At 41.9% G+C, this 72,089-nt stretch overlaps 1 protein-coding gene across 5 annotated transcripts; it reads right to left on the reverse strand.

Annotated features, from left to right (window-relative positions):
- Positions 1 to 2,789: 2,789 nt before the first annotated feature.
- On the reverse strand, positions 2,790 to 59,820 carry EMCN (endomucin). Of its 5 annotated transcripts, none has more exons than XR_012042671.1 (13): positions 59,495 to 59,820; positions 41,215 to 41,274; positions 38,483 to 38,584; positions 37,955 to 38,068; positions 30,803 to 30,925; positions 24,275 to 24,307; positions 21,184 to 21,237; positions 19,829 to 19,924; positions 18,052 to 18,076; positions 16,961 to 17,022; positions 11,895 to 12,823; positions 11,708 to 11,755; positions 11,422 to 11,499 (listed from the first exon to the last, which is right to left on the reverse strand). XR_012042671.1 is itself a non-coding variant. In XM_072862505.1 (12 exons), exons 1-11 carry the CDS (start codon positions 59,553 to 59,555, stop codon positions 5,793 to 5,795), a joined length of 789 nt encoding a protein of 262 aa, XP_072718606.1. In that variant the 5' UTR covers positions 59,556 to 59,809; the 3' UTR covers positions 2,790 to 4,513; positions 5,789 to 5,792. The 5 variants fall into 5 exon arrangements, 3 of the variants coding, with proteins under 3 accessions (XP_072718606.1, XP_072718604.1, XP_072718607.1); XR_012042672.1 differs by having other exon boundaries at positions 11,895 to 12,812; positions 59,495 to 59,813; XM_072862505.1 differs by lacking the exons at positions 11,422 to 11,499; positions 11,708 to 11,755; positions 11,895 to 12,823 and adding exons at positions 2,790 to 4,513; positions 5,789 to 5,851 and having other exon boundaries at positions 59,495 to 59,809.
- Between the last annotated feature and the right edge of the window lie 12,269 nt (positions 59,821 to 72,089).

The raw sequence follows: 72,089 nt of genomic DNA on the forward strand, positions 1-72,089 counted from the left end.
CACTTCCAGCAACGAAGATGCTGGTGGTAGCAGAGAGATTTCTGGCCCTGGCCCCGGCACAGCCGGGTGGGGAAGTGCTTCTGCCGTGGCTCTTCACTCAGGGGAGTGTGCAGGGTGGACACGAGGGAGCTGAGAAGATCCTTCAGCTGTCCGTGCCGAATATCTTGAGAGTATTGGCGTTTCACGTCAGCTGCATTCACCGGGGTTAATTAAAGCCTGTTTTATAGATTGCCCTCGGCCATAAACTGAAAAGCTGCCTCAACTGGGAATCAATAGAGTAATCTTTAAGCTCATTTATTTTATTAGATATAGAGTCCTAATTTGAAGAAATTGAGGAGCATAATTAATGGTGCCAGAGAGGTCCTGAGATGCATATTTAAAGCTTCCTGAGAAGAGCGCTTTGCCCTAGGGCGCAGCGTGCTGGAAGTGCCCGGCACGCTGGAGCGCAGCAGCGGGGCTGGGGTATGCTCCGGTGGGCGAGTCCCGGGGAGCGCTCCGGCACTGCAGAAATCCAACAGCAATTCAATAGCCAGCGTGCTGGGTGGCTCCCTCACCCAAAAACTGAAGGGCAGGCTGCAAACAGCAGCGTTGCCACCACGGGGCAGGAAAGCCAGATCCCCATCCTGAGCCAGTGAGACCTATGTGCTTTACGTCCTTCTCTAAGTCTACTGCGCACTGGTGTGCGGTTAAATGGTTCATCCCTCTTCGGTGGGGTGGAGTCGCTTCGAAACCACAAAAGCCTTTGGGGGTTTTGGAGGGTGAAGTATCCAGACGGTACCGCTGCTTCCCCTCGCAGCAGCCTCGCCGGCGGGCGGTACAGCTTTCCCACACCAAACAGAGGGCCCCCAAGGAATATTTTTTATTTGAGCATCTTTCTGAGCGGTGCCATAAGCAGCCCATAAATAGTCCTGCCCACAGACCCTGGGGTGTCAGGGGCCAGAATGATTCCTGTGAATAAGCAGAAAAATGAACAAAAGACTGACCCGTTCATGAGCAGTTCACGAGGTCCTTGGCCAAACATGCAAAAACAAACATTTAAGTACTTAGAAGGCTAATAAGCTGCTCATGGAATTTTAAAAAACACCTAATGTCTACCTCTTCAGCCTCTACTTTTTAGAAAGAATTATTTTCTTTTTTCTATGCTGTTTTCTCATTTCTGGACTTTTTTCCTGTAAATAATGATCGAAGTCTTTTTCTTTTTGGTACTTTTTCTCTTCTGTGAGTCAAATAAGTTGCTCGATACAGCATCTTAGAGTAGAAAGCCAATAGTCAAGACACTGTATACACTTTTTTTGTTTGTTTGTTTGTTTTTTTCTTTAGTGCCCACCTGTCTTGTTTGGGACTGTGTCCAAAATCCCAGTGTGCTGCATGAATTTGATCACTCCCAAAATATTGCAAGTCTTTTAACTGAACAGGGTTAGGACTCTGGGAAGGGTTCAGGGAAACTTTTCTATCCTTGAAGACAGCGACTCACCTTCCCAAGTTGAGCCTGAGGTGAACAGTGCTGAAAATACCTTTCTCCTGGGAAACCTGAGCCCCACAGGCTTTACTGATAGTGACTAACGATATCCCAAAGTCTTTGCCAGCCAGTTATGTTCTTTAGTCTTGTAACATGTAGATCAGAATCATATGCTTGACCTAGAAACTTGTTTAACTAGTAACTTATGAGCTGAACTAATTTGAAAGCGGGTCCAGTTCAATCACATTTGCGTGGGCATGCTCATTCCACACTGAAGTGGACATCATTCACTTCTGTAGTAAATTATGGCACAGAAGCTGAAGAACACTCAGTTTAGGTGGGGCTGTCCACAGAAGATTGAGTCAAACTTTACTGGAAAGTATTTTACAAATGTGGATCCACTTTCCTAGGTACCCTCATATAGACAAACCTCGCATGTGGAGGACCAACTTTTGCTTTTGGGTTTTTTTTTTGTTGTTTTTGGGTTTTTTTGCCATGCTAGTGACTAGAAAAACTCGAGTGGATCTTTCAGACATGTATTACACTAGAGCCGTTGAGCCAGGCAACTGGAATTGATTTTTCATTTCTTTTTCATCTACGTTGCATGTAACTTCTCTTCTTTAATAACTGAGTTCCCTTTGCAGTCAGTTCATCACCGCCCATTAAAGCCAATTCCAGCATCTCCAGCTTTGCAGAAGAAAGAGCCCCAAATATTCTTCCAAATCCTTTCTGTGCTTTACAGATATCCTTCAAGCAAATCTATCTTGTCTCCTTCATATAAACATCAGTTCCCTCCTGATCCTTCACACAGATGGAAGAAGTTCGTACGTTTCCCTTTACCACAAGCTCTGTCGCCTCAGGGGTTAAGAGGATCACAGGTTCTTCATTTCTGCTCTCTACTAAACCCACCTCTTTTGCTTCACACACTCACACAAGCCAGTCATTTTGAGGTACATTTCCCAGCCTTCCGATGAGAGCTTGGTTGTCTGCCATGCCCCTTATCATGAAAAGCCCAAACATCTTCCCCTGTTTGGGTGTTTTTCACTTTTCCAGTACCAAGATTTGCAGGAAGCCCTGCCCTCTCCCCATTAACTCTTGTAATGAGGAGGAGATTTCTGTACTCCACTTGCCACCCCCGGCATGCCTTCTGCAAGGTCTCATGCTCCCCCTGCCACCACCATGCCCAGAATATCTAATGTCTGCTCTCTAGGCTCCCCATAAAGACTTCGGCTCACTCTGTGCTACAGGAATGCAGAGTAATGAACAATAGTTGTATTAGGTATGGGAAATGCATTGCATTTCTGCAAAGAGAAAAATAAGAGCCGCTTAATAAAGAGAATAACTTTTAATAGGCAGTTAAATTTTTTTTTCTTGACACACAAGGGTATTTCTGAACAAATTTTGCGCAAACATATATATATATATTTCACAATCTTTCTCCGCTTTTTTCTACCGTCCTTTCAGTATGATGCAACATGCTACAAAATATTTTTTTTTTTTTAAATCAACATGAAAATCCACAATGATTGCTTTTTTCATAGGAAGCTTCAGCAATCAGGAATCTGAATAGCTGCAGATGCCAACTAGCATATTTTAGATGGCCTGACCTTTCCAAAGTAGGCATCCAAGACTCCTCTGCTCCTGAGCAACCCAAGTGATCCAGGAATACCTGAATGAACCACATAAGTTCAGCTGCAGCATGGAGGACACTTGTTGATTCCCCATCTTTTACGGAGCTTCATCAAAAGTTTCTCTTGGTGCCGCTAAGACAGAGGATTGTTAGACCCATCAAAATGGAAATAAGAGCAACGGTCAAGCACAGGGGAATGAACGCTTTTCAGCTTCGTGTATAAACATGAACTAACAAATCTGCTCAATCTCTTACCATACTGCTAGGTAAGTTTTATTATTTCAGAGAGGGAAACTGTAGAGAGAAGTTCCTCAAAAGCATTGTACAATTGGTATCAAAACTTAGATCATCGACCTGGCTCTTGGTCCTGCACTTACACCACCAGTTGTTTTCCTTCCATTTGCCAATAAAACAATGGAGGTTCTTGGCATGCTACCAGAGTCAGTGGATTGAGACTGAGCAGATGCTCACAGTAATATAATTTTCAAACATTTATAGTTCTAGAAAAATAGGATACATGCAGGTAGAAGCACTACTTGATATTTTTGAATTGCCAGCTCTGTACAAATTAAGAGAGTGTGTAATTAGCACTTGAAACACTCTTCAAACTTCCAGAGTTATTCAATAACCCACAGGAATCCCATGCATTACTCAGAACAGAGGGAAGAAGGTTCATCTGTAAAATTGCTTATCTTGCTGATCCCCACTGTGCGCCCCAGGCTATATAGGAGACATTTATAGCATACGTAATGCAATTAGCCAAGGAACAGGTGAAAATAAACTATGTTGCCTGCCACATTACAAGGATCATATTCAGTAATTTACAGAACTTCAAATAGCCTCAGTGCAAGGTATATTCCCCCCTTCACAGAAAAAAGCACACACTTCAGCATTTCACCCAGGCATCCCATCCTGTAAACATTTATGACAAGCAAAGTGTGTGCTACAGTGAGGAGTCTAATGGAAATCACTGAATTAATTTTCATAGTGGCAATATGCCCAGTACTGTTTCAAGGGTCAGGCCCTGTTTGTATTTTGCTACATACAATTAAAAGAACCCTATCTACCATAAGTTCAACAAAGTATGCTAACATATTCCTTCCTGTATGTGCAGAAAGTGTTTTTAGTAACTACTATGCAAACATCACCTGATTTTTACATTCTCTTCAACCTTATTGAAAGTTTTCCTGCTTTTACTATATGTGAAAATAATAAATACATATGATATACCAGTTATTAAGCCATCAAAAAATTATGTGTCATTCCAGAAGGGACAGGAGACACTTCAGATTTAGAAGTCAAGAGCTGGTCATTAACGCAATTGTCCTGCCTGGTAAAAAGCTTCAGCTGCTCCACATTTCCTGCGGAACTGCAACTTTGGTGGGAGGCTCCTGCATATTGTGATAAAACAGGCTGCTTCACATCTGAAACGACAACAGTATCTCAAGATTATTATTCCAGGTAAGGTTGTTCAGGAGCATAAGAGTAAGCTGAAATGGACAACATAAAGTAAATCCAACATGGGATAGACAACGAGGAGTAAATCCATAGTCCAGGACACTGTCCTGCATCCACGCAAACAGAACCACCTCTGGGTTTTCAGTAACGTAGGCAAAATTGCATTCTGCTGCTCTAATTCAAGGGACAAAGAAGGTTATTTTGTCCTTACTGTTGGCATCAGGAAAGCTCAGTTTGTACATCCTGAAGGAAATTAGAATAGGCCAAAAACATCAAAGATGTTTTGCAAAAGGGTCTCTCCACATTTCTAGTCAACTACATCTCTCTCAGTGGGGGGTGATGGAACCCGTCCTAAAGGGGCTTCATCCTACAATGACGGTGGAAGGCTGGGCTTCATCTGGGCCCAACGTAGCTGCCTCTGTCCAGTCCGTCCCACATATGCTGGGACACCTAGATCCTCAGGGCCATCCTTCTCCTCTACCTCCCTGCACTATCCTGGTCACACAGGGCCCTTTCCACAGCCTACCCCTTTCCCTCAGCTGCTTCCTTCTCCCACCCTCAGCAAAGGACCCCATTTCCCCACAAATGAGAGAAGCAACTCCATGAGAAGTGGAGATTGCGGTTCCTGAGCGAGCTTCGTACATGAAGGAAAATGCAGCACCCACCTCACAAACAGTGGGTTTCAGAAGTGCTCTGACGGTCTCTGCCCTTGCACACATAAAAATACTGTCCAACACCTGCCAGTTTTGGATGTTAGCCACCAAGGATTTCAAGCCATAATAAACCACCTCAATGAAGTGCTTGCTTTTGCATGATGTGGAGCGGACACAGGTTTTTAATGAAACCGAAGGAGCTGAACAATTCTGGGTACCAAGTTCCTTTTTTATAGGTAACTGCCTTTAAAAAATCTCTTACTTCTCACACAGACAAAACCAAAATTCACCTAGGGAATTACAACCAGGAAAAGCTGAACAGTTAAAGCCAAATGATATGCCTAAAAAGGTCTACCTCTGCGAGGTGGCAGCTTCTTCGCCCCTCAGTTTGCCTGGTGATGGTGTGCTCAAGCTGAGCGTTGTTTAAGCCATTGCTCCTTGAGGCTGCCGCCAACTGAAGTCATTGCTCTTTTTGTTTTGCGTTTTTAACCCTTTTGTTTAGTTACATGGTACAATACTGAGACTAACAAGCATTACCAAGACTAACGAACACTCTTACAGGGCGTAAGACAAAAGCAATAAACTTACGTATTTATTGCTGAGGTGTGAAGAGTTGCCGAGTTTTATTCTTCCCCTGAGATGAGTGCTCTCCTAAGAAACAGAAAATATATTTGCATCACTTAAACATGCAAAGACAAAAGGACAAATGAGTCTAGCGGGACACATCACCGACCACCGTACAAACTAGCCAGTCTCCTTGTCAGACTTACTTAACCAGCAAAACCTGTCCACACAATAGATTTTTCCTACTCTTTCTGTGTTTTATAGCTTATTTCCTCTATGATTTGCTCTCAAATGGTGGGTTACTACCACAAAGTATTTCCAAGGCAGTTCTCAAGGGGTTAGAAAAGGCATATGACTTTAATTAATTTTTAACTATGATTAGAACATTAAATTATAAAAAGATACAACTATAAAATTAATTTTTGCCGATATCGCTGACAGCAGCTCAGTTCCTGCAAAGCAGGAAAATGAACATTTAACAACTTCAGTCAGGGATTACAGACAGTTCTCACTCCTCCTTCCCTGGAGAAGCGGAGCCGCTGCCAGCAATTATAGGCAGACAAATAAGCCTCCAGATGAGGATGTGTTTACAGTTGTCCTATTTCCAAACGCGTGTCCCAGGAACTGCAGTGGGATTTCTTTGCACCAGAGATTCGTACATGGAGATGAACAGGGAATGGCACCCCCAGACTGGACAGAGCCCCATGGAAACAGGCACGAGGGGGGGAAACCCCAAATGCCTCCAGGAAACTGCGCTCTGCCTCTCTGCTCACCTGCGGGAGACAATTCAATGCCTGACACGTACACGAGAGGCAAGAAAGTGAAGAGATGTACTACATTCTAGCAAAAGTGAATATGTATTAAAAAGCTCGCATATGATCTGTAGCCTGGGGTTGAAAATTGTAATACAAATTAGGATTATAACAAATTCACTGATTAGGCATTTAAATAATTAGCAGTCAAATTAAGTAGTTGCACTCCTGAAGAAAATAGAAAAGACTCGTCAATGGTTTTCAGACAGCTTTTCTTGGCAGCAAAAAGGGCTTTTTAATTTAGTGCAGCCTGTTGGAGATGAGTAGAAAACTTGGTATCAAATGGGGTTCAATGAGAAACACTGAAAATTGTTCAACAATAACGTGCTGGAATGGTGTTTCCTTCTCAAGTGTTCAATTTTGGATAAAATTATTTTAATAATACTATAAAGTGTTGCTAAGTTAGAGCTTCAGAAGTTCTGATGATGTTAAATTTCAGCTAAAAAGGCCTTCAGCAACTATTTCAATAATTCATAAAACAATTTTTTAGAGAAAAGGGAAGCACAAGTTTCTGGTAGAAAAAAATGAAACATTTCAACAAGATTTATCCATTTTTGGTAGGCAAAAAGTTTTTGTTAGATAAAAATCGTGTTTTGAAAAGCTAAAATAAAGTGAACCAGTTCAAATATTGTATTGTTTTGTACTAACAAAGGAATGAGATTTTCAAGAACTCTCATTTATTTTTTAATTTATTTTTATTTGTTTCTTCCTTTATTATTTCTTCCTTCTGCATGTTTCTACCTTCCTTGTTCAATATACAGAAATAGAAGATTTAATAGGGCGTGAAATGGAGAAATTGGCAAGATTGTTTAAAAAAGAAGGTGTAGGAGAAATTCATTGAGAAAAATATTACCATGGAGAAGATAATATTCAGTAGTTGGAAGAAATGTCAATACTTTGTTATCAGTTCCACTCTCAGCTGGTTGCTCTGCCTACGCTAGAAATTAGGCAGACTTACATGGAAGACTATACTTTGCACCGCAGGAGAATAACATGCCTAAGGCGAGGCTCCAGAGCCAGCACAGCTCCTGGATAACATCCCCTCGACGTCCCCAGGCTTTGGCTCCGGGCAGGAAAGGGGTGAGGCAGTGCTGGCTGCAGGAGGCAGGCTGCTCAAGCGGTACCTGCCCACAGCGGTGGTCAGGACAGGAGCGGTGAATTTGCCTTACTGCAGACCCTGAGACTGCAGCACACAGACACTCACATGCCCCATCCAGATTTCCTATAAGCATAATCCCTGGAAACAGTGAACTGCCACAAACTATTGCTGGGGTCAACGTCCCCCCGTAACATCAGTGATTGTCCGATGAGGGTTCGCTGCAGGCAGGGATGCTCTGCGTTGCTTTGCCACTGCGCTCCCAAGAGGGCAGGAGCCTGCAAGAATTCTGAAACAAAACCAAGTTATCGCTACTCCATGGCTGCAAACGTGTCTGAAGATGTTTGCATTACAGGGTCTATAATCGTTAGTGCCAACTAGCAGTTCAGTGATGAAGAGAGAGTGATTATGTACTGGAGAAGAAATGGTCACACAGATGCTCTCTGATAACAGAAACAAAGGGTAACACACAGTTTTGGATACAGAGCTGCAGTATGCCTTAAGACTGCACAGAGAAGTGTCTAGAACAATTTTGGAGTCTAACGCTTCAGCAGTTTGATGTTGCGCTAAATATCCGGCTGCAACACAAAGAGCAAATTAAGAAGAACATTCAGGTTAGTTGCAAGCAGGAAGACAGTTTTATTGATCTCAAAATAGCCCTCGCTGACAGAAATAAATTCCAAGACTGCAAACAAACCAAACTTGCCCCCAAACCATCATCCACTATGAACAAGACCTTGCTTCCCATAAGGGAAATGAAAAACAAATACTTGGCGTTTAGTATTTTGTTAGAACAGATGATATTTTAATTGACTGAAGGAATTATTTCACACTGAACTGTTTGCCAATGGAGAAAATACACAGTGCAGTGGCGGTGCTCAACCAGTCTAGACGGGTTACTTGCATGGTTTGAAGGCTGTCATTGAGAGAGAAAGGGTATCGTTAATACCAACAAGAGCAAAATTGCTGGGCAACATCATCAGTGAAAAATTGACTTTTGTTGATTGTGGGTTATCCATTTAGGGGAGGGTGGCACACAAACTGCAGGGTTGCACACTAGGAGATGGAAGGTATCAAGAGAGACTTGAACCATCAGCTTCTCACAATATAGTTACACAGCATCTTGCATAAAGGTAATCTAGTATCGGTTGATCCCATTTGATAGGTACCATGCCAATAATTTTCTGATACTGGGTTCAAAGTTCATTGCACGTTTGTCTACTTTGATAAGGAAATGAGTGAACTGCAGAACGTGGAGATGAAGGGAACTGGAAGAAAGTATTTGGTGCAGTTAACAAAGCGCTGTCAACTGCGCAGCTGCAAGTGCAACGTGACCCCCTTTACCTGCGGTCCTGCCTTGTGACACCTCTCCTGATGGAGGAGGAGCTGTGGGCTCATATAGATTGGCAGAGGGCAGCGAGAAGCCAACCTCATATATATCACGCACTTCTACAAAAACTGAAAGAAATGATGCACAGTTTGAGAAAGAGGCCTTAGGAATAATATTTGGAAAATGAAATCAGATTGATACTGACATGGAAGTTGTAGTTGACAAGCAAAACCTTCCATTAAACCTTTTATTCTCCCTCTCATCCTCTGATGTTGCACCTCTTTGTTGATTTTTGTCTGAAATTGGACTGTAAACACAAAAGACATAGGCACCTTGAAGCCTCTAAACGTTACTGTCACGTCATACAGACAGATCTGTCGTTAAACTGTCTACCTTATTGCCGCAGGAGGCTGCAGATGCCACAGGGGATATGACAAATTAACGGAAGTAAAAGCCACTGAGAACTGTGAAGCACCAAAGATACAACCTCTGGTTCAGGACATGGCCAAGCCACAGACTGCTGGAAGGCTATGGCGGAGGACACGTTTCTGGACTCCTGCCCTCTTTGTGATCCTTCCCTCCACATCTCATGCTAGCCACCCTCAGTGACAGGATTTGAGGCTACATAGATCCAGGATCTGAGCAGGCACAGCTGGCTCAGATCATAGCTTCATAGCTGCAATATTAAAAGAGAAGGTGCTTTAGCAACTACTGTAATACAGCACCGGTCTTTCATACACACAGCCTCCCATGTGGCACCCCTCAAACACTTCTTCTGGAGCCCCGATCACCGATTTACCCGAGTAAATTGGCAGCCTAGGCACCGGGCCTGATCCAATACACAGTGCACACATCCTCCTCTAAAATGCAGTCATGCTTAAAAAGGATGAGGATAAGGAAGATGTAATAGGAAAAATTTTGTATTCATAACCCCTGATCCTTCAACATGTTTGTTTTACGTGCGTGGGAAGTAGACTGAGTACACAGATACTGAAGACTCTGCAAAGTTAAATGTTTAACCAGGAAAGCAATAGTACTTCAATGAAAACACAAGGTTTTCTTCCTAATTAAAATTTCACTTGTGCAGTATTTGATTTCATTTTTCACTCTCACAAATATACCTGTTTCTGACTATTAACGTTGCACCCTGATGCCAGTATATGTGAATAAGTAATGAGCACACAATCAGCTGAAATTACAGATTGTATAAAATCAATTTTGAAACTCTGAAACAAACATTTCTTTGTTTCACCTTTGTGGAAGGCTATTGTATTAATCTCACTGTAATTTCCGCCCCCCCTCCCCCCCATTTGATTCAGAATCTGAATATATTATTCAGAATACACATATACTGCAGAACATGATGATATAAAAGAGAGTTAACAGGTCATATCACTATGAGTACAGAAAGTCTTTAACCTGGGCAAAGCCCTCTTTGACGTTATTGGGAACGCTGGAAGAAAAAGGATCTAAAAAATAGCCTTTGACATAAAAAGTCGGTTGTACTGCATCTCAGATTACACTGTCTGTAAGAAAAAATGAGTTGCACTGTTATTTCACTGTGATATCTGCTGCTGAGAAATTGCTTATAAGTGGCAATCTGGTTTGGAGCAAAGAATTAAAGCAAGTTTTTCATAAAATGTGATTGCAGAAACCTATTTTTTATAAAAGTATAAAACTACCTCTGCAGACACAGGAATCTAAATGTCTATTTTTACCGTGCTGAACTAAAAGAAAGGGGGGTGCATTACAGATGCTGGAGAACAGCACTGAGCTGGACCCAGCGCCTGGATGCACTGCCTGGGTTTGGTGTGGGTCAGTGCGTCCAGCACCTGCAACGTGCTGCAGTTCTCCCCTGCCACGCACTTCACCCATGCACCTGCAAAATGCTCCTCGCCACTGTCAGCAGGACAGAAGGTTCTGTACAATTCATCATGGCAGAGAGAGCGTGTATGGAAACATTCAGGTGAAGGATAGGAAGGCAATTGCTGCTGAACAGCCAGCAAAGAGTGGGGAGGTGGCTCCCCCAATAGAGGAACATCTCAGAAAGCCACAGGCTGGAAAGTTAGCAAACACTCCACCGATGAAAACATCACCTGACCCTCAGCGGTCTCTGATTGTAAGAGACTGCTTTAGAAACTCTTGCAAATACGCACAGCTCACAGACTGAATTAGAAACATAGAAAGAAGCATACGCTATTTAATGGTTTTGACTACAGTTTTGCCCAAGTGTCTCAGCGGGAAGTGTGTGCAGTCAGGTCTTTGTGGTGCGAGTAAACACAAACAGAATCCAGCCATGAGCTGCAAACAGCTTAGAAAGTTTATTCTTCAGTTTCTATGAAGAAAGAAAACACAACTTCAGGCCATTATACAATACAAGGTTAAAAAAATAAGAGTATCAGAAAATGAGAAAGAGAAGGAAAGGCAAGCAGGTACTTGATCTATTTCTTTGTTGTGAGGGGACCCTTTTCTATGAAGCAGCTTCTAGGTTTTCTACCTGCAGGGAAAAAAATAAGACACTGAAAGTACAGCTTGTAATAGGAAAAAGAAATAATCAATATCATACCCTCACATTAGTAGGAACACCCGCTCTTACCGCTTCTAAGTGTGCAGCACACCAGCACACTGCTCTCTGCTGACCTACATTGCTTATCTTGCAAGTGAGAGGAAGAGGGAAGGGAATTTTCAGTGACAGAGTGCCTCACCTAGAGACTTGGCTTCTTCACCTGCTTGTAGAGGCATCCACCTGGCTCCTAGACAAGATGAGAGAGAGATGAAACTACCAACGCATGCTGAGAAAACCCCATGGCCTGCTATGGAACCATGCCCCCTGGCATGGGTAAGTTTCCCTGGGTTGGGCCCCTAATAAGGTAAAAAACAAAGATTTCTTACCTCCTTAAATGCCACGGTCCATGCTCAGATGTGCTCAGCATAGTAGAAACCAAGGAGGAATAATCCTATACCCCAGCTCCAGATTTGTCCCATTCTACCACAGCCACAGGCAGAATAATTAAACAGTCTCAGCATTTGGAGATTCATGGAAAGCGGTGATGAAGATAGTCATTCAACCACATAATTTCAGAAGACCACAGGATTTTCCAGGTCCAAACCCTAGCACCACAGTGGACTGTCTCGTCAGATGCTGAACTTCATGTGTATTCCAATGACTGAGGAAAGTTTTTGTGCTGAATGAGAACAAGGGTTTTTTCTTTGTTCTGTAATGATTTTGGTGCTCGGTCACTATGTATAGCACAGTCATCAGCCTCTGACATCGAAGGCTAGGAATCCTCAAAGCCTTTACAGAGAAGGCTTTGGAAATTCAGGAAGTCCAGAAGAATGCTGCAGGCACAAACTAGGGCCGCGTCAAAAGTGACTGAAGTTATGGGGTCCAATTAATCTATGCCATGAAATCCCACATATCTTCAAGGTAGGTAGCTCATCTTGTGCAAGGGACGCACCCAAGAAATGTTATGAAAATCTACAGGTGGGAGGTCCGTTGAGTCGAAGAAGGTTGCAACTCTAAGGTTGTTACTACTGTTAACCAACAGCAGCTTTTGGAAGAGATGTGGAGCATATGGGGAATACTGGTTGTTCTACATCCTCGGTTCATACTATTTTGTACTGCACTGCCACCTGAGAGCACCTCTAGAGATTGATTGATCCCTTTCTCCAACGTGATTACAGTAAGTTAAGGGTGTTTCACATGTGACCGGTCAGGTGTCTCCTCAAATATCCATGTTTGCCTGCTATATTTTCCCAGCCTTGTTTAGTGGCAACACTTGAATTTTCATTTGTGTCCACAGTGGGTGTCTTGGGAAGCCCTAATGCAGACATGTACCATGGACCCTTCTCCAGCCACCTTCCATTCCAGGTGCCTCACCAAAATCTGAGCCACATCAGCTTTGACACATTTAATATCCTTCCAGCAAATTCAATGCAGAACAGACAATACCCCTAGAAGCCGAGTAAGTCATATCCTCCCCTACCATCTCAAAAGAGCGCACACTGGTTAGAAAACATGCCCTAATGAATCAGCTTATGCTTAGGTGCCAGGATTATACCTAACAACTCTGAAATATTATGCCATCTGCCACATTCTTATGAGACTTTATATTGAATATTGAACTGGTGTGCTGCTACTATAAAGGTCCTTCATACATTTTACCTGTTCTAGAATGGGTACTCCAGGCAAGGGCCATGAAAGAAGATTGTCAAGTCATTACTCAGGTATCAATGTTTCTATCACATATCATTCATCTGTATGGAGTAGCCTTACCCCAATTTCTATTCCTCAACCTTTCTGTTACCAAGGCATTTCCATCCCTCAACATTTTTCATGAGTCCTAAAAGGTGATCAATACCTTCACTGGTTTTCAGTGAAATACACAAGAACCCTTACAGCAAAAGCTAGGTATGTTTTCCAGATAGGCAATACTTTATCATTAACATCATGGATGACGGTATTGATCTCTTAGTCATCTAGTAAAACCCTCCATCTTATATTCTTGGGAAACATATCTACCACTGACAAGCCAGACATGCAGTTCTGTGGGCTATATTGAATTCCAAATAAGAAATATTTTTGCAGGTAGACTTTCTAGAGCTCTGTATTGTAGACCATTTATTATCCCTAGGAAGAGCCACCCTAAATTTGCCTGTATAGTCAACATAGAATGGCTGTAGCAAATCCTGTATTTGCACATTAATGTAAAACTTTTGAGACTATTCACTATCATGAGCATTTTCATCCAAGTTGAGTTTTCACATAAGCAGCATGTACAGGCACTTATCTTGCATCAGGTGTTGCAGTTCACTGGCAAATGTGCATGAAAAATTCAGAGTGGTTTTGAAAAATTCAAACAGGTTTTGCCTGTTTGTTTTTTTACTTTACATCAGTTCTCAACCAGTAGTGCCTTAGAGCTCATAAGCCATCAGCAACTCCATGTTTCTAAGAAGAGTTTTAAAAAATGAGAATATGAAAGCTCAGTTTTACCTATGTTCCTGATGATATTGCTCGATTAAAAAACATTACTTTAGTCCAGGCTTAACTGAAGACTGTTTTCCTGTATTCTGTCAGATGAATTGTAGGCATTTGAAATAATATTTTTGATTAAATTTAATTCAGCTATGCTTCTGAAAAAGGAGTCTTTCGTTTTTCTTTTCATTTATAGTCAGAACCTAATTTTAGAAGTCCTAAAATAGGATCCTTCAGTAGTCAATGGACCTCCATAGGTCAGCTCATTCCAGTTCAAGATACATGTCCAAGACAGATGGCATAAATAGCCCTCTGGACACATATATCTCTTTAAACTGACTATGTGCAGCTAGCTTAGTTTTTAGATAGATAAAATAAGGCAAAATTAAACTCACCATAACATTTGATAAGATATATCACGCACAACATGACACAGGGCTTTTCTAGGTTGCCTGCTTGAGCAATTTGTAGGTCGTATCCTTACTTGGTTTGTATATATGGTTTTTACACATTTTGGAAACAATTATACAATCTCAAAATCTTCTGTTTGGAATAATAAAAGTAAAAATTAAAAAATCCATAAAGTATACTTATAATTAAGCTTAAATTGAATACATGTCAAAGCAGAACTTTGTTGTATGTATGCTTGACGTTAGGCAGCTGAGCAGCCTGTTGATAGTGAGAGGATGATGTAGGTCTAACTGTAAAGTTAAGGCTGCTATTAAGAACTTTCTAGTTTTAGTCGAAACCTTTTGTAGTTTTGTTGGTATGTACAATCAGAGGCGGCTATAACACACACTTTCTAAATGGCTGGACAATGAATTCACCTTTTAATTGAGCTGGATTTTATGTGTCTAAAAAGGAAAAAGAAGAACACATGTAAAGAAGTTTTAAACAGTGCAGTTGTTTTTGGTAGTTGGACCACGAGTCAGACATTTCTCAAGTTTCTATCTGTACTGTAAGAAACACTTGCCTTTATGCCCAAGCTTTTAATGAAGCAAGTAAATCTTACACAAATGGGCAGGCATCCTAACATATTCAAAAATACCTGTATGAGTGACAAATATTTCTGTAAGAAAACAGGCCCTTCTTTCAGACTGCTTTTAATTTAAGAAGTAAAGCGTCTGTAAAAACCTGGGGAAACACAGGACTTCCATTTTTGTGAAAGCATGTTTAATTTTGAAACATATAAAGATGTAAGGATTCAAGAGAAAATGGTAGCTAGTTTAAATATGAATTGTATTAATGAGAAGAGGGCAAGAATCTTGTCTTCTAAATGGTTATGACTCATACCTTCCAATTATAGCATGCATACATCATACTTCAGTAAAAAAGAATATCAAACATCCTCTGGATGGAAGAAATTCAGATACTTGGTGAACCAGTAGCAGATTAACAGGCACCAGACCTCATCTTGTGAAAAAAACAGTGAGCCTGAGTCTTTTCTCATTTACTCTGCTGCAAAACACAAATAATTCTGCTGCTGCCAATGAAATTACTTTATCGTTGAAACTGGTATGAGGGCAGAATCAATCAAAAAATGTCTATGAATTCCAGTTTCTGACTTCATTCAGCTTTCAAAAAAACCCCTATTGTTTAAATGTAAACATACACACAACTCCATACCCCTTAAAATAAAGCTAAAAGTCCATTCCCAAAGACATATTTAAAAAAAAAAATATCCCGAATCACAAAGCTCTGAAGTGCAGTAGCTTAGGTGCCAAAGTGTAGTTTGCATTTGCTCAGCAGCAGTGGGGCAGAATGATGCAACCTGCAATGGAGCATGTTTCTCCTCCGCCTCTAGCCTGCTAGCGTGCTGCTTTGTGCCTGCGAGGCTGCAGGGACCTTGCACAACTCTCGTTTATTGCAAGGGCTGCCAGAGCTGCCCTGTGGGTGTTTTGGATTGTGCAAAAGCTGCTGGGAATTGCAGAGAAGGCTGGAAAGTGCAAACTGTGCCTCGCCGGCAAGTAGAGGATAGTTCAGATCAAGTCCTGTGTTTCAGAGGGCTTCTCAAGAATTTAGAGGAAAGGGGAGAGCAGCTATGGCACAACCTCTGAAATGTCAGTAGGGGGAAACAGATGGCCAGAAACCCTAAAAAAAAAGGTTTTTATACCTAAAAAAGCATAAAGGAAGAGGCTGTTTTTCCTGGAGGACTTCTGCAGATGAGGCAGGAGAGAAGGTGGGACATACATGGCTGAGGAAGTGAACTGCAATGGGTGAAGGGGGGAAGTTTCACCATGAGTAGTTCTACCGTGAGAGATTTCATTTTTTTGTTTTTTTGTTGAATAGCTGGGAATCAGATTAGTCAGAATTTTGTTCTGCCTCAGTCTTGTTTTGTGCTACCCTATTTCTTGCAGAACCCATAACTGCATCCATCTCTTCGCTTATGTTGATGAAATTTTGCTTTCTTTTGTGCATGTTATCTATAACCTCTGTTCCTTTAGGTTTTCTGACACTCGTATTTTGCAAGAAACTGGATCAGTGAACCACAGGACAGAGGAATTCGCAATGAGAGTAGGATTTTGAATGCAAAGGGTGGCTGGGTACAGGGCTGACCGAGCACTGCCAACACCAACTCCAGCAGAGCCCTGTTTACATACAGCTCTGACTCCCAAACCTGTTGGCCCCTGGGATATTACCAGTCCTCAAACTTCCTTGTATAGCCAGATCTAGCTGTTAAATATCATGATCACGGTTACTCCTGAACATGCCTAGCTGTAGATCACTTACCATCAATGACATTAAAAAATGATTTTCCCTAAAACAGTCATACTTCTCACTTCCAAATACTGATACCACACACAGTGCAGCTGCACTGCAGCTCTACAGGCTCCCAGTCTGGGGATTTGCACTGTAGAGGAATTGTTTGCAGTGACTTTGACCTGACAGGAACTGAAGATGATTTTACTATTGGAAATGACATCCCAAAACTGCTCATCTTTGGGCTCAGAGAGACAGACATACACACAGAGGAAACACTTACCAGTCTCAGGAGAAGTTGTCTTCACAGAAAGAAGTTTGACTCCTTCTTTGTCTGATTGGGCCCTGTTGAATTCAGAAAACATTTAAGCAGACAGTCAGCATGCAGCTCAGCACGCATGTTGCTTAGACAAACAAAACTCTAAGATTATGATCTGGAGGAGGCAGCACCTATGCCAGTCTACACTGGCAGGCTTGAAATGGGCTTTACATGAGGTCGTGCGCAAGTCTTGGTGGTGGAAAACACCACATACCAATATCTCTGAAAACACTTTTAAAATGTGTAATAAATCAAGCTGTATGACTCCAGGTTCAATCTTGTGCTCCACAGAATTACATCTGGGGGGAAAAGAGGGAGCCATCTTTTTTCTCTGTCAATACAAGGCTTTTAGCCACATTGAATTGCAGGAAGGACCCCTTCAGATGTCCAGGGAGTCAGGGCTAGCAAGTAAATCAGCAGCCCAAATGTTGCTGTTGGTCATGCAAAACATAGAGGCCACAGCCAGACTCTATGGCCTCTAGTATATATCTTGTAATGGATCTTTTTCAGTTTCACTCTCCTGAAACTCCTTATGCCAATACTGTTTTAAGTGAGCCTCTGCAAATGGACTAGTGGAGAGAAGATGGGACAGAGGAAAATGAAATAATGGGGGACACGAGAAAAAGAAAGAGAAAAAGAATCCAGAATAAAAAACATTAAAAAGAGAGAAAACATGAACAAAAGAAGGGGGATGTGAAAGATGGGGGGAAAAAAATAATCAATGGGGCAAAAATTGGAAAAAAAAAGAGAAAAAAGACTGGGCCAATTGGCCCTATGGCACAGCATAAGCCGTTTATCCCGTTTCAAAAGGATGCCCTGCAAAACAGTTGAGAGCCATCGCATTTCTATCCACGCTGGAACAGCTGCTTATCATGCATACAGGTGTACAATAACTGCAAGCGCATCACTTTCAACAGGATATTTCTCTTTGGGGTGGCAACCGCTTATTATGTTTAAACAGAAAAAGATCAAAGGAAATCTCGTGCAGAATCTGCTGCAATCTCAAGTGCCCCATGATAGATCTCAAAGCAATGAAAAGACAGGGTTCAACCTACTGTTCAGTGCTGTTCTCTTGTCTCTCTGGAAGAAGGAACAAAGTTAATATCATTTTGACTGCGGGAACTTAGTTAAGTAAACATTTAGACATAGCTATTGCAGTTGCTAGCAGAAGGCTTAGTTGTGATTTTGCAGTATTGCATTAAGTACATTAACACAATCAACCAGCTTGAATGGTAATTGGTACTTTTCTAGTTCATCTTCCCAAAAGATAATCATGTCATCTATGAAAGTGAAGTGATACTGCTCGAATCGATACTTCTGGAAACTAGGGAGAATGATACGTGACTTGCGCAAGAGCACAACAGAAGTGCATTTTTCCCTGCAGCTCCCAAATCCGCTGGTAGCTGGCACAGAGGAGGTGAGCATGCAACAGTTCTCAAGTACATAACAACTGAGCTAAAAGATACAGGGTGAGGGGAGTGAGAGAACAAGCTGCCAGACTGTACGCTCTGGGGGGGTTTAACCTGGCATGACATCTGAGAACAGTCTGTCATCCCCACCGACAAGGAATGGGTTTCTCCCCTAAATGAATCATATACTGAACATATTTTGTTCTGATGTGCAAGTACAGGCAGATGGATGGGGCTGAGGGCTTACATCAGAGACACGGAGCCAATTCTAGCCCCATGGCACTGGGCACAGGGCTCTCCATCCACAGGGGAAGCACACTGGATAGACCTGAACAAATCCTGCAGGAACCACCACAGATACTGATCTACTCTAGCTTCCAAGTGAATTTGCTAGTACTGTGCCTGCTAGCATTTGTCCATGGGGGAGGCTGGCGAGGAAATGTTCTTCACCTCCTATCTTTATCTCTTGACTCCAAATATTCAGTAATTTCCTAAGCAAGGATCACATCTTCCTCTGTTTACCTGGGTCTGGTTTTCCATGTCATTGGCTAAATTGGTTGCGACACACTGTTTGCCTTGGTCTACAGCTTCAACACCCTGTTGTGATTTTATATTTCCAAGGCCTGGTGATTTCACAGTTGAAGCTCTGCACAGGTCTCCTAACTCATGCCAGCTTGCAGGGAGAGAAACCCCACAGTCTGGATTCAGATCTGGGTTTTCACTTAATGGAGAATTACACTTGCCTGTGGCCCACTCAGGCAACTCTTTGAAACATTTGACAAATGGAATTTAATGGAATTACACCCCACATTATCTTAAGTATTTCATGGACAGCAGCAAAACAGATACTGGCTTTAGCTGATCTGTCAAAATGACTGTTTCTGAAAATACTGTTTGCTCAGGTATTTTGTGCCCATGTGCATTATACTGTAACTGGAAAATTTTACTTCTATTATGTACGTGTGTGTGCGTGTGTATGTATGTATATATCAGGTATTTTCTAAAAGAAAGCATTGATATTTCTTTGCCTGTATCTAGAACAGAGATAAAATAAATATAGTGATTTTGTTAAACAATATCTCCAAACTTAGTTTTCACTGTGTTTTTCTACCCAATTGATTGATTGTGTTAGCACAGCTGTTTGTTAGCTCTTTGTAGCTGCAAAAGCATGAACAGAAAGCTTTATGGCGTTATATATTCTCCAAAAATCAGAGACATTTTTGCTCCCTCTGTTCTTCCTACTGATTTTGAAAATGAAGTGTTACTTCCCTACTTTAGGCAAAATACTTTGAAATACAAGAAGCTTTCCTACCAGACTACTGCAACATCTATGGTTAAGGTAATCTAAAAAGACCCCAGAGATCTTTTAATAATAAAAAGCACATTGATCTTTTTCCCATCACAGAGAAAGCAAACCAAATACCTGGAGTTTTCTTCTGGCACATTCTGTACAAAGCCACCAGTGAGAAGACAGAAAGGGTAATGACTATCAAGGTGATGACAATTGGTAAGATAACGCCTGCAAAAGAGGGACAACATAGTGTCAGTTTGGGGGCCAGTGTTGATGGTTCCCAAAGATTTTTGCGAAACAGTCATGATTCAGGAATAAATTTTTGATATATGCAATTTTTTTCCCCCTCTTTTTTGAAAACAAGACTCATTTGAAATTCAGCAACTGAAGCAATTATTTCTCTTTTAACATTGTACACCCAGAAAGACACCAAGGAGTTACATAATTCAGTAACATTCCCCACAGCACTTCCAACCAGGGATAGAAAATGCAAGATCTCCTTTTTAAATGAGGACATTTCTTTCCTTTTATTATTTCCCACCATCTGCCATTTCCTGACAGGTGTTTCCCAGCCAAGAAGCAAAAAGGAAAGAATTATGTAACGAAGAGAAGCTTTCCCGAGGAAATATATAAGCCCAGTTTCTCCCCATTTATCTTTTTTTCTGGCAGCAATTGGCCACGTTCAAATTTAACAGGTGCTCTCTCGCCTGCTGGCCTAAGCCCTGTGTCGGGGGAGGCTGCGGCTGCATTCCCGCAGCCTTCCTCAGCATCAGCCATCATGCCCGCCTCATATTTAGAGATAGCATCTTTGATGGCTCTTGGTGCAATTAATATTTAATATTCATATAGATGTGTGTGTGCATCTATGGAACTAGAGGGAGAACCTGGAGACAAGTTTACAGTGGAAAAACATCAAACATATTTTGCTAAGCCAGTACTTTGGGTAGGAAATAACAGATCTGCAGCAACACTCTTGCCCTAGAGATGCATAATATTAAAATAAAAGATTAAGTAACATGCATCATGCAAATATCAAGTGCTTGAAGCATTTGCAGAAGACGCCCTCCTAGTCCTTCTCTCCCATGACAATATGAACAATATATTCATCTAATACATTCAGAACAATATATTCACATAATATGTACTCATAACGGTATATGAACAACATTTTCATATGTTTTCTTGTGTCTTCTCCCACAGGGGATGACTGTGTTCACATTTTTTTTTCAGTTTTATCACCTTGACTTCAGTCCTTGGGAATAAATGTGCTGCTCTCCAGCGAGAGTGGTGTCAACTTGTTAAGCTCTGTTTCTCTTTGAGAGAAGTTTTATAACAGGCAGTTAAATTGGGTTTGTAATAGGGTCTACGTCTGGTAAGGCTAGAAATAAAACTGCCAGTTGCATTTCTCTGCTGCTCCAATAACTCATCAAAAGCCAAACTGATCAACTGAAAACTCAAAAACTGGACAATAAAGCAGGAACACTCACTAGAATAATGGGTAGCACTCTCTTGCACTTTCTTGCTTCCAGGACTGCCAAAAGCTAGATTTGCAAAAGAAATATTGCCTTTCAGGTTAACATGTAATTGCCAGAACTCCCCAAACAACTCCCCCTGAAAAACTACCCTCCCAAAGCAACTTCTGTGTCCCCAGTTCTGGAGCCATTTGGTGCTCCACAGCTATAGTTTTCAATAATACCTGGATAACTTGGCAAGAGGGGTGGAAAAGTTTATCTAGTGTGACCTAGAAGAAACACACACTTTGCATGGGTGCAGTCTTCCCTAGGATCATCTGCTTGTCCACTTACAGGTTATGAGCTACAAACTTCTTCACTTTTAGGAGGTTAAGGTGCTGTTCAACATTAGAAGAGATCTCTTAACAAGCAAATAAACAAGCAAGAGAGTGAAAAGTAGACCTGCCTCCAAAAGAAGAAAGACCAAAATTTTTCACTGCTAATTAAAAAAAAGTGCTAATAGCAGATGAAGAAGTCTAAAGAGGTGCAATATTAGTAGCTAGTGATTTTCTTGAGAGTTGAGTGTTATAAAAGGATGTACGTGCTCTCTGTGCCACATTTGGGGACAGCAATGACTGTTGGGACCCTCTGGGTGTTTTTTAGGGCAGGGTTTAAAGGAATGCATTTCTACCTTCAGGTGCTAATCTGAATTTGAGCCATGTATCGACAACACAAGATATTTATTACCTTGTGCATACAGTCTGTGGAAAAACAATCACTGAACTTTGAGAGAGAAAAAAGAAAAAGCAAACATCGGTGCTTCCCCAGTTACATTATATTCTGTATTGGATGGAGGCTTGAGCAGACGTGTGCTTACGGCCACTGAAGAAGCTGACCAGCTGGACAAATGGATAACTAGATGCCTAGCATCGAAGTTGTAATGCAAGGCTGAGCATTTCCATTGCTCATTTAAATACCAGAAATGGCTCTCAAACAAAGGTGTCTGGGGAAGGTGGTCTGTTAAGCAGGGGGCCTAACAGAGAGTAGAGCTCTGTATATAAGTAGTGAGAACACGGTAGCAGCCACTGAGGCTCTGTTGCAGGCTCTGATCCATTGCTCAGGTACCCATTCGTACCTCATACACCTGTAGGGATGCATAGAAGAGGGCTCAACTTGATGGGTAGAAACTACAAAATTAGCTGGGTCATTAAAACCAATTTCCCAGGGCCATTTTGAGGGCTAGAATACAATTTTGTTCTGCTAAGTCCCTGAATGACAGGTCCATTTTTTTACAGATGGATTTTTTACTTTTTTGTATAGGCAGTACATGTAATTCTAGTTTGCTGAATTAGAGTAACAAACAAGGTTGGTTTGTCCCAACCCTGTAGGGGTTCCTTGCTGGACTGATTTTAAAGACTCAGGCCCACTATTGATAAATGTTTTGGTGATTGTTTTTTCTCCACTATTCTCCTTTTGCCCATATTCCCATTCTCACAACATACTGGTCTGTTCAGATATGTAAGAGTACATTGTCTCCTGATGCAAGAGGAGTAAAGCAGGCAACAGCCAGGGGCCATTTTCTCCACAGGTTTGCTGGATATGCCAGTATACTGGATTTTCCAGGTAAGTAGGAGACACATAGTCCTACTTTAAAATGTATGTGGATTGACTGATGGTGCAAAAGGTGCAAAAGGGAAGGATTTGAGAGACCTGTGTTTTCATTTTGGTTCTACTGTTGTGTAGCTGTGTGAATTTTGGGCAGATTGTTTAGCTTCTCTGTTTCTTTTCCTTCCCTCCCCCTCCGCCCCCTTCATTTGTCTGGCCAGAGACCGAAACCTCCCGGGGAAAAATGATCACTTACTATGTGCTTGTGTGGTGCCTAAACAATATAGCCACAGCTGAGACATTCTGATGCTATAGTGTAGGAAACAATCATTGTCTGAGACCCTTATCTCTGAAAAATCACTATGTTTCTTTAAAGCAGAAGTTCTCTCTCCGTGGTGCCTGTCTGCTGAGGGGTGATAATGTAAGGGTGGAAACGGTGAGCCATCATCAAGTGACTGAAATAATTCTTATGAATTTGTAATTCCATGTGATTGCTTTAGATTTCCCAGGGAAATACTACTGCCCTTTTCACTACCTTACCTGATATACTGCATGATATACAGGGCAAGCGGGCAATTATCACAGCAATGACTTATCCTGGATACTGACTGAAAATGTCAACAGAAACAAATTACACTGAAAAACATGAATGTGTATCCCTGTATTTGTGCAGCATCTCCTCAGGAGAAAAACTAAGGATTCAGATTCACTGGTTATTTTCCTAGTTCTCTGTTAAATGACCAAGATATGAGTAACGCAGGAAAGACAAATCCATAGGTTAGCATTTTAACTACTTGAGACCATCAATGAGAAATACAGTAGCTAAAAAGAAGCACTACTGAATGAATAAAATGGATTAAGGAATTAAAACCTTTAAACTCAGTTATCCACTTCATTAATTGAAGTTTCTCACAAGCCAGCCCATCATGTCTACTTTCTCTGGATCTGGAAAGTGAATCTGGAAGATATTTTCCAGCTATGGAACGATCTGGGATCAGAATAACAATTGGAGTAACACATCATGGTAACAGGAGGGACAAACTTTTGCTGGAAGCAGCAGCAAGAACTGCAGTACAGAAGAGACTGTTTCCTGAAAAGCCCAGAGAAAGGAAAAAAGGACAATACAGGTTCACTAGCACAGGAAACTCTTGCCTTACTCTGGGACCTGCTGCTTCTAACCACAGGACAAGGAATGAGAGTCACTGACAAGGACAAGCTCCTTGGTAAACACTCTATTTATATCCATTTCCCATTGCATCACATAATATGCCAGGCCGGACTTTTTTTGTGCTCCCACCCTGTTTTCTTGTCATTATCTGCTAGTCCAACATGGCATTCAGCTGAAATCACAGCAAAGTTACTCATTGCTACAAGTTGAGCATCACTCCTCTGCTTCTCTGTACTATGCTTCAGGTTCATTCTTGCCCCAGAGCCTCCCTGTTCCCTGAACGTTTCCTTTCCTCAGGCTGCCCCCCTCCCACCCCACGGCAGCCCTTTTCGCCAGTGTGCACAGAGCTCTTACTTGTCGATTCTGTCAGGGAGCTCACATGAAGGCCTGCAATAAAACAGAAGGAACAGGTTTGTTAGTAACTGTTTTAGGGTTGGATGTCCAGAGTCTTCACATCATACAAACCGGCAGACTCTAGCAGTGCGCTCAGTAACCCCGCAAGACATGCTGACCCAGAACTGACACTGTTCCCAAGCCCAGAAAGTCTGAGCTGTGAAAGTCTGCAGACATCCCTTATAGATGGGAGCAGAATCCAAAGCACAGCCTACGCTGGGTTGTTATTCCGCTTAAAAGAAGAAAATCCTCAATTAATTGATGCATTCCTAAAAAATTCCTCCTGCCAGAACCAAGTGCGTGCCTTGGAGTAGGTAGCTGGCATTTAACTGACAAATAAGCGTTTTAATAAAAGAACCTCAAATGCCTATTGAGACATGTCTTCAAGGGTCACAAAACCCTTTAAAATGAGTCTTCATTCATTACCTTGGTGCTTTTGGCTAGCAGACTGCTGAGCAGCAGGAGTAAGAGGCATTGGTAATGAAGAAGAAATGGACCTTGCAGAGCACTGTGAACAATGCTTATGGCCCACTACCATCAGCTTTGCCCTGCCACTTCACAAGTTTTTGGTGCAGAACACTAATTTTTTGTTAGCTTTTTGTTAGTATGCTGCTGCTTTCGTGTGTCTAGACTGTAGCACGCTTGGAAATTAAGGCGGCTGTGAATACTTCACATTTGGAGGCTAGCCACAGACAACCATTGCTCCCACAGTGATTTTTATTACATTGCATTAAATCTCTTCTGCGATCACTCTAAAGTCAAAGGGAGCCGGGCACCTAACTTGTCCGTGTCCTTGAGAATATCCACCTGTGTGAACTGGCAGTAAAACATTTATCTGTTTGTACAAGACAGACTGTCTCTTGCCAGGGGCGAGTGACTGGCACTCTGCCCATCTGCTGAGGCCTCTCACACTAGATTACTGGAGCTACCATGGAAAAAAATCCCTCAGGCACTATATCCTCAGCAGTCGCTCATTATTTTGAGGTATAAATCACAGCGTTTGGTCACCTTCTTCAAGGCTGGAGGGCACCATAAAAGCCCCCTCGTTGCGTCTTTTCAGGGTTCACTGCTGCCACAGCATCTGTGGGGAACGTGGTGCATCTGACCCTGTCCCAAGAGCTCCCTGGGAGGATGTGACCCACCAGCACATCCTCCATGTCCCAGCTGTGCCAGGCTGGGAGACCAAAGAGGAAGTCATGTGAAGGCAGCTGTAACTCCAGCCAGGCATTGAGCCTCTCCCCTGAGTGCCCAGGGTTGCAGCATTCCTCCTCTGACTGGGGTCCCCAAGGAGGACAAATCCACTCTTACGCCCTCGCTGCACTTTCTGTGCTGTGGACTGATGCTTTGCACAAAGACAGCTCCCACCACCAAAGCTGTAACACCAGTGAAGCACATTATTCTACTGCTGTGAATGTACTCTTTGAAAATCAGAATGGCTGCTCTTGTTTTTCCTCCTCTCTACACCCAATTAAAAACATGGATCACTTGAGCAAATAACCACTTTTGCTAATGATGTATGTGACAGAGCTTTAACTGCATTTTAATCAAAAACATGCATGAAAAGCACGTTCAGGTTGAAAAGCCAAGTACTTAAAAGTCAGCAGTAAGAGCTCTTCTTGAACATACTAAATATTAGTAATGCTAAGTACTCTGAAGGTATACAGTTATCTCACCCTGGCTTCCTAGGATCCAGAGGAGACTTTTTTCCTAAGCTTTTTATCATTTCATCAATCCATCTGCAAAAAGCAGTGTCACCTTGCTCAGAGAGGATCTCTGTGATGATTCATTAGGCACTGTTTATAGCATGTTTGGGCAACATTAACGACAAGAGCCAAAGAAAAGCTTTTGGGAAGTTAATAACTCGCCTGTCAAAGGAGGTTTGGAACGACACACAGTACAGAACGCAGCAGGACACATACCTGGCATTAAGGAAACATCCAAATATGATATGATTGCTTGTTACCCTAATACTGCCTTTCCTTCAGCCTATAAGGAGTAGGATCCCATGGAAAAAATACCATGTGATGACACAGCAATGGTTGAACAAGCAAATGGTAAAGCCCTGTGTGTGCATATTCTTGGAGAAAGGCAGAAGACCTTGAAGTCTTACAAACAGGTCACTTCTCTATGAAACTTCAAGCCTTGTCTCCCAAGCCTGAGGAGAGTTGAGCTTTCCTAAGAAAGGCCCCCAAGATTATAACATAATTATACATTTTCCCTTAACTTCACTCTTGCCAAAAAAGCAAACCATCTTGGCTCAAATTAAAGCCAATAAATAAACAGAAAAAGCATGTTAAGCCCGAGACTGATAAATCCAAGTTCACCCCAAATACTTGAGGTTTGTCAAAGCTGTATGCAGGTGACATGAGGCTCTGTGAACAGGAAGGGTCAGGCGACTTGCAGGTCAGTACCCGCAGGCACAACCAAAACCCACACTGCTGTCCCAGCCAGACCTCGCCACTTCAATACACCCAGACAGCAGAAGCAATCCCAGGTAGGAAACGTGACAGCAGCTCCCTGCCTTTCCTTCAAGGACTCCTGTAGGAGCCTCCTGAGCTTTTGTTATTTTGTAAAAACTGCACACATCTACACACAGTAAAACTACTAGCATCTTTCCCAAAGATATCTCACTCAGATTCTGCTAGAGCATGAAAAATTAAATAGGAAAAAACTCGTGCCCTTCTCTCTCTCCCCCCATCTCCAGTATGCAAGCAAGGCGCCAGCTCACCCTCTGTTCAGAGATTGCTCAGCCATGCCAACAAACAAAGCTGTGCTTATCAGAACGGTTCAGCAGGTACTTTCAGTTTGCATTTTCTAAATAACCATCCAGTGCCCTTTTTGGTGGTAGGGTCACGTGCTGCTGTTCTACAGAAAGAGAAGGACAGAAGGAAAGGCAGCATTTCGCTTGCTAACGTAGTTACCGTAGTTGTTCTAGCTGCCTGTTCAGAGCTTACCACATCCTTTGGTGCTGAGAGTTAGGGGGCAGATGCTCTGCATAAATAATCTGGGAAGATTTCCAGATTCATCATGAAAAGTGAGGTGTGCTACACTGGCTGTGCTGAGTCCTTGTTGTGCAGTAAGGAGGACAAGGATAAAAAAATCTGGCATGTGGCAGTGGTTTGATTTGAAAATACCTGCCTGAGTCAGTTCAGTGCTGGTTAGAAGCTTGACAGATGGAGAAAGAGACCACTAACTAACCTCTCCCCACTCTGTTCTCCAACGACCACTACCTAAGCAGCCTGAATACCCTGCAGTTTGCTGTTTCTGGTTTTGGTAGCAGCCACATGAAACTGTGTTCACTGGCAAAACAAACGAATAAACTTGGCTGATTACTCAGAGGGGATACCACAATATAAATCAAAGCAAAATTAAGAACTTTAAAAAACCCTCCTTGCCCTGACCATGCTATAGATCTGTAACTGTGTTAACTGAGGCTTTGCTATATTTTCCATCTCCCAGGCACTTTGATTTTTGTTTCTCTCTCTTTGTGAAGAAGCTGAAGACACGGTGGGTAATTTTTACCTAATATCACTATCCAGAGTTCCTACACAGTTTGCGTACAGAAAGAGTCAAACCCTCCTTGTCTTACTCATAAGAATTTTTCTTAGGAAGATGCCTCCTGTGAATCAAGTGAGTAGGATTTATAATTGGAGGAGTGCAATAAAGATATCAATAGATGCAGCAGGTTGATTCATCTGACAGTTTATTATAATAGATCATTTGATCTTACCACCCTGCTGGGTGAACTTAAGCTCATACTGCTTTATGGATTTTTTTTGTTGTTTAGGTCACAGAATAAAAAGCTGCAACACTTGCAGTTTCTCAGATGTATTTAGACTCTGACTGATCCATTAAATCTCCAATTTTTCATTAATTAAACAAAAGGAGAAAATTAAATATTAGCAAGCAATCCTCTGTGGAGGTGGAGAATGAGTAGGAGGTATATTATACATGACAGCCAAAGTTAAAGTTAAAGAAGTGTATGTGTCAATGGCATGCATGCAGGTTGCTCTCTTTGCTAAAACCAGTCCCTATTGCCTTTCCTAGCCTGGGTGAGCACTACGCAGCCCCTCCTCCATGGCTGGTGGTTTCAGTCTTCTTTAATACAGCAATACTGTTCTCTGATGTTTCTCCAAGTTCTTTCCTAGGCTCCCCCACTCATTTCAGTCCCTCTCCAGCTCTCTGTGGCACTCCTCCCACACCCTGATCTTTTGATATGGCTGATTGGAAATTTCTCTTCAAAATGTGCTTTTTTCTTTTTCTGCAGCAAGAAAGGAAATTTTCACCAGAATGGCATTTTTTAAAAAATGGAAAATGGTCTCAAAACTAAATATATTCTTTTGCATTGAAGTCAGCCAGCTGAATTATTTTGGTTGAGCATAGCAAATAGAAACGTTCTGTTTTGGATCAATTTCACATTAATTTGTCTTCCCCTGAGCTTCCACACAGAAGCTGTGGCTTGGGTGCCTTCGGCTTACAAGCTCTGCTCTCCCCTGTGGGCTGCAGTGCCAGCCCCGTTGTGCATACCAGCCTCTGCTCTGGTGAACAAAAGGTATCCAGGCCCTATAGAAGCCCTTGAATGTGAAATGTCAAAGAGCTGGGAAGAAATAATCTAATGGCAGTGAGAGAGTCAGCATTTCTTCTAGTCTCAGCACAGAATGAAACAACTGGCTTCACACTTGCATTGCTTTAAAAGTTATTAGGGTGCAGCATACGGCTTCCCTTGGCCCTGAGTGATTGCACATAGGAGAAGAAATCTGTTTAGAGAGAATCAAAACATTTTTTCTTAAAGTCTTTAATGTATATAGCAAATAAGGGAGCAAGGGTGGTCTAAAGGTGCACCCATTTGGGATAAGCTACCTAACTCATCAGGGTGAGTAATGGGATTTCTTGCATATTTAAGCTGCAAGAAAGAAGCGAGGAGCTGATGCTGTGAGGAGACAGGAAAGGTGTAAGCGTGGAAATCCTGGTGCAGGAGGAAGTGATTTTGAAATGGCAGTTTTATGGGAACTCAGAGTACGGGCCATGCCAAGCACCTAGACTGACTCCCCCTGGACAGATGGGCCCTTTCTTTCTCAGCCAGGCAATTAGAGTCCTGGCATCTTGGGTAGTCCCTGAGCTCAAGAAGATTTATCGGTTTTACAGCAAAGTGAGCTGAGTAAGATGATGACTTTTGCAAACAGACCCAAGGAAGGCTGTAAAATTTTCTGGGCAAATCTTAAATGTAAAATGTAATTGTACAAACAATGTAATAGGTAATTCAGTACATGTGATCCATAGCCAGATATGTATTATGATTTCATTTTAAACTGGAGCATTTACCTGTGTGAGAGAACCTTTAATTAAAAACATTGTAATTTACTGCTTCATTGCAGTGTACCAATGGTAAGGTTTCCATACCATGCACGTCTGCCAAAAGACACAAAACCTAACAGGATAATCAAATAACTACAGCTCACAATATATGCATTATGGGCCATAGGCTTATTGAAATAATTGCAAAGAATCCTCTCTAAATCAGTGGCCTTGGTTTAAAAATGAAAAAATCCCAACTTCCTTAAAATGCTTACTATTATAATATCTTTTTGCATGCTTCTAAGCATTTCAGTGCGTACTGAGCATATGATATTACTCCACTTTTATATCCAATCCCATGCTCTATGAGGAAAAATCACAGTACAACGTGCATGCTTATCTCCCACAAACACAATCCAGAGGTTGCAAAAAGAGTCTTGTATCCCTTGGGGGATGTTAAAGATTAATAATAATTGGGATACGCAAACAAAGTCAGTGTCCTTATTGGATTTACACACATGTAGCTGAAAGTAAGTCAGGCTCAAGAGACCTTAAGAAAATCTGAATAAGTGGCTCTTCAAAATCTAGGAAAGTTAAGCCAGCTAGAAGCATAATAAATGATGACCCATATGACCTGGCATCTACGTTCACCACAGTGTTGCTTAGTGGATAAATACACCAAAACAAACCCAGAAAAACAATAAAACTAGATTGGAGTTGGGAAGGATTAATATCTTTTTGACCCTGCATGTGACCATGTTGTACTTTGAACAATGTCATTTAATTGGTTATATGCATTAACTTGCCCTCCAAATTTATTAACAATTGTAAAAATTATAGCTCTTTTCTCCTTTGTCTCCTTTGCTTTGCAGCCAGAGAATTTATCTTGATGACCTCCTCTGGCAGTCAATGCTACACAATGACCACATACGGAAAATATAAAGATTGCTATTATCTTTTGTAATTTATATCCTCCTGTAATGACATTGAGTATCCCAAGTGAATGTTTTGAAGTTCACCCATCACTCATCATAACTTCATAGCTAGATGGCATGGACACAGCGTACCCTGCATGAATAAGAAGGTGGCCCTCATTCCAGGACAATGCACAACAAATGAAGAAGAGATTCAAAATTATTTGCATCTTTTTAACTGTTTGTATAGGAAAACAGAGTGTATGTTGTCAAGACTTACCTGAGGTTCCAGGAGCAGAAGTGGTTTTTTGTAGAGAGGTTGCAGAAGAAAAAGACCATCCCTTAGTAGATGAAGCATCCAAACTCTCATTTTGTGCCAATTGTGTTCCATTTGCTTGTGTAGCTGGAAATGAGCCAGATGTTCAGGTAAGATACACCTGTATAAACATTGTCTTAGATCCTGGACCATCCCTCAGACTAATGCTCCCACCATCATAGAACAGACTTAAGGTCAGAAAGCATTACAGCTTCTGGTAACTGCTTGTCAAGCAATGAACCATCCCCATGGAGTTGTTACTACTGGCATAGTTGAGGCATCTTTAAAGCACATCCTAGCATCAGAAACAGCCTCACATCTGTGCCAGAAGACAGCCTAGAGCTCTGACTTGGGAGCCCAGAATAACTAGACAATCTTGCACCAAGAGCAACATGAGCAGGAAAGAGAAGCTACTTACTGCCCTCTATCTTTAACCTTCATTCAAAAAATAAAATTAAAAAAAAAGCAAGCGTCAGCCACAACTGTCATATAATGTGATACTGCAAAAAGTTTTAGGGATTGTAATTAAATGCAGAGTTAATTATTTCATTCTGTGCTGTTAAGGCCTACGAAATAATATATCCCTGAAAATTAATGTATGAAAAATTAAAGTGTCTTATTTCTGCTTTCACACAGTCAATAGAGGATCAAGGCCATCTGTGTCACAAGATTTGCAGCCTAAGGTGAGTCCAAGACGATGGTGCAGGGCACCACCTGAGCCCGTGGAACTGAAGGTCACCGAATGACAAGAGGAAAGAATTTAAGCTGTTCCAGCACAGCTGATAATTCCTATGTCTACGCTCAAACCTCAGCATAAAAACAGGCAAGACAGAGCCTACTGAATAAAACATAGGGGTGCCCAAGAGTAACCTTATACTTCCTTTCTGATATAAATCAGAGATGCGACTGAGCTGTAAACTGTTTTCAGTGCCTCTTCATATGAATTTCAAACACTGGAACTAAAACAACTTTAAGACATGTTTTAGTCAAACAGGTGCAACATCATGCACATGCAACGTGAATCTTGAGGAATGCTTCATCACATGCTTTATTCAGAAACTCTGATTACCAGTTTGGCCCCAAAGAACCCTTTTCTCAGGGGAAAAAAAAAAAACAACACCCAAAGCTCCTTGTTCTATCACCACACACCTTTAACTTGGCCCTTCCCTTCCCCTCTTGTTTATTAAGTGCAATACCTTGGAGAGGCAAGCTTCAAAAATCAATGAGCTAAGAAAGAGTGAGCTGAAGCCACAGGAGTCAGGGGATTCATACAACTTTGGGAACTGAGAGGAGCTGGATGGCTAGGGATGGTATCTTTGAAGGTCAAGGCATGGAAGGAAACCGTACTGAAAATTATGCAAAACAAGCTTAAATGCCTATAACTTTCACTGGGATTCTAGTGATAAGAAGCATAATTTCACTGTCAGCTCCCTCCAGAAACCTCAGCACTGTGCCCCTTCAATATGCAAGCCTAATTTGCAGTAGAGATGAGTGCAAAAAGCCTCTCTACCTCATTGTTTACAATGGTATAATGCAAGGATCTGAGAACTTTAATAATTCCCGCATTCTCATCATAGAAGCATTGAATTAATCTTTAAAAGCAAACTTTTTCCACTTTTGGTTCTTACTGTGGTTGCTTTAGACTCAAATTTTAAATGTTGAATTTTAATCTGAGATCAATTAAAAAAAAAAAAGGCAAAAACCCCAAAGAACCTCCCTCTCCCTTTAAGATGCACGGGCTTGTAACAGTAACAGCAACCATCTTGTGGCTCCCTTATCATAAGTTAGTAAAAGCTTGCATGGGAGAATGAAAAGTGAGGCAGAATAACAGTAAGCCTTCGTGTGCAGAGACATTTGAACACAAATATGCTTTGTAAACACTGCAAAACAATCAGGTGTGTGGGAGAGATGAGGAGGGAGGCAGCCCGTTGCCTTGTAACCCCACGGAGAGCTGTTTTCCCATGGGGATCACATGTTCCAGGCGTCCTATCAGTCCTGGCAGCAGCCCAGCCCCGGGTGCTCCTCTTGTGTTTGGGAGCTGCGAGAACAGATTGTTCTTGGGAACGCGGGCTGTGCGCTGGATTTTGCCTTGGCGGGGGATCGGGAGGGGAGGGATGATAGCCTTTCCACTTAATTTTTTTTTTAATTCAGCCTGGGTGAGATTTGCCCACTCGGGTAGCACCAGGTGTGACTCATGCCTTTACCTAGGGTTTGGCGTGAAGCTTGTTGCATTTATTTTGGCAGACTGAAGAACAGGTTCCCCGCTCCTGGTGTCAAGGAGTGAAGTAGGTTTGCTACAGTGCAAAAGTCTGTGCGCCAGTTTTCACCAATTCCAAGATGAAAAATGCAACCTGGTGGGGAAGGCTCCCTTAATTCCACTGTATTACTGTAAGATTAAATCCTAGCAACCCAATTCTCTGCTGACTAGTGGCTGTGAAGTGGCTTTTAAGCAGCATCCAAGCCTTACGCCTAATACACAGGATAGGCTCTACCATCAACACATTTAGCAGATCGCATAGCTTCTCTGCCAAAAGCCTATGGGAACAGAAGCATCCATATCCAGCCACTGCTCACGTACGCGATGGCAGCACTGACAGCACAGTACGCCTGCTAGAAATCTGCCTTTTTGGTAAATCCCATAACTCATATCTATGCAAGGTTTAATTTGATCTTAACAGGAGGAGACAGCGCAAGTCCTTACTGTGGTGCCCGTGCTCTGCGCGGGAACAGGCGGGGGACTCTGTGCGGGCACACGGTGACTCAATTCTGCCGTCCCCACTGACACATCGCTGCAGTAATACATCACGCTTCGGCTCAGCCAGCTGCAGCAAAGATTTCTGCCTGCCTGGCAGGGGGAGGCCTGGGCTCGCAGAAAGGCAGCACAGCAGAGGAGGGCGGCTGCTGCTGCTGCTGCTGCAAAAGCACTCACATGATCAGTTAACGGGTTTGTTGTCAACAGCTGATTATGAATAAAAATAGTAAAGCAGTAAAGATTGTAAAATAGCTGTCCAAATGGGGCTGATTGCTGCAGCGGCAGAACTCGCTGTTGGTGATGCAGCTCTCCCTGCTGATATTTTGATAAGATAAATGACAGTGTGTTAACACGTATTTGTCAAAGGGATAATCAACAACAGGGAACCTGAAGCTGCTCTGCAAAGCTGCTGTCTGAGCCTCAGGTATTTCCTTACTCTTTGTGCTCTGAAAACCCTTCATTTTCTTTAACCAGCTGAAATGCGACGCATATCCTCACTTAATCTTAGCATGATTTTCTATTTAACCTACCGATAATCCACATCAATTTTAGAATTTCCCAGAAGTACTTTAAATTTTCTTTACAGCAGGCTGTTACCTAACTAGCTTCAACATCATAAGATGCTTCAAGTAAGCGGCAAATACTCTGCATATACTCTATGCACTGCAAAGAATACAGACACCTGTATGTGTGTTAAAACCTTACTTGGCCAATCAGTCAATCAAGGAAACACCTTTACAGGGCAGAAGGAACTGCACCCAAACCACTTTAAAACATCAGCATGAGGGCTTTGTAAGATGGAAGACTAAACCTTCTCCCTTGAGCTTGTATCTTTGGCATAAACACACATAAAGGCCTCGCCCCTGTAATCAATAGCCCGAGAAACCATTTACATTAACGAATGCATTCATGAAAGCTTTGAAAAATCCCAGTGTAGCAAAACCAATGCAGCTTCATGCCTGTTCAGAGGAATGGAAATTGGCTAGGGAGGTAACCAAGCAGATCTCAGTTTCAATGTTTACACCCATAGCTGATTGCATCTGCTGTCTGCCAGCTTTACATATTCTGGTAAGCAAAAAACCCCAAGTATTTCAAACTATATGTTTTAAAACATCTCTCTGCCTAACATGTCTCAGCAGCCAACTATACCTGGTGTTTACCTGTAGCATGCGGTAACAACCTGAGGACAATTGAGCAATACATCTTACCACAATCCTCTTCCAGTAGTTTTACTGAAGTAAAGCTTCCTTCTTAATTACCAGTAGTTTGATAAAAAGAAAAAGTATCTCCTCCACTCTTTCCTTTTCTCACTTTTTAATATTTAATATTTCATTGCACCATGATGTGTCATCATCCAGGAGAGTGGCATGAGATAAATTAGAAACACAACAGCCAAAAATCCACTCTTACCTGTAATTTAATACCTTGAGCCCTGACCTCACTTAAGATGCTTGCTCCGTATCCAAGGGAGGAAGAACATAATCTTTTGTTGCATTTCATTTCATAGTCTCTTCGATAACTCCGAGTGTCCCAGGATATGAAATCCTGTTTGCAGATGCAACTTGCTGTAGTGTGGCACCATATAAATTATTGTTTTGGGGCCTGGACTGCACAAGTGAGGTCACTCTTTTGACTAAATGTGAGCTATTGGATTTGACCACTTACATTAATAAATAAGAAGGTTAAGGAGACAAGTCTAATTGCTGGCTTCCAATATAATAAACAGGGCAGGAGGGCAAAGAGGGAGAGATTGTACTTATGGCCTGCAGAGAAAAAGAATACTGAAGACTTTAAAAAAAAAAAAAAGACAAAGTCATTCGCATGATTTCACAGCATGTGGAGCACTGGGGGCTTTTCCTGAATTTATAATAAAAGGTGACAGCAGCCACAGAAATTGCAGTGGAGACAAGAAGCCCTGTCAAATCTCTGCTGTGTGAATGCGATCATTTGCTGAAGCTTTTAGCAGGGATTGAAGCAGAGAAAGCGATGGCCTCCATTACAAAACAACAGAGGTGCCTGCTTTTCATTAAAAATCAGGTGTAGTAAAGGTAAATTTTCAAGTGTCATAAAGGCACCACCAATTGCTGCCTCCATGCCATACGGCCAGTCCAAAAAGGGGGAGAAGTGAGTGCTAGTGAAAAAGAGAGAGTAGACAACTTTCATCTCCTGTCCATTTTGAGAGTAGAAGTCTTGCTACGCCTGTGCTCGCTTCAGGGAGCGCGACTCCCCCAGTCCTGCGCTGCTGCTGGGGATGCTGGCAGGGGCTGGGAGGGTGCAGTGAAGCCAACGGCACCTTGCTGTGCCAATGTGTGGGGTGGAAACAGAGAGATGGCTGTAGTCAGCAGCCAGACGGTGGTTGAGGGGTCTGTGGGTTTTCTCCAAGGGCTGGCCACGCATCTGCACAGCCCCTGTGCCCTGTCCCAAAGCCACTACCTTGTGTCCCATCCCACCCCTTTGGGCTGAAGCCAAGGCTATGACTTTCTTGAAAAGTAGACCAGAATTTTGTCTTAAAAAACCACTAAAATTAGTTTTCACATACAGAGTTTTTCCAAATACTACTTAGCGTTGAAAGAAAATATAGTCTTTTAATGCAGGGCAGTTCCCAGTGTCTTCTTTAATTTTCCTGTTTATGAAGGGGAGTGAGAGGCAGGTAAGCCCTGTTTTTAGGTTCATTTATCAACCATTTTTATCACAAGTTTTGGAGGGTTTTTTAGCTTAAATGAGGATTTTTAAAAACAAATCACAACCCAAGCAACTAGGGACTGAACTCTAGCTGGTGGGAAGAGAACACAAGAGGAATAGAAAGGAGGCACGTTGGTGAAAACTTTACGTCCAGGCACCAGTTTTTCAGGGCATCAGTGCCAAGCAGTGGCCGGAGCTAAGCTGCACTGGCAGGTATGCCTTTCTTCATTAGTTTTCCTTTCCCTGCTGGGAGCTCTACGTGTCACCAAGGTTTATTTCCTCCAGGTGGCTGTGCTGCTCCGGTACCCGCAAGCCAGGAACCTCCGCCAAACTGCAAGGACTGCAAGGACTAGAAATCACATCCGTAATGCGATGCACCATGCCGCAGGCTTTCGACAGGCCCACAGGGTCACCAATGCAAGCTTAAAAAGATTCTTTGTGGCCTTCGGTATCACTTCAGCAGCTTGTGCATCAGCCAGACTGTATCCTGTGACTCACAGATACTGCCATTTAAAAGCTAAGCCAAAACACAAAAGACTTTGGGCTGACAATCAGACTACTCCCTACACCAAGCACAGCAGGAAAGCTGCATCAGTAGAAGATGTAACCACTAAGTGAAAGGGTAATTGCTCTCCAGGCAGTTTAGCAGGCTCGGGTCCACAAGGGGTAGCTTTAAAGGAGAACTGGTACAGAGGAAGCACGCAGGCTGTTTCATACGAGTCCCTTTTTAGGCAAGGAAACCAAGGGAAGAGAAGTCAAGTTCTAATCATTTGTCACAGTTCAGTATGCTCTAAACATCAACTCTGAGAACATTGGTGTACCACTGTCTGCTGAGTTAAATATCTGGAGTATTTCTTTCTAATTTTTTGAGTCAATTAAGCATAAAAAATGGAGTATTTCAAAGCTCCGGTTCAGCAAAAGACTTGAGCAAACATTTACAGTGTAGTTCATAGACAAAAAAGGGAGACTGAATTTCATCTTAAGTTTACTGAGCTCCTTTTGGATGTTATTATACTTGTTTAAATCGATCCAACTACTTGCTGGATACGCGGGATTTTAAAAAAAATATTCTTTTTCTAGCATCCAATCTGATGCACTGGGCCAACACACATGTTATTCTGAAGATTTATGGGGAACAAAAGTATTTCCTAAGATTGATGCAGGGTAATTAGTACCACCTCTCTGCTTTCAGTACTGTGACTCATAATAATATAGAACATAATTAACCATAGCATTGTAACATATATAAAAATAAAAAACAAAGGGGGCTGTTCTGACACCACTCTGATCACATAGAATCATTTATTTTTGATGAAATACTTATTAAAAAAATACTTATTAAAAAGTATTTTAAAAAACACTTATTAAAAAAAACACGGAAGAAAATAAAAAATGAAAACCCTTCCAAATACATCTCTCCCAGTTACAGGGAGATTAAAATCCTGTGTAATGGCTTCAGATCACCTCCACTAAAAATTAAAGGTATAATATTCTTTGTGTAAGATTCTAGGGCAACATTCATTAAAGATATGTAATATGGTAGGATGAATAGCTCTGCTTCCCCAAACCTCCAAATCCATAACCCAAACTACTCTTTTTGACCTGCTTTTATTGCTCCACACAGTTTTAAAGAAATGTAGCATACGATAAATCAGAAATCTCTCAATGAAATTATCACTTACTGCTTGTTGTGCTGCCACTTTTATCTGCTGCTGTAGTGGTCACTTTTACTGGTGGTTGTGTTGTTGCAGCTTCTGTTATTTGTTGTGTATTATTAGGTGAAGAAGTCGTGGAGTCTAATAAAGGAACGACATTCAAATTATTTCCTCAATTTTGTATATGCACTTATGCACACACACAAAACACACCTATTTCCCTGCCTGCAGCCTACTTTTAAATTATCAAAAGAATATTTCATTTAAATTGGAGATCAACAGGGACAGGGCTCCCTTCGCTGCAGAGAAAGCCACTCCCTGTCCCATAGGTGGGTCATCCCCCTGATAACAAGCCTGTGATAATGCAGTTACAAGGCCTGGCTTGGAGCTGCCTTGAGCCTGACCAGGAGGAAGCTCCTGCGCCCACCTGCAAGATTTCACCAAAGAGTTCACTATCTGTAAAATAAATTCCCAAGCCAAGAGGCACTGCTGCTTGATTTCCTGAACGACCACTGGAACAGCATCAACAATTAGCTCAAAGAAACTTTCACTTACTGCTTGTGATGGATTCATTTGTAACTCTGATTGTAGTTGTTGTCAGCACTGACGCTTGCAATGTTGTTGCTTGAGAAGTTGAGGTACTCACAGTTTCTGTTACTGCAAGAAAGGCATTCACATCCTTATTGATTTATTTTATCATGCATAAATAAACATCACCTACCTCTAGCTGCCTTCTCTCACAAAGGCAGTGAATTCCTGTTTAAGTCTGGCCCTTACAGAGCTTTCTTACCCACATATTTGTAAAGAGGATTCAAAGTGCACGTGGTTGGTATCAGACGGAATGTTTGGCCTGTGGAAAATCCACAAGTTGCCCACTGAAAGTTAGCAGCTGTAGCTTCCAGCCATCCCCTACAGAAGAGGCGTATGCTCTTTGGGAGTTATACAGAGGTGCTTGGCATGACTGCCAAGGGAAGAGGTGAGGGAAAAGGAGCCTGGTGTGGACGGATGGGTTCACTGTGCTGCCGGACTGGACTGCTGACTAGCACTTTGCTGCATACCTGTTTAATAGGAGGAAGGATGTAAACTCCTCAGAAAGAAGTGCGAGTGACATACAGGAACACAGCTTATATATTACAGGTAAAGAACTGAAGGGGAAGAGACTCTAATAGTCTTTGTGCTATTTTTTCCTCTTCTGTCTGCTGTCCACCTCAAGCCCTGGTTGAGTCTTCTTCTCTGGCTAGCTTTCCCAGACCTTCTTCTTCTGCACCCAGATTTCTGGGGAAATAAGAGCACCCAGCAGGCCTTCCTCTGAGGTGTGCAGAAAAGCTTAGAACATCTTGGATGAGATGAATAAGTGATATTCCCCAGGGTGAACTTGGTGCCCTTTGTAAGGTGGCTCCTGGTAGTTCTCTCCTCCAGCGGGGTGAGATTTGGAGGCTGAGGGGAGGGGAAAGGGCTCCCTCAGGCAGCAGGGATCACTTCCAGCTGCTGCTGGTATGGAAAGAGGGGAGTGGAGTTGCCCAAACATCACTAAGGCAATAGCAAAGTTTAAATCAGCGTGTCTTGCTGTGCATGGATGGCATACTGCAGGTCCTGTGTGCCCCTGGCACGTGCTCAAGGGAACAGGCTGGCCAAATTGCTGCTGAGGGATCTGGGCTAAAAAAACCATAACTAATCATTTTAAGAGCCCAGTTTTCAATTCTGTAATCTAACACAAACAGTTAGTGCTACTGTCAGCTACAGATGCCCATTTTGATCCCTGACAACAATTCAACATGTGTCCTACTACCTCTTCTAGCACTTTTCATGAATAGGAAACATGATAGAATAGGAACAAATCATGACATGACATGTCATTTTCCCTCTTATGACTTGAGTACTTCTAAATGCAATGTTCACACCAGAACTTTTAAAATATAACATATACTCTCTTCATCCGCTCTCAGTTTGCTGGCTGTTCACCTAGAATAGTAGCGCCTCAAAGAATGGACCTCCTTGGGAGCTTGCTCCCCACCCACAAAGTGCTTTAATCTCATAGTGGGCTTCTGATGCTTTTCTCATAGGCATAAAAAACAATACTGCTTTCCCTTCTGTGACAAAAAGCTGCAAGAGAAGTTTCAGTGAAACATTTGAAGAGCTCATTCACTGTGAGGTGTTGGGCCTTTATTAAAAGTCTTTGAAACAGACATGAACATCAGGGTTTTTGAAACAGAAAAGAACTGCAACACAATTTGAAAGGGACTAATTCTTCTGCTGTAATGGACATAACATATGCATACTTCACCTGGCTGCATCTTATTCACCTCCATTACTAGCACTTCAAGTGTATACATCATTACCATCTCAGTGCTTTCAGCTCCAAAACAGACTCATTAGTATCTCTAGTTATCAAAAAATATAATCATATGTCTAAGTTTTCTTCTCATCACTTATTAAATGCAGAAGTCTTCAATATTCAAACTAACAGAGGAGTTGATGTTTAGCTCACATGAATGAAATATGGTTAATACTGATTTCTCTTAACTACAAAGCTACAAAATAAAGAGAACTGAATGTGTCAGTTGAAGATGTAAACCATAATCACAGACTTTTACCATATGAAGCAGATATTTTCTGTGTTAAGTCTTCATAGTTTTAGGACTTTAAGTTTGATCTAGTAAAAACAACCACAAACAAAAGAGAGAAAGAATGCAGCTTTTGAAACTGAGGGCACTGGTGCCACCACCTTACCCCCAAAAGTGAATCTTGACATCAATAATTTCAAGAAGTTACCAATAGCATTTCTGCAAATGACAACTTTATGCACATGTGTTCTTTCCTATTAACTGAGGCCCAACATTGGCATATATTGGCATAATGCTTTACTATTAAAGTCCATGTCCTCTTCTGTCACTCTACACCCATCAAATCAGCTACTCCCTGCTGCCTGATCCCTTATGCTGATGCTGTTCCCAATCTGACGACCTCTTGAACTATAAGTCTTAGCTAATTTTTTAATATCTGATCACACTTGAACCACTCCTTGAGAGCATAGGAACTCTCAGAATTTCAGCCTTTTTCACCTGAAACAAAAAATGCAGCCTGCTCAAATTAACCCTTTCCTTACGAAGATCCCCGAGTCCTTTCTTCTCAACAGACTTTTATAAGAGGCCCAGGGAAATACATTGCTCTACAATCACCTTACATGAATGAATTCACTTAATTTCTCCCAGAAGTTGGAAAAGCTGAAAGCCAAAAAGGCAATGGGAGCTTCAGAATACCAGATAACAGCAAATTTGAACTCTTACCAGATTTCAATGTTGATGCAGAAGTGGTTGCACTGACGGTACTGGTTGAAATAGGATCTTCTGAAATAAACACAGAAAGAATCAAATTAGTTCAGGCACCTTCCAGATCTATGTAACACTACATAGGCATATAAGGCAGAGAGCAGCAAGGACCCTGGAAAATCAAGTTCAGAAGCTTATTAGCAGAAGCAACCAAATCATACAACTCTGCTAGCAACCTTTTTTAGCTGTATCCTAAATCTCTTAGCTTTGCCCTCACTGCTGTAATGGGGAGCATCTGCTACGGCCTCCCCCCTTGGACTGCAGGTTGTTTTCCAACAGGTATTAGGGTCTCTAAGACTAGTTGGGAAAAAAAAAAACCTGGAGCAATTAAAGGTTTTTCGCTAGCTCCTCCTATCCTTGAGTACAACCACAGTTACTCTGGGTGTTCAGGGTGGAGGATTAACTAAAATAACTGGCTGCAGGAGTAAGCACCCATTCTCCTGCCTTGGAGGAACAAAGTTGTACTAGCTCCCTGCCTAGTACAAGCACTTCAGGAGGGGTTTTCAGCATCACCCTGATCCCTGTATGTGAGGGGAAGAGGAGAATTCACAGAACATGGCTTGGAAAGCACCAAGTTGAGTAATGACTGACTTTTCCCTCAAGGCAGTGCTTCAGCTGTTGGGAGTTTACTGCAGTAAATTATGCCAGTCTTAAAAATCCTAAGTCAAGTTAGTAGGTGAAAGTCTCCAATATTACAAAACAAACAAACCGGGCAAAAAACCCCCCACCAAACCAAAGGCAAAATAATTTCTGTATCTTATGGCTGTGCTGAAAAGTAGTAACAGCATAACTCACTCAACTAGAGTTTTGGTTTCAAATAAGATTTTCAGTCTTATTTCTGGGGTGTCCATATTTTTTCTACTAAAAGGAGTTTAAGGGGTGATGAAGGGGGTGAAAAAACTACATCGAGTCAGAAACAGTGGCATTTCACAACCATTTTACACCGCTGTGAGAAAAGGATGGGTACATTTGGGGTGGAAGAGATCAGCTCTGCGACTGAATGGGAGAGCAAAACGGCACAGACTAATCCCCCAGTGCTTTCAGGTTTGGAGCGTGACATCCTGTCACACTGCATTAGCATGCTGTAATATAGACATCGCAAAACTGAGTCAGGACAGCGTGTCACTGTTCTTGTGTGACTCCATTCATGGTAATATCTGCTGGCATTCTCTCTTTTTTTGGCTACAGGACAGAACAGTCAGCTTTGTTCCCTTTGCTCAGCGTGCTGCGTTCCGATTAACATTTCACAAGCACCACCCAAGGCCTGCCAGAGTCACAGATCTAACTTGGAAAAAAAAAAAAACATACTACAATTGCAGGAGCTCTGGAGGCACATAGTAAGGCCTAGTCAGATGAGCCCTTACAACTCTTCTTCAAGCAGTGTAAGGTGTTACCAGCCCTCTTGGCACCTGTGCACTTCTGGTGGGCCTCAGCTGGGTTCTTGTCCCCTCCCGGTGAGCCTGACTCTCTTGGGCATCTCTTCTAGGTACGCTGCTGCCTTCGCAATGCCTCGTCACAGCACATGCTGGCCCAGTTTGATATGGGTATATCCCATATCAAATTAAATCTGTTCCCTACGAGCCTCCTGCTGCCCCAGCCCTGCTCCCCAGGACACATGAATAGTCAGGCTGCGCACAGCCTGTTGCCCAGTGCATTTAAAATACTGTTTTTCCTGCCATTTAGTTACCCGGTCAGAATAATGCTTCATAACCCACACTTGAAAGCAATCTTGTTTCCCTAAACAACAAGCATTTTTCCATCTCTTCATTCTCATTCTGAGCGGCTGACAAAGCTCCTGTAAATCCTCACGCCATGAGGCCACAGCACTAAAACAGAATGTTTTTTCAACAGTGCCTACATTTCATATGGTTTGTTATAACATCTCTCAGTAACTATCACGTCTGTAACACCAGCTAAACGCACTAGCTGGCCAATTAGCTCATTCCCTAACTCTTCCCTTAACTCAGCATGACACTGTGGAAAGCCCATTGCAGTACTTAGATTATTCATCCTTTAAAGGTGTTCCATTTAATAACCATGTTGATAGGCCAAGATTTCCTCAAAACTAAAAAAATTGAGAATTTAAGTCACAATTTTGTTATGAGTCACAGTTTGCTGATTTTTGTCCCAGGCTAGAGATAAACTAAGGTAAATTTGATTATTCTACTCTGCTAAAATGGAGTTTTATGAATTAATCGTTTTCTTAAAATTGTGGATAATTAAGTACACTTTAAAAACAAGTTGAAAGCAACATGCAAAAATGCTTAAAACGAGCCAGGATTTCAGGGGGAATTGGTTGATTAAAAGAAGCGATAGAACGGGTGGCTTATTATGCTCTTATTTGCAATGTTAAGTTGTGACTAAGGAGAATCCTATGGGGGATAAAAGCAAGAGCTCAAAAATGATTGAGAAAAAAACTTTGGCCCATTGGCAAATTTAGATGCAGTGATCCCTTTGATACGAGAGCACCTCCATGTACTCTGATGTGGGAGTAGCCAAAATCTATTCGGCAACTGCTCCCACACACAAACCTCTCCCATTTGCCTTGCTCCCTGGCAATAAACCCAGCCAAAAGAGCATAGGTGACCTGTAACGTAGCACCCTTGTGTCTGGAGAACATGCTCAGAGCTAAAAGGTGCTCAGATGTGACACTGGACTGAAGAAAGGGATGACAGTGGTGGTGATAAGATCCAAAAAGAAAAAAACATGTCTAAAAGTAGATAACAAGGCGAGAAGAAATCAGAACTGGGAGAAAGATAACAGGACAGGAAGAAGATGAGAGGGGAAGGGCAGGAAGGCCCATGGCAGGGAAAAATAAGAAGGAATTAAGAAGAGCTCAAAAAACATTTGACCCATGGCCACAAGGCCAAAATGAAAAAAGAGAAACTGTTGTTTGTTTTTTTTTTCTTTCAGGTTCACAGAATTTCCCTTTATTGTCTTTTCTGGCTTGGATTTAAATGGTACATTTGTTCTAAAGTTAAAGCAACGGTGAAATCGTTTGTATCTGGTCTTCAGACATGACTTTGAAATGAACAAACTGAAACACTGAACTCACTTTCTTTTTTAAAATTCAGAAGGAGTCCCTGAATTCAGCCAGGGCTGACCAACGGCCACAGTTGTCCTCAGACTGCAGCTTTTGATGTAGGCTTCAGTCTCCAAGGTCTGAGCTTGGAGCTCTCATCATTTCTTCCCTCTCTCTCACTCACTATTTTTACCTTTACGCTGGGAAGACTAAGATAAGGGGGTTTTGACCTTGTGTTAATTAGGTGCCAGTCATTCCTATAATCAAGACAGATAAAAAGCAGAAATGACTGCGAGATATTACATCGGTAGTTCTGTTTATACACTGCAGGATACTACAGGGCACAAACCACTAAGTTTAAAACACCACACAAAAGTGAACACCAAAAAGTCAAAACAAAAATATTTTTAAAGATTAATAGATTGTTCAAAATACATATTGATTATATTCATTACATGAATTACTGAATTTAAATGCTGTCTGTTTTGGCATCAATATCTGATTTTGAAAAGAAATTATTTTTATGGAAAAGTCACTATCACTGCAGAAATAGTGAGTGAAGTGGCCTGTCTTACCTTTTTTCACTTGACCTTGCACTAGGTAGACAGGAACATATGTTCATATTAAAATCCCTCCATTCAGATGAGGCCAGAGCTCAAGTACTTAGAATCATAGAATCATTAAGGTTGGAAAAGACCTCTAAGATCATCTAGTCCAACCATCAACCCAACACCTCCATGCCTACTAAACAATGTCCCAAAGTGCCACATCTACACGTTTTTTGAACTCCTCCAGGGATGGTGACTCCACCACTTCCCTGGGCAGCCTCTTCCAATGCTTGACCACCCTTTCAGTAAAGAAATTTTTCCTAATAGCCAATCTAAACCTCTCCTGATGCAACTTGAGGCCATTTCCTCTCGTCCTATCACTTGTTACCTGGGAGAAGAGACCGACCCCCACCTCTCCATAACCTCCTTTCAGGTAGTTGTAGAGAGCAATAAGGTCTCCCCTCAGCCTCCACTTCTCCAGGCTAAACCACCCCGGTTCCCTCAGCCACTCCTCATCAGACTTGTGCTCCAGACCCTTCACCAGCTTCGTTGCCCTTCTCTGGACACGCTCCAGCCCCTCAATGTCTCTCTTGTAGTGGGGGGCCCAAAACTGAACACAGTATTCGAGGTGCGGCCTCACCAGTGCTGAGTACAGGGGGATGATCACTTCCCTAGTCCTGCTGGTCACACTATTTTTGATACAAGCCAGGATGCTATTGGCCTCCTGGGCCACCTGGGCACACTGCTGGCTCATATTCAGCCAGCTGTCGACCAACACGCCCAGGTCCTTTTCCACCAGGCAGCTTTCCAGCCATCCTTCCCCAAGCCTGTAGCGTTGCTGTGTACATTGCTGTAGCGTTGCTGTGGCCCAAGTGCAGGACCTGGCACTTGGCCTTGTTGAACCTCATACAGTTGGCCCCAGCCCATCGATCCAGCCTGTCCAGGTCCCTCTGCAGAGCCTTCCTACCCTCAGGCAGATCGACACTCCCACACAACTTGGTGTCATCTGCAAACTTACTTAGGGTGCACTCAGTCCCCTCATCCAGATCATTGATAAAGATATTAAACAAGACTGGCCCCAAAACTGAGACCAGTGGTCCAGCTTCGGAAGGGTGTTGAGAAGGTTGTGGATGCCTGGAGCAGGGCTTAATGGAGAACCATAAAAATCATCAGTAGTCTAGAAAAAAATGACCTCTCAAGAAGGATTGCAAAAATTGCATTTGTTTAGCTCAGAGAGGGAAAGAGTAATAGAAGGCATGATAGCAGCACTCAAGTAGGTGAGGGGCTGCAAAGACAAAGGAATGAACCTCTTATTATGCCCGCTGAGGATGAAACTAGAGGTAATGGACAAGGGAAATTTGGACTAGAAACTTTGCAGGTTTTTCACTGCTTGTGTAAAGCTAATGGCGTAACAGCCAGAAACTAGTGTTTTAACCATTTTCCTGATGAGGATGTAAGATATTCCCACTCAAAAACCAGACCAATACCCAAAAGGCTGTGGCTGGGAGCGATTACCAAAGAGGTGTCCTGAGGAAACCTGTACATGTTAATTCCCTGCTTCAAGGCTATAAAGCAGAATCTACAGGTGGCGTTGTTATATTATGTTTTTTTTATCGTATACTATGTTATATGATGTTTGTTTGTGTGACCCTGAGCCTTTGCAGTTATACACAAGTCATGGAGAAGTCAAAGTTGCTTTCTTGCTTTCTGTCTTTCCGCACCATCAGAAATAAATAGCGATCTTTTTCCAGGAAGCAAATGATAATTCTGCCAGCCTGCACGACCATGACAGAGCCTCCTGTAACAGCCTCCTGCAGCAGTATCCGTGGGAAGACTGTACACTTCATCTGACGTTTTGTCCTTTCTGGAGAAAGTTATAGCTGTCCTTGTGAGAAAAGCTGGTATTGATATTCTCAGAGTTCCCAATAAATAGCTGCTGCCTGACAATGTACACAACCTGTTTACTCCTACCTTGGAGCTCTGTTGTCTGTTATGTTTTCTGTCTCATTTTCATTTATTGCTGCTTCATCTCTTCATTCTCTTATCTGATCTTTCCCCAGGCCCAGTGTAGTTCTCGCACTTCTCTTATTTCTGTTTTTACTCCTCATCCATCTTTCTTTCCTGTTTCATGACCTTCTACCCTAAACCTTGAGATAAATTTCTTTCTTCTTTTGTAATGCATTTTTGTGTAAAGGGACCCACATCCTCCAAAGACAAAAAGAATATGGTTTGCCTAGATGAGCAGTTCATCTCCCATCAACCAGTCATTGCACAAACACTGCTCCCATGTGCATGTGTGGAGAGCAAAAACAAGTTTTGGATACTGCTCAAACCCTACTCAAGCCCTCCAAACAGAACTTAAGTGCACTTGAATACATTAATTTAGGGATCAAACTTAAGGTTTAATTCCTGATGTAGAAATAGGCCTTCTACATGGGCCTTCTACCTGGTGAGGTTTAGCGTTTAGGTGCTTTTGGGCTTTCCTCCTCAGTAATGTTTTGTGGAGGCCCAGGTTGCACTTCCAGCTGAGGGGGAGAAGGCAGAGTGCTATAAGCAGCGTTCGGGAAACCCGGCTCAGTTCCCTGCACAGCTTCAGGATAGTATTCTGCCAAGACACATATAAAGTAGCTTTTGGCTACTAGCTGCCACTGATGCTTATGGCTGGTTTGTAAGGATACAGTGCTGGCCAGTTCTCCAAGGATCTACCTGACTTCCTGCATGTCTGTGGCATCTATGCTGCGGTACTGTGCTACCATAAATAGTGTGAGCTTGCCAGTTTACAGCTCTCTTGGATATATCATCACAAATAAAATAAATGGCTATGTCTCCAGTGTACAGATTACTCCATCCTCCCTGGTATGTCTATGTAGAATAATACAGTGTAATGAGTTTAGATGGAGCTTCTGGAACTTAATCTGCCTCATTCAGATCAGCTTGGGTATTTCTATGTATTTTGCCATATAGACACTCCCTGTGTCCCATTTTCCAATCGGTAAAAGAGGAATAACAATATGTTCTTATTTTCTAGAAGACTACAAACTGCAACACACAATGGCACCACACTCTAGCATTAATGGAGTTACGCAAGAAACAGAGACATTTGCAGGTCAAGATCTCAACTGCATCTGCAGTCTTTATCATTTGGATCTCCCAGAATAATAATATGGATACAAGCTGCAACATTTGCATTTGCAACTGATCTCAGCTTTCTCAATGTTTTGCTTTGTCTGGAGCATGTGTTCAGTGCAGAATCAACCCTCTGAAAATACCGCAGAAAGCTGTAATGTAGGACAGAGCAAGGAATGGGATTAAATTTAGATAACTCTTGTTATTTCAGTCCTCCCTCTGCATTTCTGCAGTTTATTTTATTTTCACTAGATACAGCTTTTTTTTCCCCCCCACATTCTAATTGCACAAATAAGAGCTACCTAATACCACGAGAAATGCATTGCCAGGAAACCTGCAGGTTCAAGACAGGCATGTTTCTAAGAGCAGAGGGGTTTATCCTACAGTGTTTTGATAAATCTTAAGAACAGTCGTCCCTGTAGTACTTTCAATTTCATCTGGAGTATTTTGTTAAGACTGAAATCGTGACATGAAACTTCCCAAAAATCAAAAAACAGCATTGAATTGTGGTCATACCTTAGTTGCTGGCTGGCTAAAAATGACTAACCCATACTATCCAAATCAGTTAGAAAACCAGCAAGCACTGGAAAAAAATCTTAGAGGAAGCATACATGCTTCCAGATCACAAAAACTTCCATTTGGGATGTACTGTTAGAAGAGGCTTAAGTGCAATTTTAACAGTATTGTTCGAAACCATCAATTCCTTTCTTCCTAGTCAAAACCTCTAAGATCACAAATACAAAATCTATGAGTTAAACATTCAAGAATTAAAAAAAAAAATATTGAAAACCTGCAGATATTGTGTTCTAAAAGAATTAATTTGATAAAAGTTAATACTCTTTCTAGTACATTTAATCCTTAAGGATGCAAACTTTAAATCTTTCCTTTACAGTCATATCAGCCAGATTTTAAGTGGGAATCAAGGTTCTGATGTAATCCAGTGAATGGCTGCAGCTGATAACAGTGTGTAGTAAAGGATGTTAAATTAAACAAAGCCATTTGCAAACTTCATGCATTTGAAGCAAAGAAAAATACACAATCTTCATGTCTTCACATTTCTTCAGTATGCTAAAACAATACACAAGGCATGGCATACCTCACACATACATTCAGATGCGTTTGTAATCGTATCTGCACACAACTATTCGCGCTGTGATAGCACTTGGTGAAAGGAAAGCTGTGTCCCTAATAACAGTCCCATGCTGGATCACCGCCACTGCAATATCATCACGAGTCAGAACTGCAAAGTGTTTTTCCAGCCTGGTCTCGCAATGCTTTTGTACTTCTGCAAACGCTTTTAACACAACCTTCTGCAATATAAGCCATTTTCCTCCTCAGGATTTTCTCTCTTGTGAATATCTTACAACAGCGACTGGAAGGACTACGTGGACCCTGAACAAAGTTACACCAGTCATGTTTCAGGTGAAGCCTTGTGAGATGTAGTCAGATACTACAGGCAATGCTAAAAACCGCAAGGCAAGGAGAGAGACCAGGTTCTTTGCTGTCTGATGCCAACCAGCTGGAAGCCTGTGACACCCGCTGTCTAGGGAGGTGGGAAACCACCTCCCGTTTGCCAAGCTGTTACCTTCCTCTCAGTCACACCTCTCTTCAGCAGCAAACTGAAAACATACTACACAAATCCTACATGTTGAGATCTTACATTTAAGTTCAACTGTCTACTTCTCCACTGTAGCTCCTGGTCCTGGTTTGCAGGCTGGTGTCACAGGACAGAGACGACCTGCTGTAAAGAGTGGGAAGAAACATGGGCAGGAGCATGGGGGAAGACACCAAGGCAGGAAGGAGAAGCTCCTGGGCCAGAAGGGCATAGCCCCCTCCCTGCAGAAAGCAAAAGCACCTGAAAACAGGAGAGAGAGGAAGACATTAGGAAGGGAGAACATAAATGCAAAGCCCCGTAGCTGGAAAGGGAGACAGTGACAGGGCTGCTCCTGCATGGCCTGGGAGCGGACAGCAGCAAATGGGGCAATGTGGGACTTGGGCTCTGCAGAGGAAACGCAAACCGGTGGGCTGGAGGCATCCAGCAGCAAGAGCTGAGGAGAGGAAGGAAAGGGAGGGAGCTGCCGCAATTTCTCCAGCGGGGAACAGGGAGAAGGCAGGAAACACAGCTTTGGTGCCAGCACTGCCCCAGTGCTCCTCCTGCTCGCCTAGGCGTGTGGCTAGCACGACCCAACACCAAGCACCAGCAGAGAGCTGCTGGGAATTACTCATTCCCCAAGCAAACAGTGCTGTTTCCACAAAGCCTGCTCAAAGCACCCAGCAAACAGCTCCTGCATAGGGAGCCACCACACAGGGAAACACTGAAAAGGCAGCTGGCAAGGACCGGCCTCAGCTAACATGGCTGTAGGTTGTTGAGGGCTCCCCCTCAATGAAAACAGTAATGAGAAGGGTTGGATGAGTGCCCCCATGTTTTATTGAGTATCTGAAACAGCCCAAGCACAGCACGCTTTGCCTCTCTGCACATGTGGACATAGAAATAAGCGCACTTACCAGCCAGTTTTGTGGTTTCTTTTATTGACTCAGAAGAAACCCAAACTCCCTATCAACAGCTTTTAATCGCAAGCTTTCTCAGTGCACCTTTTGCTCCTCCGTGAAGCTTGGTGGATATCTTTATTACTGCGTACTACAGAGGGATGAGCACATTGTTTGCACTCCATAAAATAATAAATGTGCTCAGCATGCTCATCAGCACTCCAGCCTGCCTTGGACAAAGGCTCCAAGCTCTGCACTTCTCTTTATTTAAACCTGTTAAACCTATTTAATAGGTTTTAATTAAACCCTTCAAAGCTATTTAAACCACCAGATTGTCACCCTTTGATGGCGATATATTTGTCTGTCCATGTGTAAGATAAAGGTAGGAGTTACTAGGGGTTATTTTATAGTATGAAAAACAAACCACCACCCCCCTTGTGTTAGTCATGCTAAATCGATTTGAAAATGTCTTTAATGGGTGCAGTTTTATATAGAAAGAGCTTTTTACATATTGTGTATTGCTGAGTAGAACAAGAAAAAGAAAGGAGAGCCCCTTCCCCTGCAACAGGAAAGAACAGGAGCGTTGGTGTAAGTCACCCCCACCCAGAAAGCGGAGAGAAAACTACGTCCTTCTCCGGGTAATGGTTACAATGCTTTTTCCTTACCATGCTATTTGCAAGCCTATTTTTGTTTCCCAGGAAAGAGTGTGTTTGGGTAGGGCAGATATGAAACAGCCAGAGGGGAAGCTGAGCCCAGGTCAATTGGTAGCTCTTCTTTGCAACGTGCTGCAGCAGTTAGTAAAATCATAGTTCTTCTGCTCTGTGTTTGTGATCCAAATGCATCTCCAGCAACATGACTAATTGTATAATTCAGGAAAGGGTCACTGCAGTGTCTGCTATGATGTATTTATTTTTAGCACATCCCGGATCAGCCTAGACACCCATTTCAGCCACACCCGCCCATGCCACTCTGTTCCTGACAAAGCTCTGAAAGCCTCTGGAGCATCAAAAACCTGTTCCCATCAGAATACTTCTGTGGAAACACTGTAAATTGCTTCTACAACTAATGTAATTCCATGCTTAATTGAGTCTCTCTTAATCCTTTCCACACTGCCTAGAACAAAGGTTAAATGGTACAGAATATCCCAAAAGGAAAGCCCAAAATGGGCTTTGCAAGCCCCAAGTGGAGTACAGTCTCACTGGAGTTATGTTATATGCAAGGATGAAGGATATACTTGGAAAATATCTGATGTCTGTAACTGGCACATATAGCTGATGAAGACCTCCTTGTCTGCGAGCATCTTGCAAAGCTGATTGAATACTGATGTTATTTTGAATTTCTACCAATCTGACACAACTGCTAAGCTCACATGCGAAACTGAAATGCTTTTCTCAGATGCTTTATGTTCCAAAGTAGGAATTAAAAAATCAAAGTTGTTACTGGGAGAGCACTTGAAGCAGAGGGTCAGCACTTAGGACCTACACTATCAAAGAGCAGTGGGAACTGCTCCGGTAGCCACGCCAGCACCCATGCTGATAACCAGCTTCCTAGTGGAGCAGAAAGTGGACCATACTCAGGATGCTCAGGCTTGTCAAAACTCTGGGTCCCAGTCAGTGCACTGGGAAGTCGTGGTGAGCTGGGAATGTTGGTAAACAGCTATAGACATCACTTGTACTTTTATTGGCAATTAGTGTAATTTTATTCCCCATGACAATTACAACTATCATGAATGAGTTGTCCATTCCTACTCAAACTCTTCTGCTCTTCTTCTCCCTTGGCCATTTCTTCCATAAATGACCAATCCTCATTTTCCAGTTTTTGCATCTGAAAACAGTAATTTCTGTCAGTTCTTGGAAATGCAAGGTGAACACAATTAGGGAGAAAGCAGACAGTGCATTACAAGAAAGTGTCACTAAGCCAATAAGATAAATTGTGCACTGGTTCACCTAAATTCAACAGCATTGAGACACACTAGCCACATGATGCCATTAGCGCAGGGAATGGCTTGCAAAGGGAAATAATGGATTCCTCTGAAGCCATTTGAACTAGACAGGACAAAATGTGCAGAGAACCAAAGAACAGTCCTGCACCGGAAGATTTTTTGCCTGTAATACCTGTGCTGTGTCCTTCCCTTGCTGTCAGTGGCACATCTCAGGGACTGGGTTATTTGGCATAGATCTTTAATAAGTTCTTCCTCTTGTTACACGTTGGAAACTACTCTAGCGAGTTGTTGCAAGTGAAGCCCAACAGTTTGGTAAATACATTTGCTGCCTTCTGAACCACAGCAAATATATTAATACACTACTCTTGTAAGAAAAAACCTTCCTAAAGAGAACCTAAAGCTGCTCTACTGTAATAGCTGTTCTGGGCAGCCAGCTTCTGGTGCTGGCTATAATCTCCAAGACCTATGTGTTTTGTGGCAAAGCAGAGTTAAATTCCATGTGATGTCCAGAAAGCTCCATAATTCAAAGAATTCAGTAGTTTTCAGAGAGAGATTTTAACAGTCCTGTGCAGACATGAGTAACTACAATTGAATTGCATGCTCGCCCCAAACATTTCTTTCGACATGCCACAGACTTCGGCCTTTACGACCATCTGTAGGAGTCAAGGGGAAAATTAGGTTTGGACAACTTGGTAGGAGTTTCAGAGAGTCTGTCATTCCTGGGCAAAAAAAAGCCCAAATTTTGGCTTTCAGGGACTTTGAATGGCAGTGGAAGCATTAGCCATGTATCATGTCCAAAGTCTCCCCTCTCTACTGGATGTGACACGGGGAGCTTGGGGGTGAAAACATTTGGATTTCTCATTTCTCACCAATGCAATCCTCAACTTTTTTGCCATTTTACCGAACAACGTTTGGTGTTATTTTTGCTTCCACAGCCTTTGAATGAGTTCGCAAACACTGATATTTACATCATCTATATTGCTGTTATATATAACCCATGCTGAGATGAGGAGGGGCAATTCATCTGTCAAAGAAAAATGATTTCAGACTGTCCTCACACTGGGATAGATAGCACCACACGCATTAACATTTTGAAGGTTATCAACACTATATTTCAAATAAAAGCTTAGGCTCAACATTGAGCATGTGAAGAAGTGGGAAAACTAGTAAAAAATGAAGGAATATATGGGGCTCTGATCACTTCATATAATAATCATGCAATGAAAACCTGCCTCAACAAAAAAGTAAGTTATTTTACGAGGAAAATAATGCAAATCCTTGGCCAGGAAGTTAAGTAAATCTCCTGGCACTGTTTTCCTCAGACTAACTAAAATCCAAAGCTTTTGCCATCCTGATCAGTTGTTGCCTCAATAGCCAAACCTGTCAAGCCCAAATATGATATTAATCTCCTGCTAAAGATTATGAAAGAAGAAATCTGCAGGAAGCATAAACATCTCAGTAATATAACCAGGCATTTAATTGATTTAACCCTAAAGTTTTGATTACACTGACACTCCTCAAACCAAGTACCACACTGAGAAATCATGACAGTAAGACAAACTGAATGTGCTTTTTAGAACGATTACATATCTTGTAGAAAGCTTCAGATAGCAAGGCTGGTGTAGTGCTCCCATCCTGGCAAAACACTTAATTTCATTAGAGTGATAAGACAAGGCAGAAAGGTTACAGCAGAGAAATATAATGCAAAACTGTGCCGCTTGCTCTGTGGTTTCAGCAACCTGAGATGCGTTGCTATCTACAACATGCAGCTAACACCCAGGAGCATGTTAGTGCCATTGAAAAAAAGAGATTAAAAATTGTTGTAAAAATACTCTATTGATAAATAGGCTAGGATTTTCACCTGTACCAAAGTCAAGCAAGCATCCACTTTCCACATAAAAGCAGTCAGAAAATCCTTGCTCTTTTACTAGTTTGAAACGTAACCTTTGGAGCATTAGCTAGTTAGTCTGGCCTGAAAGGGGCTGTTGTCTAGCCTGGCTGCTGAGAAAAGAAAAGATTTGGAATTAATTAGGACCCCTCTAGACCAGCGTCTAGTACATGTGCGGGTGGCATCAGAAGGCTTCCTACCCCTTTTCTGCCTCTCCTGCAAGGGGACAATACCCCAACAGATCACACCTGCTGAATTTTGTTCCCTTAGAGCCGTTATATCAGGAAGTGATCATCAGAGCACAGCTTTCTCACATGGGGAGGTAGGTTCAGGAGGCACAGCATAGAGATAGCATCATATTGAACTGTGTCAAACCACTTTTCCTATTGCAGGTGGGTCTGGCTGATACAGCATGCTGCTGTTAGGGCACCCAAGGATCTACTTTCCCAAGATGAATGCCAAGGTATCGCTACCTGATAGCTCAGGTGCTGGGACAATAACAGTGGCTTGCATGGCAGGACATGGTAGGACTCAGGGTTTCGACTCTTCTGTTTAAATCTGGGACACCTATTTTTAGAGTGCTAGCTGAAACCAAAAGTAAGTGTTTGTCTTCTAGGGGAGCCAGGCCTTTAATTCTTGACTTGTATTTGGAAATAACAGCTGCTACACACAAAAATCCAACACTGTCTCTCTGTTTACAGAATTGCAAAATAAAACCATTAAAGGGTCTTCCTTGAGTTGTCTCAGCAAAAAATACAACCAAACAACACCTCACACCCCATTCATGAGGAACACAAGTAATAAGGATGTCTTTCCTATGTGATTTTACCATGGGGCCTTACTCGTCTTTAGACTGTGAAGTTAGCCTGGCTACCAAATGGTACCAGTTAAAAATACTCCCTTCCCTAGGTTAAGAGTTTCCTAAAGATTATTTTTAATTTGCATTTTTGCAGGTTTTTCACACAGAACTCAGATGTATAAACAATTGGAGACCAAATTCAAGGTCCTTTCCTATTTAGAAAAAACCCACAAAACCAACCTAAAACATAAGCCTCAGCAGATCTTTTTTCCTAATTGATAAAGGAGTAAAGATTGATAAGAACTGAAGGTTTCAATCCAGATAAAAGAGGCAGCTAAATAAAAGAGAAAACATTCTGGTAAATTTTCAGAAGAGACAACCATTTGTTGGGCATGTTATATGGTATTATGTATTCTCAGGATTGGAGCCGAATGCTGCAGGCAACTTGCCCTTCAAATTCAGTTTCTATTTATTTTGGCTGCAAATCATAATCTCCTTATCAAGCAGGTATCAAGCCATCTGCTTCTATCCTCAGTAAATGCAGTAAACTTGCATTCAGGTTTGGGGCTAGAACAAGCAGTTTTCTTCTGTCTAGTAATAAATACAGCTTTAAAATCCATTAGGCAAAACTGGCCCAATATGAGAAAGCTCTAATGAATGAAAGGAATGTGACGGGGGGGCAGGGGGGGAAGAATGAACAAAAAAATCTGTAAAGGAACAAAAACTCAATTAAAGGCTATGGTAAGCTCCAGCACTACAATTTGATTTTTGAGAAAGCTAGTCTTGCAAACTGCTAGGAATGGTGGAAACACCCAAAACGCATTTTTTTTCACGACAGGCAAACTCTCAAGACATTCAAAGTTTGGGTTCAACCAAGCTAAAGGTGTGAAAAAGCAGCTGGTTATCTAAAGCCTATTCACATTTCTCAAATTTTCAGAGATGAAACAACAATCCAACTGTGACAGTCTGTGCCTTGCTGGTCTCTCCCAGAGCACAGCCATGAATAATAACCCAGAATGAGGGGAGACCATGCTCAAAAGCTTTAACTGCTCAAAACGGTTTAGTTAGTATTTAATTTTAAAAATGAATTTTTTAAAAGACTTGAAGGCTTGTGAGCTGAGAGCACAGAAGATGGAAAAGGAAAAAGCTATCCATCTCCTCTAGTTAACATAGACAAGAGCAGAGTTCAGGCAGCTGCAAATGTATGTAATCACTACAGGAGCCCTGTTTTAGTGGAACTTTGCTCAAGCTAGCAGCCTGGGAGCCAGGATTAATCTGCTGTGTTGTAGGGTTGGGATGATGTCCCAGGGTCTGCAGCATCCCCTTAATGGGGAAGGGGGTTGGGAAGCATGTAACTTAGGGTTGATCCACAGTGTAATGGAACAGCTCCAAATTGCTTCAGTGGCCTTTGGACCAGGCTCTCAATGCCAAGATTTGCTCCTACCTTTCCAAAATGAAAAGCACCCTTGTTTTTTTGTAGTGCCATCAATTTTGACAAGAGCACTCTTGGAGAAAGGTACTGCTAGCTGTCAACAGGGGTCACCAATCAGACGTTAATAAACCCACCCACTGTACGTCTACAACACGAGACAGTACGTTCCAGCTCCTACATTTGAGTGCGTAACCTGAATGCACCCATGCTAATGCTAAGAGGAGCACAACCTCACTCTTTTCTGCTATCGTTTCTGCAAGAAAGAAACCTGGGTGCCTGAGTGAGAAGGAAGCTGTGGTGTGCTACAAGCACTTTGTGGAGGACATCTGCTATGCTGTGTAGCCATAGCCATGCTGTATTACAAGGCCAAGGCACAGGAAGATGTAACTTCTAAGCATTTACATTATAAGCACAGGCCAGTTCCTCTCCCCTCATATTTTAGAAGAACAAACTTCACCTTTAGACATTTTAAAAGTAATTACATCTTAATGCAGACTCAAGAGCATTTATATTTGATTACTATCCTTTGGCAATATATTCTTTGACCCATTCCAGTGCTGTCTGTTGTTTAAAGCTGGAAATGCCACGAACCAACCCAGAAAGCACTTCTATTTGAGATACGTTTTGGAGCAGGTAAGAATAAAGGGCAATATGCCAGGAGGACTGAACACCTTGAGATAAGCATGAAGGAAGTCCTGCTTTAAGCATGTCATTTAGCTCTCAAAGGGTTGAGAAAAGCCTCAAGAGGAGGGGAAAGTTGTCAGGAGGCTATCGGCCTCCACATCTGTACATAACTGAGCCTCTAGTAATTTGCTGACGGGGGCAGATCCCACCAAAACATTAGGGACTTCTGAGGATGCAAGATCCCAAGATGAATTAGAAAATTACCAAGAAAGCACCACCAGCATACACGCTGAAGACAAGGCATGAAATCTGGAAGCCCCGCAGGACACCTGGTACGTTCTTTGCTAACCACAATGGAAACATCCTTGTCCACTTCTGCATGATTTACGAAAGGTACAAAAACAAGCAGCTTGTGTGTATTATGTGAAGAGGCTGCAAGCCCACACATTACTTGTCTTGGTAAGCTTTGAAGACAAACTACCCCAAAACCTGGGGGAGGGAGTATTAAAATGCCGGGGTGTGATTTGACCTTCTCTAAATTTTACTGAGCATAATTTTAAAATACTAAAAGTGTTTCTAAGCAACTGGAGAAATGCCTTGCTACTGTCTCCAATGCTCAAAAAAGGGAGACTGAGCACGAGGGAGACTGGTGTGAGCCTCCTTACCAACCATTCCTCTCTTCAGATTATAAGATCCTGCCATTACAGCCCAGATGTCCAGGACACTTTAGTGATCACAAACAGTGGAAATTCAAAGACTTTGGTCCAGCCTCATATAACAGACAATAAAACTGCTTCTGTCTTAACAGGTGATGCATGGGGTAGCCTGACGGAAGCTTGACCAGATTATGTTCTTTTACTTTCACAAGGTAGAGACATAGGCCAAATTTCCCCACACATAGTCTTCATTTTCTAATGTGAATTTACCAACAGAATTTCACTACTGTGTCTACCTTGCAATAAAGCATTTAAAAAAAAAACTTTTACAGAACCAAAATTATTCAGAGCAAATTTATCCTATATGAAATTTGCTTATTCACTGTCATCAGTTCTGCCCTGTTCATATCACACAGAGGAGGGAAAATCCTTTTTAAAGAAAGGATTGTATAAAATTGACAGAATTCCTCCCACCATTGCATGTTGCTTTCCGATAAGCTTTATGGACTGTTGTGTTAAATATGCTCCTTTTGATCCAACTCTACTTTGCTTTTCAGAAGTTGTGAAATTAAAGGTTTAACAATGACAGGAAGGCTATTTTTACTAGGAGTAGCAGACAGAGAATAAATAGTACCTCAACACAGACTTTCGGGGCTTGTACTTACTTAACATAGTTTTAAAAGCAGTTCTTTCTGTGGCATAATCTTATTTTTAATCTCCTTTATTGATTTTGTTTTTCTAACAGCAGTAAGCCCAAGCAATAGCATAAGCTACACCACAAGACATTTCTAGATTTTAACACATGATCTGAGTAAAAGTTGATTAACTTTTTTTAGATCAGTTAATCTAGTATTATCAATTTTTTAACTTCTGATTCATAAAATTCCTTACAGGCAATCTATAAGCATTTGTGGAAGCTTTGGTTATGAGTATTCACACCAGAGGGCCAGCAAATTAAAGTACAGATAAAACGCAGATTTGACTTCAAATGTGTCTTTTGACAAAGGTGATGATAGACTCTGGCCCTTGTTAGAGTTTCTCTCATGCTTTCAGGTTTTACTGGTTAATTCCACTGTAAAAGCATGATCTTTCAAGCTAAAGAATAATGAAAACAGCAGTTCAGTGACCATAGGAACACCACAAAGTTCATAAAAGATACTGCACTCAGTAACTAATATCACCCCTGGGCTTGCATCCCTCATTATTTGACACTCGATAAATGCTGTAAGCCCCTATGCCTTTGGGGACAAAACTAAGATAATTTCTGAGAGATACCCTTGACCAAACTTATTGCTGACATAGTGCCAGGGAAATCCATCAGGATAGATTTGATTTGCAAGAGCAGTATTTGCAAAATCTGACAGACATTTCAATTCCCCCCGTAAAGCCATCTCTACAAAAGATGCCTTATTTCAAAGAAGAAAAACAGAACAGAAAAGCTTTGTAAATATACCTCTGCTTTTAACTCCTCTCAGATTGAGGAGCTTCATGACACCTAGAAAGAGAGCTGTCACAAAAATACAATGGCAGGAAAGTTTTTCACAGAACACATATAACTCAACTACCAGTTAGTACCTTCTTTTCCTCCAACACACAGTCTTTCAATCACTGCACTAAAAAAAAAAAAAAGGATCCAGGTACTGACAGCTAAGCTTCTGCTCGCAAAACACCCCACAAATGTGACAAGTCTATCCAAAAAAGCCAAAGAACTTACCTCCCACAGTGCAAACACAGAGTACAGCTAGGAAAAAGAAGGCAGTCCCCAGGAGCTTCATGCTTGGTGGTGGTGGTGCTGTCAGCTCTCCCTTGCACAGCTGGGCAGGGAGTGTTCTCTCACTCTGAGGCAGGCCTTAATTACTCCATGGAAAAAGGTGTGTAGAGACTGTGCCTAGTCACTGCCCATTCCTGCTTATTTTGGGGACTTTGATAAAGAACAGGAGGAAACACAACATACTCCCTCTGGGAGTTCAGTACGGAGGAGATTTATTGTTTCAGTCCTTACAGGAACTCCTTTTCTTTGGCAGTGAACGGTGTTTTTGTTAATACATTATTTTGTTCTTCTTCGGCCACGAGGTCAGGAAGGTTTTTGAACAGAGGCAAATCTTTTAGAATATGCTATACATCACCACCTTCCATACTGTAGCTGGGGATACTTTTAAAGGGAACATTTAGGAGCAGTGAGGGAGCCCAGGTAGTGGGGGATAATGCAGCCAGGAACGGAGGAGCAAAACAAGCAACAGGACCCCTCACCTGGCTCTCCTTTGTGTTGTGTGAAGTGGCTTTGGTGAAAATCACAGCTGCTTCACGTTAAAGGCAGAGAGAGTGCCTCCCTGAGACAGCTGCCATCCTGCAACCGAGAGGATGCCAGGGGCTACCAGCACAGGGTGAGGAAGTGACTCCAGCAAGGTGCCCCAGCAGGGAGAGAGCCTGGGCTCTGCAGAGTTAGGGCTGGGGGGTGTGTTTTTTTCTTTAAATGAAAACTGGGCTGCTTAATTTTTTTTAATTTGAAAAGTTGCAACTAGCCTTGACTGTGTCTGCTCCATTAGTAATGGAAAGGTTTTTTTGTTCTTCTGTATAGGTACTTGCTGTGCTGTGGGATGGGAATATAGTCCCCAAAGTGAGCCTCTTACCTGGGCTGTCTAATAAGCCAGTGCAGAATTGCTCTCTTCTGCTCAGGACCCGCTGATCTGGGAAACCTTGGTATCTCTCCTTCTCACAGCCATTTCTCTGACTTCTGTAGAAGAAACCTGAGCAGAGCTCTAAAGTTAAAGGTTATCAAAACATGATCTTGCAATACTCTTGTGCTCTGTGCATAAACAATTCAAGGCAGCTGATGGCAATTAATCACAAAACTTCAACCACAACGAGAATGCAGTGCAGTATGTTTGCTCATCTCCCTCTCTGTCAACTCTCAGGAAAATTTGGTGGAAAAATTGACCTCACAATCAGCCTGACTCATTAAATAGTCAACGCTACTTACTGAAGTAATTAAGATTTTTTTTCCTCATGACTGTTTCTCGCTATAAGGGGAAGTTTTGGAATAGCTTCACATGCAGGAACTCCCAGGAGCTAAGCCACAGTACTTCCAACAACAGTACTGTTTTATTCATGGGATGAGGAAAATGGTAGCAGCTCAGCATCGTGTGTGGAATAACTTCTGTTTAGTTAAAGAAATTACATTTCTGCATCTTAAGGCTATGACACATCCTCTGCCTATTGCAGGTGACAGAAGCTGGTGCTCAATAGAACTCTGATGGTAGACAATGGATTTCTGGTACTTTACTTGGACAAACTTAGGTATTTGCATCCATGAGACAAGCAAATATGTAAGTTGTCCTTAGTGAGACTGTGTTTGTATCATCATTGGAAAGGATGACATAGTAATACAAACTTGACTCAGAGTAGAGGTGGGCCACACAGTGACACTTTTGTCAAGTTGATCAGAGCATATGGCAGGGAGTTAGCGCCAGTGCTCTGTTTTTATGCTAGTTTTGTGCCGACATAGGACCTAAAGTTAGAATGGGCTAGAAAAGCAGTAACTACTGCAGCAGAAAGCCTTCAAGGGAAAAGATAAATCTGAATATGGAGAGTGAATTCATCCCAGGTTAGTGCTGTTTCTGATGCGATAAGAGGGACTTTAACCTTTTATTTACTGCGTTGCCAAACCACCACCTGAAATGTCAATTCTGAAGGATACAGAGAGGAATATTATTTTATTGACTGAAATGAAACCTCTGCAAAATCGAAGAGGCCTGAGGGCAGGATCCTTTCCTTGGGTTTTGAGACCCAGAGAAACTATCTGAATGCCTAAGAGAGTATTGATTCAGCTCAGTGCTGCTCATCTGAGTAGCAGCATCCCAAGGAGTCCTCAGTGCACTGCTGCTGCTGAAGATGATGACAGCGGTGGTTACCTGCAACTCACTGAAGGCAGAAAGGGCACAAAGTGTTGCAGCCCTGCAGTAGTACCCATATTGCAGGTACAAGTGTGGAAAAGGCTCCCCATCCTCATGCAAGGGGTTGGGAGGGAAAGAAAGAGAAAGGGCCAGGTGTCTCTGCCTTACACCATGTCATGCAACTTGAGTTGTACCTCTGAGAGTCCTAAGGCAACTTACTGCCTCCATGAAGCATCAAGAGAACCGTGCCCCTCTGAGATACTCACTAAGGTCAACATCAAATGCAGATAACTTTTGCTAGATCAAACTTGGTACGGACAGCAGCACCATGCACAGTAGGGAATAATAGGAATAGAAGAGGAGCAGCTCAAATAAGTCACTGAAAGAAAAACTCTGGCCAAAGCTGAGTTGTAGCTTCTGGCTTGCAGTATCTGAGCTGCAGAAGAGAGACTCTCACAACTCTTGTCAATGGAAACATTTTTTTCCTTTAAAAAGAAATATTTTAAGGTTTTAAAAACTTCCAGCGATCTTTGTAGCAAAAGATTATTCCTCTATGTGTTCACTGAACAGAAATCTTCTATTTTTCTCCCTACCAGCAAGTAAGTTTTCCTTTATTGAATAAATGTTTTTTTTTTCTTTCCTCAAACCAAGAAACTTAGCTTCAGTGCCAACTTGTGCTTTGTTTTATAAAGAGAAATTTGGTCACCGGTACTGCTGCCAACTGTGGTATTACTGCCAGTGCTGGAATATCTGGAGTTTCACTTTGAGCCCCAGAACAAGTGACTGTGTGACAGTCTCAGTTTCCACATTTTTTCAAGATTTTAGCCCTCCTAGTTGCAGAAGAAAATTTGAAACATGACCAAAAAGCACTCTAGAGAATGAAAGGACTCTCTGTTTTAAAATACCGTTATTTTGTAGTCCAATAATGGTTGGGGTAGCCTGAATTATATATTTATTTTTGCCAGTGTGGTATTTCATTATTAAAGGGAAACCATTTACTGCCACAGTGGATTTGCAGTTACAGATTTATTGGTCTCAGGCTGTATTTATATATTCTGTCTTAGTTCACATTGCTTGGAGCAAAACATTGCCTTTTTATGCACAGTTCTCCTATGAGGTTCAAATAATCCCCTTCAGATTTAGAGAATGTAAAAATTTTACATATTGTTCAATATTCTTGAAGCACCACTGCATAAAACAGGAAATAATATGGACAGCCGTGCTGCCTTGCTATGGGCCACTGGCAATTTCAAATGTGGGTGCGAAGAGTAAATTTGTCAAAGTCTTTACAAAAGCAAAAATAAAAAGATACAAAGATACACAGTCTTTGATGATTTACTAAAGTGAAGAAACAAACATACTGACTAAATTTGCCAGCCTTTCCCATTGATATTTGCTATCCCTTCCACTGATGGTTATTTTAACTCTTATAGCAGAATGACAGAATAAGAGCAAGATAATCTCACGCTTCTATTGTTTTGCTACATCTGTGTTTCAGCAAATATATCTAAAGTGATATTTTATCAGAAATTACCTATGACTTACCTGTACATTTGGTTATACTCCCATAAGCAGGGTAAATTTACATTGAAAAATGCAGTTGTAACAGTGTAGAAATACAGTTTAGTTATGCTTTCTCTTCTTTTAAAAATTGCTTTTAAAAGTACTTGGTTCAGTCTATTACATATATTAAAATTTTGATGTAAAGTAGAACTCCAAAGAACTTGAATATAGCAGTACAAAACCAAGATATTTTGATGGCCATTTATAGAAGTTACTCTGAAAATTCATGCTGAGGGACATTTTAAAATGTAGATATTTTGTTCTGAATTTTTTATGGAAGCATTGGAACATCTCAGGGAATAGAAATGTCAGTGCCTAAATTCCTCTGCACACAATAATATTAAAAATATGAAAGATCAGGCTCGCAAATGTATTTAAGTGCTTAAAAAACCCAAGATATCCACCTTTTCTTTGTAGCACAGAAATGCTTAAATGTCATTGATTTGATTCAGAGCCAGCCGCTAATGTGAAAAATTCCACTAAATCTCTAAGTGCCTAGATGCCTTTATGTAGGCACTAAAGACCAAAATGCATTTAGGCTGTATTCAGCACTCTTTTTACGAAAGATCTTTTCAAGGCCAGATCTAATAGAATTAGTGCAACTCTAGCTATCAGGCTTGGGTATTGTTTATTTGCAATACCAACAGACTCTCTAAGGATATCCGTTACTGCAGAGCATGTTTTTCCCTACTCTTTCATACCTGGAACACTACTGATGTACTACGGGGAGTGAAAATATGTTAGAAGGAACTAGCTCAATATCTATTCACTTGCAATGGATACAAGTCAGGACCATATTTGTAGAAATGTAGTTGCCACTCTGCTAGAGTGCCAGATTTCAAAGGATGTTGTATGTTTGACGTATTCAGTAGATACGTGTCACTGACAAAAGTGTGCAGCAAATTTACGCTCCTGAGCTACCTCTGTCCATCTCTCTTACTGTATGCTCCCATTGCTGCTGCTAGCAAAACGCGAGATAGATAGAAAGAGAGCTCTGCACTTATGTGTTTCATGTTCCTGTTCCCAAAACTGTATTTCCATCCTGAGCCACAGTTTATTTCACCATCTCATGAGTCTTGGATATCAATAAAGATGGTCTCATTTTTGTGCTCAGTCCTTATTTCCTAATCCAGTATTTTATTGGAAGGACACCAGTTTACCCTATACCTGATGACCTGGTTCACCGGCTTCAGGAGTTACTCAGATCTGGATGTGCTTGAAAAGCTGTGTGCTTGGTTGGTTTTGTTGACTGGGCACCTTGTGGTTGTCCCTTGACTTTGTGAGCTCCTTGCTTGGAGTTGCAATGTGCTACCTAACAGCCAAGGTCCTTCTAAGGGCACCATTCCAGGTCCGTTCTTTCTCTGTTGGTGAGTTACTGATGTATAGATATATCAATCTTGCTGGTCAGAGAGAGGCTTCAGCATAACTACAGGTGGCAGAGAGAAGAAAGCTATGGAGGGAAAGGTACTGCTGCCCCAAGTCATATTTCATGCTTATGTATGGGGAGTCAGAAGAGCTGGAAGAGAGAGCCCATACACAGTCATTCTAGGGATATAAAAAAAGTGGGCTTGCAAACTTAGAGCACGGAACTTCATGTCATAGAAAGACTTACACAGAATGTGTTTATAGGCTTTGCATCCTGTCCTGAGCTAATGAAATGGGAAACAGTGAGTCAGTCTCAGTTTCTCATGTTATTTGAAACGCATGGAATGATTGTATGGTTGGCTGTCTCAGAGGAAACAAAACAGAAGTATGTGTTTGAACCATGCCTTAATTTTCCAAAAGGCTGAATAAATCCAGCCACTATCTATCCAGACATATATCTCGTCTTTGTTGTGGTAAACTGCAATGAGCTCATTCTTCTTGGGCCTGGTTAAAAAATAGGCAGCAGTATGAGACTGCAGTGGACCTCAGTACTGAAAAGCGAGATGTAATTTCTGTTCCAACTGTACCTGTCAGTTTTCCTGGGCAAGATGTTGTTGGACATTAAGCTTCTGCCGAGCTGAGTTTCTGTGGCTTCTCTTTTCCATTTGGTTTCCTCTGCACAAGCGGTGGAAAAATGTATCAGGTTTCTCGTCAGTCCCATGAGGGGATACTCTGTGTGTTGGACTGTCTAAGCTATAGTTTTTAACAGTGTCAGCTTTGTTTTCAGACCACTAGTGCCAGAAAAGAACATCTTAGAACATTATAAAATATGTGATTATAAAGAGCCTATTGTACCTAAATACAACACAGTATTAGAGCTTTCTCAGCAGCCAACACTATGGCTGTGCTGTATCCCAGCTTCTATTATAAACCTATGTTTTCATCCACTTATAAAAGGAGTCACTGAAAAAAATGTGTCCAGATTCCTCATTGCCTGGTTTTGTTTCTGTTTGTCAACGTTGTGAGATTTGAGGGGCTTGGGCTACTTCTTAGAGGACCCTGGGAGCCTCTGAGCTGCAGGACGTGGGGCTGGAAAAAGGGAGAGTTACAGGAGATTTGGCAGCTGTGCAGAATTTAATGTTGGGCAGATAGAGAGTATGCAGGAACTGCTGGGCCAGCACACTCATTTCCTGCAACTCTTACTCCGTCACAGAAGTGAGGTAAAGAGACTATCATAATGAACAGTTTTTTCTGGAACTCGTAACAAGAAGCCAGAATTCACATATTATAATTTTGAGACTAAGTTATGCTCCAAGACAATGTGTAGGAGACATTTTGTTGCACAGAGCTCCTCTTGAACTTAAGACAGCTCCTCTCTGCTTGGCATTTTTCCTTGTGCCTTTTTTTTTTCAGCTATCTACCATCTCCTCCAATCCAACTTCCAGTATTGATAGGCTTGAACTCTTTGTGGCTTAACCTCCTTATCCAGAATAGCTATTACTGCTGCTCCTCAGTGTCTGGCTTCCCAAGCCTTCATTCCTTTGGTGTATTTCAGACTTCCTGTTGTCGCTATCAGAATGACTCCTGCTGGCAAGAACTTTTTGACACATGCAAAATACAATGCATGTCCGGTCTGATAAGGAAACAACATCACCAAGAAAAGTGGGTAAAATCTCTGTGCCAAAATATACCCCCAGCATTTCAGCTTCCTAGCAGACTGCATATCTACCCCTTCACAGATATCATAAACATTTTCCTGTTCTCTGCATTTCTACTTTCCAATATATTCGGCAATACAGAAGGGACTAAATGCTTTCCACAGCATGTAATAGTTAGGCAGTAAGTAGCCAACTGAAAATAAAAGCATCTTGGGCACCTGATAAAAGCAGGTATTTCAGATCATCCACAGATAGCTAAAAAATGCACCAAAATTTTCACACGTCTGCTTTTCGTAATTTGTTATATTGCTGGACAGCTTGTCATCAGGGATGCACCGATTCACATTAATCTCTGCTTACGCTCGTCTAAATTTTTGTTCCAGACAGCTGGGATAAGACTAAAACTTTTTTAAGGGAAAAAAAAACCCCAACAACAGACAAAAATGGACTACCAGCATTCTGTGCTGCCACGTACTGTACTTAGGACTGTTTAGTAGCAATGCAAAATGCTTGTAGTAACAAAAAGCTGTTAATAAACTACTACATATTATGCCAATCACCTTTTTAAATTAACTTTATGGTATACACTGTCATATATTTGGAGTTATAAAACTATGCTCAGGGACATTAGCACCATGGGTGTTTGCAGCAACAACATGGTACCTCAATTTAACATTAAAAAATGCTGATTTGGAGTCAAGGTCTATGAAAATAAGTTTGGGGTAGCATGAGGAGATGGCTAGGCAAAGAATAGTTTTAAAAAATTGCTTCTCTCCTGCATCTCTCCATGAAGAACAGGATCACATACAAGCTACATATCATGCTCCGACAAGTTAAGATGACATATTTTCCTTTACAGTTGGACCAGGTTAGGAGATTGTTAATCCCCATGGCTCAGCTGAAAAGCAAAACCCAATGAGCTCCAGTAAATCAACTGGAATTACACCTGAAGTTCAGCACTTCAGACACTGAAGTTAATACTTTGCTTTCATTTTTGTTCAGTGCTGGGAATAGCAGGTGGACATCAATTGCTTCTACAGACTAGTTATTTTTGTTTCTTGAGGGATGGGAAAAGAAGAGAGGAATGACAAGGCTGGGACAATGCAGTCCACACAACTATAGTTTCAGGCTGACTACCCTAATCACATTCATGAAGGAAGTAAGCACTCAATAAAACTACAGCATATTGTTTTCATCTGACTTTCTACTGTTTGAATAGTTTGGCTGAAGACAGGGAGTATCGCCATCACCAGGAGCACGTAAAAACATGTTAAATATCTGTCAGAGATAATGCACCATGGTTTGTGGCAGAGATCTGACTCCCATTTCTGTAGGGCCCTTGCTATCCTGAGAGTCTATAAGGTAGAATTTCAGTCTGGAAAATGTATCATTTATCAATTTATTAATCCACTGGTTATCTAACTTTTGTCATCACCCACAGATATGGAGGCTCATTTTCAGCCTGCGTGTGTAGACCACAGTTGGGGAGCCCGGGGGTTAGACCATTAGAGTAACAAGATGGAATGCAAAATCTGTCAAGGGCTAGCTGAGGTGGCAATTCCTCGTACACAAACTATCAAATCCACGTGTTAACAAAAAATGGGTAGAAATAGCCAAAACCTGTGAAGTGACATGTTGTATCATCACATTTACTGAAGTAGATGTAATGATAGCACAAAACTCCTCCTTTGCAGGGGTATTACTGTACTGACAGAAAGTTCAGTTTTGCAGAATAGCTTCATCCACATCAGGAAAAATGTAAAGTGTTGGCAATTGTTCAAGTATTTATTGAGGAAACCTAAGATTTTTTTTTAATTTAATTGGCATAACCCTTTTCTGTCATCTTCATTTCACAACAGAGCTTTACAAGAGACTGTTTCAACATAGCTTATAGCTGCTGGAAATCACTATATAATGACATCACTATATGATGCTTGGATCTGCTGTACAAATAAGACTGCTTGGATCACCTCCGTACTTGAAAGAAAAAAGCATTGGAAAGTACACATGTGTTTCAGGAAGTAATATGTCGACATTAATACTGCTCCAGCAGAATACCAGTGAGCAAGGGGCAGGAGGACCAATACCTCACTGACAACCCACAGCCAGCCCCTCCTCTGTGGTCTCCTTACTTTGATCGAGTAGTTTACAGCAATCACTCCTTGCTTTGGGGGGGGGGGGTGGGGGGGGCGGATCCTGCGCTTCAATTCCCCCATAGCAATTGGTGTTAGAAAGACTTTCATTTCTCTGGGATCCTGTTGTTTGGCTGGGAGGCCCTGGGGTGAGTCACTGAGCCACCCACCGCAAAACAACAGGAAGAGTCACAAAATCCTTCAAGAATAACAATGACTGGGAAGTGTCTTCATCCAGGCTAGATTGCTGGTTACTGACAACATTTGCAATTGCATTGGAAATATGGTTCTTTCAGGCTGTATTTTTATTTTATTCCCTCTTCTAAAATGGATTTTTTTCACAAAATCTTTCAAACAGTAGAGCTGATGGAATACTATTTATCAAGCTGACTATTTAGTGAGTTTTTCTACCTTTTGTTGAAAGATTTATTTGATAAAGAATTTTTTTAACATTTGATCATCTTCAGAGCTGGTGATATATATCCATTCAGTACATGTTTTGGAGAGTAAATAGCAATATTTGCTGAGGAATTTAACTGGAAATAATGTTTTCTGCTGTTCAGCCAGACCCGATCTGCACTCAAGCCAGGCCAGATCTGCTCTCTAGCCAAAGTTACAGGGCAGATTCTTCAAACCCTTCCAGACTGGCCTAACTGTGCTCCCAGTGAAGTCAATTAAAAAACCCAAACCCAACCAATTTCAGTGAGCAGCGTTAGGGCTGATCGCTTTGGAAAATTCTGCTCACACCTATTCTATACTTACTTTAGTCACAGGTTAAGAAATCTATACTTAGAGTGGGTAATGATTATTCCTATTAAATTCAGCTGGACATCTTAACATACAAAGTTATACACGCAAGTGTTTATAAAATCAGGCCCTGGAGAAGGAACTGTGGCACGTGAGTAGGAGTCCTGTATTTTTATTTTCTGCAAAACTCCTGCATACTACGCCAGCCTCATTTTGCATTCCCATACATATTAGTATGTTGGCCTCACTCAGAGCAGGAACTACATGGAAGAGGGATTATCTTTATTCCCAGTGGGCATTAGCCCAATTTATGGGGCAGAATGGAACCTGCACGTTAGAAACACTACCACCACCAACAGGAAGTTTCTCTCACATCAGATCTAGGATTGAGTTAGTTGTGAACTCGCTGAACCACTGGCCTGTGACATTCACTGTGCATGAAAACGAGTGAGTATAGGCAGTGCTAAGTAGCAGGGCATGGAACAAGAAGCACACATCACGTTTGCTTTAAAAGGTAAGACAGATGTGATCTACATGTCAACCAAAGCACGTGATAGTGCCCTTCTGCAATTCAGCTGCTCCTTATACAGGAATCAGCTGTCACTTACAACCACACATGACCTTGCTAATGTAACTGGCAGGTATCTCAGTGCCTAATTGCTAGAGTAATGAAAGAGCAACCCATTGCATATAGACTTGTCATGGTAATTAACAGAGAAGGCACTTACACCACTAATGTGGCCAGTTCTTCCTGGTTTGTGCACCTCCCATAACACCATGGAGCTAAAGACTTGGCTGAAGACTTCTTTTTGTCTTGCTTTCAGTATTGTGAGACTTTTAACATTTTGTTTCCCAGTTCTCAACAGTTTTCACATGCCTTCCACTTCCCTGCAACAAGGATTGCTTCAGTTTGTTTCCTCCCTGCTCTGTTGCATCTTCATACGCTCACATTTCACTTCTCCCCTTTGTACCTGCACTGATAACAAGTAATGTTTTTCCTCATTTATAGAACAGACAATGCAGTATATACTCAGCTGGAGTGGGTTCTGACCGTATGACTACCTGGCAAACCTACACAACTAAGGTCTCACTAGCCAAATTATTCTCCTGGACATCATAAAACCAAGAGAAACAATTGGCCAGGAGAGAAAAATGAAGATATTGCTCACACTTCCGTAGCTGGCTGATATTCCTTCTCAAGTTACTATGGAAAATTACTTCAGATGTGGAAAAGCTGGGGCTATTTTACTGCTGAAGTCCTCCTTCAGTTTAATGCGGTTATCACCTTTTGCCAAATGCATTTCCTTGGTCAATAAAAGCAGGGAGAGCTGCTGGCAGCCTTCAGCCAGTATGTCTGAACTCCTGTAATGTTCGAGGATGGGCTGTGCGATGGGTGAGGACAAATGTTTTTCAAACATTATCTGTTAACACAAGACATCAAGAGGAGTCTCGGGCTTGCATTTGGAAAAAACTTCACAAAAATAAAAATATATAAATCAGGAATGGGCTAAAACTCAACGTCAGCATGCTTCAAAAGTGGGTGTCTAATGTTAGGCTCCTAAACCCTTTTTAGCCACCAAGAATAGTAACTTGATCTTTGCTACTGGTAATCGCCCAGCAGGTTCTGGGAAAGTAGCTTTTTTAGGCACCTAAATGTGAGGTTTAGGAATCTAATTTAGTCTCTCAAGTCTGAAATCTTGGCTGTGCATTCTCAACCAAGGACAAACAAGAGTGCCAGGATTTTCAGTTACTATTAGAGTTTTACTTCTAGGTCAAACACAAAATCAGAAGGGCTCTAATTTTCTAGTTCCGTTTTAGATGCAACCCCAAATTTCACCATTGCTGTAGTTACTCTGTAGGTGGAAGAGAGGAAGGATGGCAGGGCCCATGGCAGAGCTCCGAGCACCAGAACAACTCCGGGGCCACAGCTTTGCTTCCTTTCCTCCTTCTAGCTTGTTGTGAAGTTGTCTCCGGTCTTGCTGCATTTCCCCCAGTTGCTTCCTTCCTTCCCTCTTGTTATCTATGCAAACGCCACTCATGGCCTATCTATCTATCTAGCCTCCAATAAGGCCCCATGGGCTCTCACGTAGCTTTCAGCCCATGCAGTGGCACCATTCCCACCTCCTGCAAGACAAGGGACCCCTGAGGCCCCAGGGATCTCATACACTCCAGAAGCCAAAACTACCTGCCTTTTTCTGCTGAAGAAGTGGGTTTGTCTCTGCTATGTAACTGGTAACAGTATGCCTTACAGGGAATTGGAAGATAAAAATAAAAATAAGCTATTTTAATTGGCTACTTTTAAAGAAGCTCTGTTTTCCTTGTCAAGACCCTCTGGAACACAGAAAGCATAACTCCAAGGTACAGCTATGCTTGAAACCAAATCTAAGCTAGGCTAAATCTTAAGCAGAAGCCAAAGCCAAAGCCAAACCAGAAGCACAAATCAAAACCAAATGTGTAACTCTATTCCTAGAAAGTCCTCTTTCCAAATAAAAATGTTAATTATGCTCTTATTTTCTCAAGCCTCGCCTATACACAAAAGCTGTAACCATATTACTAACCCCTTTTAGAAGCTGATTCTTATTTTAATTAGGACAGTCTTTTTATGTCCTTTTAGGTTATTCTCAGAACACCGTGCACTGATTTGTTTTAATTCATTCCTTACAGACCAGGGCAGCTTTTGTTTCTGGAGTCCTCAGAGTGAACATAATATATTTTTCTGTCTGGATTTTTTTTAGTGACTACATTTGAATAATTTTATGAAGAGTAAGAATCTTTCTGAATTCCTTAATTGAATTTAGTGTAAGACTTGTATGTCTAAAGGAATGTCAGGCACCCTCCACAGGATTGCAATATGGACTGTGGGATAATAGTGTTGACTGGTCATAGAGAGGTAGGGAATTAATCCAAAGGAGCACTAAAAATAGCGAGAGGAAGAAGCTTTATTGAGACTG

This window comes from Ciconia boyciana, chromosome 5, assembly GCF_034638445.1.
Source record: "Ciconia boyciana chromosome 5, ASM3463844v1, whole genome shotgun sequence".
NCBI classification, from domain to species: domain Eukaryota; kingdom Metazoa; phylum Chordata; class Aves; order Ciconiiformes; family Ciconiidae; genus Ciconia; species Ciconia boyciana.

Bases quoted from the DNA above. Each gene is read 5' to 3' on its own strand.
- EMCN (XM_072862503.1), bottom strand. From the start codon at position 59,555: ATGAAGCTCCTGGGGACTGCCTTCTTTTTCCTAGCTGTACTCTGTGTT. The intron at 41,275-59,494 runs GTAAGTTCTTTG...TGTTTATTTCAG, and splicing joins CTGTGTTTGCACTGTGGGAG to AAGATCCTATTTCAACCAGT. The intron at 11,500-11,707 runs GTGAGGCACTCT...TTTTCCCTGCAG, and splicing joins TGAAGAAGCCAAGTCTCTAG to GTAGAAAACCTAGAAGCTGC.